Source organism: Gobio gobio (genome assembly GCF_949357685.1).
Source record: "Gobio gobio genome assembly, chromosome: 24".
Taxonomy (NCBI): domain Eukaryota; kingdom Metazoa; phylum Chordata; class Actinopteri; order Cypriniformes; family Gobionidae; genus Gobio; species Gobio gobio.
In genome coordinates, this window is record NC_137120.1 from 30,364,496 (window position 1) to 30,425,443 (window position 60,948).

At 37.5% G+C, this 60,948-nt stretch overlaps 2 protein-coding genes across 5 annotated transcripts; both read right to left on the minus strand.

The window, feature by feature from the left end:
- Positions 1–20,933: 20,933 nt before the first annotated feature.
- Positions 20,934–39,986, minus strand: LOC307121161 (guanine nucleotide-binding protein subunit alpha-14-like). Of its 3 annotated transcripts, XR_013815933.1 has the most exons (9): positions 39,566–39,965; positions 38,687–38,842; positions 35,291–35,475; positions 33,688–33,842; positions 31,535–31,663; positions 29,665–29,794; positions 26,530–26,683; positions 23,492–23,873; positions 20,934–21,525 (listed from the first exon to the last, which is right to left on the minus strand). XR_013815933.1 is itself a non-coding variant. In XM_079808647.1 (8 exons), the coding sequence occupies exons 2-8, from the start codon at positions 38,835–38,837 to the stop codon at positions 21,323–21,325; spliced, it is 1,107 nt and encodes a 368-aa protein (XP_079664773.1). In that variant the 5' UTR covers positions 38,838–38,842; positions 39,566–39,965; the 3' UTR covers positions 20,934–21,322. The 3 variants fall into 3 exon arrangements, 2 of the variants coding, with proteins under 2 accessions (XP_079664773.1, XP_079664772.1); XM_079808647.1 differs by lacking the exon at positions 23,492–23,873; XM_079808646.1 differs by lacking the exon at positions 20,934–21,525 and having other exon boundaries at positions 21,920–23,873; positions 39,566–39,986.
- A 4,568-nt stretch (positions 39,987–44,554) lies between these two features.
- Positions 44,555–59,307, minus strand: LOC307121162 (guanine nucleotide-binding protein subunit alpha-14-like). 2 transcript variants are annotated; one of them, XM_079808648.1, is made up of 9 exons: positions 59,135–59,307; positions 57,297–57,460; positions 55,091–55,275; positions 49,916–50,070; positions 49,622–49,750; positions 46,857–46,986; positions 46,617–46,770; positions 45,631–46,514; positions 44,555–44,881 (listed from the first exon to the last, which is right to left on the minus strand). In XM_079808648.1, the coding sequence occupies exons 2-8, from the start codon at positions 57,436–57,438 to the stop codon at positions 46,312–46,314; spliced, it is 1,098 nt and encodes a 365-aa protein (XP_079664774.1). In that variant the 5' UTR covers positions 57,439–57,460; positions 59,135–59,307; the 3' UTR covers positions 44,555–44,881; positions 45,631–46,311. The 2 variants fall into 2 exon arrangements, with proteins under 2 accessions (XP_079664774.1, XP_079664775.1); XM_079808649.1 differs by lacking the exon at positions 57,297–57,460 and having other exon boundaries at positions 59,135–59,279.
- Positions 59,308–60,948: the final 1,641 nt, after the last annotated feature.

Consider the following 60,948-nt stretch of genomic DNA (forward strand, 5'->3'; position numbering starts at 1 on the left):
AAAGCGCCAAATGTTTATATGTGAATAAAAGCCGAAATTCAATTAGTCGTGTCTATTCAGAAAATGTAGACTAAGCCGCTCAATTCATATGGATTAATTTTACGATCTCTTTTTGAACTTTTTGAAGCGTCAAAGTGGTAGTTGCATAGACTGTCAATGGACATGAGGGTGAGTAAATGATGACAATTCTTTCATTTTTGGGTGAACTAACCCTTTAATATACCATAAAGGGGATGAAAAGCCATATTTTTACCCTGATAACCAGTGGGCTGTTCTGTCCTGCTTCTTCAATTCCCAGTCATCCTCTCTCCAATCATTTCAACGTGTCCTCCTCCGGGTCCAACTTTAATTTCATTCCTGATTTGCTTCACCCATCTCATGATCCACCTTCGCTCGAAAGCGAAGAGAGCAAATCTCAATGAGAGATCTCTCGAACACATTCTCTATCTTTCTCCCCATCCACTCTATTTCTCATCCCCCGCTGCCAGACTCAGACTTCTGTGGCTTACCGAAGCTCTAAAAGCAAGTGGCATTAGATGCTGAATGCTTTACAGGATGGCATGACCGATTGAATAAGCTTTGAGAAGTGACTTTATATCTTATTATAATCTAATATGGCTAATGAAGCTCTATTTCACCTCACCAGACCCTGTTGCTTTCATTAGCTCTAATGGGCGGCAGTAAAGGCAGAATGTGTGAAGAAAAGAGAGACTCGGGTCAAAGGAGGACACAGTGTTGTGGAACAATTTGCAATATGCTGGTATATGCATTTGCAATACACTCTAAAAATCGCTGGGTTAAAAAAACAACCCAATTGGCAACCCAGCAGTAAATTTGGACAGAACCTATTTTAACCCAGCAGGTTGGGTTAAGCACTTTAACACAATGTTAGTTCATTTTGACTAAAAGCTGGGTTAATTTGACCTCATAAATGCTATTATTTCCATTTTTCTTGTATTTAATTTATATACATTGTTTATATATAATATATTAATACAAATTTGAAGGTCTCGGACTTTGACAACTCTGGATTTTATCTCAAGACCAGTCAAGACAACAACTGCAAGGATATAACTAAATTGCTGGTGCATTGTCTGATTTAACATCATTAATGCAATTTGATGGAAAACGTACAGCTTAAAATGCAATCAATAACTTATTTGTAATGTGATTTTGTTTGTTACTGTGCTGCCAGGTTCAAAATCAATGCAGCATTGTCTCAAAAATGCCCAAAACTAATATAAATGCCCACAAAATTCTGAGATTTCGTTTTTTTAAATAACATAGAATATAATTAAGCAATATCACAAGAACAAGAGAGCTGTTTTCATGAATATAAACGCAATTGCAAATGATATTGATTTATACAAACGTTCAATAAACAAGAAGTTAATATTAAATGTTAAATTTTTAACCATGTCTTTGCTAATTCGGCAGCGTTTCGTCATTAAATGAATCAGCTGCTTTGAACAAATCGGTTGAATAAATGATTCGGTGACTGTTAAATAATGTAAATGTTTTAATGTTAAATTGATCTGAACATTATTTATGCAGGTGTAATTGTACCAATTCAGATGCAACTTCTGTGCCACAAATGTTATTGTTAGTGATTTGATTGGTAACAGCGCTATAGTGTCTTACTATTCGAATTGTATTTATTCATTAAATATAAGTAATTTATCAGACAGTAAATGTGGATCTTTTAGATGAATTTAAGGAGTGCTGGTCTGGTCTTGGTCTTGCCTCAGTCTCGCCCTGTCTTGGTCTTCACCCCAAAGTCTTGGTGTCCACCCCACAAAGTCTTAGTCTTGTCTTGGTCTCCACCCCACAAAGTCTTGGTCTTGTCTTGGTCTCCACCCCTCAAAGTCTTAGTCTTGTCTTGGTCTCCACCCCACAAAGTCTTGGTCTTGTCTTGGTCTCCACCCCTCAAAGTCTTGGCCTTGTCTTGGTCTCCACCCCACAAAGTCTTGGTCTTGTCTTGGTCTCCACCCCACAAAGTCTTAGTCTTGTCTTGGTCTCCACCCCACAAAGTCTTGGTCTTGTCTTGGTCTCCACCCCACAAAGTCTTGGTCTTGTCTTGGTCTCCAACCCACAAAGTCTTGGTCTTGTCTTGGTCTCCACCCCTCAAAGTCTTGGTCTTGTCTTGGTCTCCACCCCACAAAGTCTTGGTCTTGTCTTGGTCTCCACCCCACAAAGTCTTGGTCTTGTCTTGGTCTCCACCCTTCAAAGTCTTGGTCTTGTCTTGGTCTCCACCCCTCAAAGTCTTAGTCTTGTCTTGGTCTCCACCCCACAAAGTCTTGGTCTTTTCTTGGTCTCCACCCCACAAAGTCTTGGTCTTGTCTTGGTCTCCACCCCTCAAAGTCTTGGTCTTGTCTTGGTCTCCACCCCACAAAGTCTTGGTCTTGTCTTGGTCTCCACCCCTCAAAGTCTTAGTCTTGTCTTGGTCTCCACCCCACAAAGTCTTGGTCTTGTCTTGGTCTCCACCCCACAAAGTCTTGGTCTTGTCTTGGTCTCCACCCCACAAAGTCTTGGTCTTGTCTTGGTCTCCACCCTTCAAAGTCTTGGTCTTGTCTTGGTCTCCACCCCACAAAGTCTTGGTCTTGTCTTGGTCTCCACCCCTCAAATTTGTTCTTGTCTTGGTGTCCACCCCTCAAAGTCTTGGTCTTGTCTTGGTCTCCACCCCACAAAGTCTTGGCCTTGTCTTGGTCTCCACCCCTCAAAGTCTTGGTCTTGTCTTGGTCTCCACCCCACAAAGTCTTGGTCTTGTCTTGGTCTCCACCCCACAAAGTCTTGGTCTTGTCTTGGTCTCCACCCCACAAAGTCTTGGTCTTGGTCTCCACCCCACAAAGTCTTGGTCTTGTCTTTGTCTCCACCCCACAAAGTCTTGATCTCTACTTGGTCTCGGTTTAGGTGGTCTTGACTACAACAATGGGTATCAGTATGTTATGAACTGTCTATTCTGGTTCAATAGATGACAATATATTGCGTTTGCTAAGTCATATTAAAGGAAAAAAAAATGCTTTCTGTTTGCTCTGTCCGACATTATGTCTTACCTTCCGTCAAACACGTGGCACCAGTGTCGCTCCCATTATAATCAACAATTTAAGTACAGCAGTGGCAGCTGATTTTTAAATGGGTCCTTGATTATGATTTCACTTTTTTTTTTACTTTAGTGTGTAATGTTGCTGTTTGTGCATAAACAACATCTGCAAATTTACGATGCTCAAAGTTCAAAGCAAAGGGGGCTATTTTCTTTTACAGATATCACTTTTTAAGGAACAAACGGCTGATAGGGACTACAACAAGCTTCTTCCCGGCTTGGTGACATCACAAACCCTAAAATGTACATAAACCCTGCCCCCGGGAACACGCAACAAAGGGGGTGAGGCTATGCTGAGAAGAGGAGGGGTTGTTGTAGTAGAGCACAGGAGACTGCTCAAGCTGTCGCATCCGTCTTTTCACATTTATTGCAATAAGGTACGTAACACAAATGCAATAGCATGTCATAAAAGCAAGATGACAACATGAGTTATAACCGAAATTAAACTAAGCTGTTCTATTTTCATGCAGCATATATTCTATAGCGCTCATTGTCACAGTTGTAAAAACGACAGCATTCTTCTTCCACGAGGGAGTTTGGCGTCACAGCATTTGTTTCCCGGCAGACCGTTAAAGAACGCAACACGCACGTCTCTAAGACGTGTTGTAGAATTCAACCAATTAGATGACGACTTCGAAACTCCTGAATTGTTTCCAGAAAAGTGTGTCATATGCATCAGACGTTCAACCAACGGTCAGTGGGCGTGACATCGGAAGCTGAGACTAGCGTGAGGTAATCGGAGCTGCTAACGCAAGCTCTTGAAGCTCCGCCCTCTTATTGAAAGGAGGCCGGGAGCAGCAGCTCATTTGCATTTAAAGAGACATACAAAAACAGTAAGTTTTTGCTCACCCTCAAAAAGTGACAATTTTGACATGCTATAAAAATGATCTGTGGGGTATTTTGAGTTGAAACTTCACATACACACTCTGGGGACATCAGAAACGTATTTTACATCTTGTAAAAAGGGGCATAATAGGGCCCCTTTAACTCTGGTTGTGTTGAAACTTGTGGTGGGCATAGATTAATTTTTTTAATCTAGATTAATCTCACTGTAATCTTGGAATTAATCTAGATTAAAATGGCTCATTTGAATTCTGCCGAAGGCATTCAGAATATGTGTGCTCGTAAGTGATCGTTTGTCTTTTTGTAGTTTGAATAATAAATAACTTCTGTCCCTTTAAGACCTGACGCACACATGGATCCCAAACACTGTTCCTGTGAGATGGTTACGACTGTGTTTACGTTAAAACTCACCAAGATGGGCATTGAGACATTTTTGAGTGTATTTGACATTAATAAGCTGGAAAAAGGAGCTAATGATATCGATACTGTAGAAAATGAGTATCATATCGTTTCAGATATTTTAGTATCGATACATATCGAAATATGGATATTTTTGACAACACTAGTTGGCATACACAAAGGTTCGAAGACTCGTTCTCTCGCCCCTAGAGTGCAATTCGGCTAGGTATACATCCGCGCTAAAATATCAAGGTGAAAGTCATCATAGACCCAGCTCCCAACCCAACTTTGAGAATGGATTAACGGCGATATTTTTTTTATTGCCCGATAAGAGTCTCATGTTAACGCAGCACATTAACGCTGATAACGGCCCACCACTAGTTGAAAGGCGTTGCGGCTGTTGTCGTGATACTTGCTTAAAAACGGAAGATGATACTTTAATATGGCCGCATTAAATCTCTCATTCGTTCTGCAACGCAAGCAAACCTAGCAGATGTGAAATAATGTTAATGTTAAAAGTTGAAACTACAGATGTTTTTTGTCTATACAGTTGGCATAGGCTTATTTGATATACAAGTGAATAAAAACCTTACATTTATATAGGAAGATTACACCTCAGGAAGTTTTCTCTCAGGACAGGATCATTGCTACTGTCAGAGAAACTTAACCCATGCAATGGGTTACACAACAATGTGAAAACAACCCAACAATATGACCCAACAGCCAGAACCCAGCAGTCTGGGTAAAAAAAAATAACCCAGCAAATTTTAGAGTGTATGCTGTATTTATTATTCACTGGAAACCATAATTGAAATAGTATTTTTTATATATTTTAGTCATTTCTAATAATAATATTGTTGTATTATATGGTTTGGGATGGTTTTTTTACTATGCAAAAAACTATGGAAGCTTGTTTCCATATTTGAAAGATAATTGTGACTTTTTATCTCACAATTCTGACTTTTCTCTCAAAATTGCGAGTTTACATCTTGCAGTTCAGACTTTTTATCTCGCAATTCCGACTTTATATCTCACACTTCAGAATTTATATCTCGCAATTCTGACTTTATAACTCGCAATTCTGACAAATTTTCTCAATTTCAAGACATAAAGTCAGAATTGCGAGTTAAAGTCAGAATTGTGAGATATAAACTCATCAGAAATTACCTTTTTTTATTTTTTAATCTGTGGTGGAACAAGCTTCCATAAAAAAACTGCATGGATTTAAAACATTTTTTTTGGCTAAACTGAAATTTTCGGTTGTACATTTGTTTGTACCTATCATCACCCTACATTTCTCTCACATCTCGGGATGTTCAGCAGTAAAGGACATCAGAACTACAGATGGTTCTGTCTGCTTCAGTGACAGGGTCCATACAGGCTGAGAAGATCAGAGAGAGATGGATGGACGTAGAGGCAGGCGCGTGGCTATTTATCTCTCCAGCAGTCCCCAGTCTGAGCCTTTGTTGATGCTCTTTTTAGGCGTTTTTTTTCCCTTCTCTGTTTGCTCTTTAGATGGCCTTGTTTACTCCGTTTGGGTTTAGAAAACGCAAATGTTCATCTTTTAGTTCTGTTGTGCTGTAATTGGTCCCATTTTTTCATTTTCTGAGTAAATCAGTGTGGGAGTGCTTGCAGATTTCTGTGGCTGGAGAAGTTGCCACAATTCTAGCATTTGACTAATTAGATTTCTTGAGATGAAAGTGCCTTTGTGTGTGTGTCCATGTGTTTGGCTCATTATCACACTATCATATGGCTTCATCATTCTGGAAGGGGAAAAGGAAAATCTACTGGGGAATATCAGCCACAAGAGTAGTTACAATATTCTCATGGAATTTCTTATTATAACACATTATCAATTTTGATGATTGCCCCCCGTAATTGTTAATGACTGGGGGTTTAATTAGATTAATATATATGCTTTTCTATTTGCTATGTTTAATAAATCAAGATGGGAATACCTTGAATTTCAAGGAATGCAATTCCCTTTAGATTATCATGAATAATTTAGTTACAGCATTGGGGTTTTTCATTCTTTTTGTATCACTCCACTTTGTCTTTGTTCGCAACAGTGAATGTGAGTGGTGCGGAGTTGTAGGCCTTATGCTAATGCCACTATTTGTGGCTAACTATTATTTTAAAAGAGTATTTTCGATGTAGTTGGCGACTTTTTGTTAGTAGCTTATAGTGTAGCAAACAAACTTTTTAGCTGTTAGCTGTTGACAAGTTTATAGCGAGCTACTTGAATAACAACAGCCTATGTGGTTTAATAGCACATATGCAATGCACTAGCAGAGCATTAGCATCTACACTTGGGTAGAATGCATTTCTGGCATAACAAAAGAGTTCAGGAAAGCATAAATGACAGAATGTTGAACACCCGTGCCCAAACACATTTGTCTTAACCTCTTAGCGCAACAATATTGAGTTCTACAACTCCAGTAATGGCACTGACTGTAGAAAACAAGCCATTTAGCTTTAGCCTCATGCTATCCTCAATGCCCAAGGCTGACAAAGATCTCCTTTTCCTGTCTATAAACTCTCCCGATTTTGCGGCCCATCACTGTAAGTGCTGGCTAATGTCTCATTGGAAAGGTCAACTAGGCTTTTAAGCCTCCCTGTAGACCTGCTGACAGAACCAGCCTTGAAATTACAGAATAAATTATAACAGATTGACCTCACCTCCGAACTCCATCAAGAAGAAAATTACTTGCGATGTACAGATTAGAAAACACTCTCTCCTGTTCGGTGTCTGCTTTAAAGTCTGTGTGGGTTCATATTTCTGTGTATAAATACATATTTATGTGCTTTTTGTCTCTATCTTTGTGATGGTGTGCGCCCTCTCACTCTTTGTACATTGTGTCTAAGTGAGCAAGCGAGCGACAAAATTAGCATGCTTCTGTTGCAATCAATAAACCATTCTACACCAAAAACCAGTTCTTTATAACGGGAGCTAGCAGTGCCTTAATGGAAAAGGTTTAAGGTGGTGAGGCTGGTTTTCGGAACTGGGTAGGTGGCTTATAAACTGGTAGACGCCCACTAGTCTAAACCAAGATGATCTACCAGTTTGATCTTGTTCACACTTGGCAGGTTTGGTTGAATTACAATGATCTCTGGTGCGATTGCTCTGTTAGTGTGGTTCATTTGAATAAGGGTGTGTTCAGTTCACTTGGTTCTTTTGGTCCAGAGCAAAAAAGAAAATAATACATTTAGACCTGGTTCACTTAACGTTCACACTGCAAAGATGCAAAAAAAAAGAGTCTTTTCTGTTGGAATATTTTGTGATGGAACTTGTCGAACATCCAAAACAATGCTGTGAAAAGCTTATAAAATGTGTAAAGGAGTCAAAACAGCGGCAGGAATCTTTCCATCACACACACATATGAAGATCTGTGATCTGTAAGACGCGGTTCTGACGCCTGTACCAAACTGTGATGGGCAACATCACGACTGACAAGAAAAAACAGGTACTCTTGAGCATTCTGTCCTTGTTAGGGTCGCATCTTGTGACATCATGTCCTGTTTTTGGTTAGTTTACATGTCTTTGGTCCATGTTGTGTTCATATTTAATTCAAACCGCAGCAGAGTTTGTTTGAAAGTGGACCAAGACCCATCTTTTCAGTCTCGGTCCACTTGTTTGGTGCGCATCAGGGTTCAGATGGCAGCGTTCACACTTAATTCAAATAAACCGCACTAACGGAGCAATCACACCAAAGTTTGTTTTAATCAAACCAAACCTGCCAAGTGTGAACGCTATCATCCGAACTCTGGTGTGTACCAAACAAGCTGGCCGAGACCCAATAAAAGGTGGGTCTTGGTCTGCTTTCAAATGAACTCTGGTGCAGTTTGATTGAATTATGAATGCAACACAGACCAAAGACATGTAAATTAACCAAAAACAGGATGTGATGTCACAAGATGTGACCCTAAAAAGGACAGAATGCTCAAGCATACCTAGTTCTTCTTATCATAGTCGCGATGTTGCCCATTACAGTTTGGTACAGGCATCATGACCACGTCGTGACGGAGGGATTCCTGCCGCTGTTTTGCACATTACACATTTTATAAGCTCTTTATGAATTCTCAGCTGGTAGGCTTGTATCACTTGTAGGCTACGCACATACAACGAGGGAATTTAGTCCAGCACACAGCACTGTGTTGGATGTTCGGTAAGTTCTGTTGCAAAATGTATGTCATAAAAGCAGTTTTTTTTTTGGTTTCTTTGGTTTAATTCTCTTTTTTGGTCCGGACCAAAAGAACCAAGTGAACCTAACTACAAATGTGAACACACCTTAGCATGGTCAGTAACAGAAAATGTAACTATTTTATGAGGTGGCTATTTCATATGTGGCGATAAAAAAATAAATAAAAAAAACACACATAAGCATGAAGGTCCCCCTCTAAACTTAAGTCAGTGGGGTGTAAGCAGATTGTACGAAAATGTATGAATTCGATTGTACAAATTCATATGAATTAGCCACCAATTTGCCAAACATTTAAATAGTTACAAACTGCAATGAGAATGTGTAGCTGTATTTTTGAACATATTGTTTCTAACTGGTCTAAGCTGGTCCTTTTCTGGTCCACCCATATGAAAAAATTATTAAACCAACCTTCTGGATGAAATTCCCCAAAAACCGTGTTGTGTGCATGCCGTTTTGTGTTCATTATGAAACCAGCATGGCCAAAATCCATCACAAGTTTTTGTTTGTGTGTCCCTGTTGGGTGTCTCTCCATTACAGTTGGAGTCTCTGTGTGTCTGCGGGATTCATCACTGGTATAGTGTGGCAGAAAAGGTCAGTCTCATTCACCCCCTCAAATCAAACACTCATTAATATTCAATATGGAAATACGAGAGCCCGCTCTTTCCAACCAAAGACTGTTTCAGCTTTGTCCACCCACCAGGACGGATTTACAAAGTGACCATTTGTTCAGACAGTGTAGTAAATATAGTCCACTATATATACACTTTGAAAATCTCATAGTTTAATCTATATAAATATTATTGCATTTTAAAACTTGACACTTATTTTCAATGCAAATGATTTAGCTAATTTACATTCTACACAAATTACATTAGTCCTTCAGTTGTGGCATCACCCCAACTAATAATTTTGCAAATCTTTTTTGAGACCAAGGATACAATAATGTGTGTGAAGAGCTTGAGATTTGTGACGAAAATATATCACAGAATATTTCTAATGTTGTTAAATTCTGTCAAATTAGGTATTTAATTGTTGGTATTCAGGATACACAATATGGTATAGTTTGACACAAATAAAATCTTGTTTTAAAAAGATTGGCATATATGTTTTTTATGATTTAGACTTATACAATTATTATTATTGAAAACATAATCTTTCAGATAAAATGGTTTATTTCCACACACACACACACACACACACACACACACACACACACACACACACACACACACACACACACACACACACACACACACACACACACACACACACACACACACACACACACACACACACACACACACACACACACACACACACACACACACACACACACACACACACACACACACACACAATTCTAGTTGTTATCAGCAATACACTGGTGAATACAAAGAGTACTTCTGTTAATCAGAGGTGAATGCGATGCATTAAATAACCAAATTACTTGTTTTTGTTTTATGTCACAAGCTTAGATATTACATTATTAGACTTATCCTCTGCACTTATCAGAAGTTACAGTAGCAAAAAACAGATTCGGTGCCTCAAGGCAAAAGAGAGACCGATAAAACCGTCCCGCCTTTGGTCGGTGGCACCATTTTGTTCTTGTGATGTTTGCTTTTCCAACGACACTTGTGTCAACATTTATAACAGTTTCTCCGCAACCATTTCACAACTAGCCCTGGATTAGTAGGATAGTTTATTCATGCACCTTTCAGGATATGGTACAGAGAGTCAAACAGGATGTTTAGCAACATTATTGTGGCTGCCCTGAAAAGATCAAGGAAATTAAAGCTTGTGTTTTAAATAGGTTCCTTGTAATGTTGTCAAAACATTGATTTGAAGTTTCTTTTGTATTTTAAAAGAGTTTCAGGTGTCCTTTCATCTGATACCCTTTCAAGTTTGAGATAAATGGAGTTTAAATTCTTTGATATTTTACTTAATTATCAATCAGCTGTGTTTATTTACACTGTTTATCTCCTATTAGCCATCAAGTCTCATTTACAAAACATTTTTTTATTTTATTGAAGCTGTTATGACCGCGCTCATCACCTATAGTGACAGAACAAAGACTGAGAGAGACATAAATAGAAAACAAGACAGATCGCAGTGGGTGGTGCGGACGCAGTCTGTCGGGACGGGGTGAGGGATGCGTATTTAATGGTTTGTCTGCATTGTGATAATTTAGACGCAGAGGCTCAACAGGGGGACGTGCCCTGCCATTCATCTTCATTTTAATTGGGAACATTTTGTGTTTGGTGTTTCTCAGCATTAATAATCCAAAAGCCCTGAGCTGTTTTGGTTAAATCTAATTAATGGCCTCAAAACAGGTGCGTTTGCGTCTCTGTGTGTGTTCCAGCGAGAGCGGAACAGACAGATTGGGTCTTAAATGAAGACAAATAGAGTAGACAAATAGAAACTATTCTCAGAATTTCAATTGTGAGTAGCACTTGCCTTTGCGAAACTCGCTGACACAATGGCTATGTGGTTGTAAGGGTATTCTGGGTGGTTGCTAGGGGGGCTCAGGGTGTTACTAGAGCTGTGTTTCCACCGCAGGAACTACCCCCAGGAGCTAGGGACTTTGGGGTGGTACTCGTGGTGTTTCGACCACAGGAACCAGGGTCTAAATTAAGTTCTGGGTAAAAATGTCTCCCTCAGAAAGTCACTGCTCACGAGTACTTTTTCAAAGTTCAGGAACTTTCGGGGATGGGACTTGGCGCTGAACATGCTGATTGGTTGAGTTCACGCAGCATTTTATTTCAACCACAATTTTTAAAAGTCTGTTGCGGTTCGTGCAGTAAGAGTGGTTTGCTATTCGAATTAACAATAGCCCCGTTTCCACCGAACTTACCCGGAATAATTTGTACCAGGAACTTTTTTTCCCCCAGACCTGCTACTGTCTGCGTTTCCACTGCGGTCTAAAGTACCGTGAAGATTAGGCAAATTAGTCCGGTGATGTAGGACTGCGCACGACTGCTCCTCCCAGTCAGCGATGGTCAGTAATCACTTTTGTGCGACACTGTCTGCAACAATAACAAGTATGGAGGAGATTCAAGCTGTGCTGCTTTTGTTGGTTATGTATTGGTTTACTTTAAAGAGGTAATTAACAAAACGGCGGAAAAGAGACGAGCACTGATACTAAAGCATATTCTGAAAGCTCATTTTACGGCCATCAAGACTGGTAAGAAACTAATACATCAAAATAAACCAGAGTTGTGAGTAATGTTATTATAGATTGCATCAACTTATTTTTGCCACCTTTGTGTGTTTTAGATATGAGAGTACTTTCAAATGCTTTGTGTTTCGCCATCAGTTTGGGTACACAATGGAACAACGGAATGGTGGAACAGCGTGATTCCAACTTTTCAGTTCCCGCTGGATGTCATCCTCCACATATATGCTCAATAAAGCCTGAACCTCGTCGTCGGTCCAGCGGCCGTATTTTTTATTGAACTCCATTGTTGCAAACAAAATATTTACTGAACGCAGAACACACCTCGCAAAAGACTTTTAAAAATGGCGGTTGAAATAAAATGCTGCGTGAGCTCAACCAATCAGCATGTTCAGCGCCCAAGTCCCACCCCCGAAAGTTCCTGAACTTTCAAAAAGTACAATCTCGAGAGCAGGGACTTTCGGAAGGGGAAATATTTATCTGGAACTTCATTTAGACCCTGGTTCCTGCGGTCGAAACACATCGAGTACCACCCCAAAGTTCCTAGTTCCTGGGGAAAGTTCCTGCGGTGGAAACGCGGCTAATGTTTAAAATATGACTGATGGACTGATGACGAGGTTCAGGCTTTATTAAGCTTATATGCAGAGGACGAAATTCAGTGGGAAACTGGAAAGTGGAAAGTCGCGTGCAGTACTACGTCACCGAAAAGTCGCATGCAGTTCTACTTCACCGGACTAATCTTCAGGGTACTTTAGACCGCTATGGAAACAGCAACAGGTCTTAGAGGAAAAAGTTCCTGGGACAAATTGTTCCGGGTAATTTCGGTGGAAACATGGCTTAGGTAGCTAGTACAGGCAAAGTCAAATGTACCACCTGATTCAGGTCCCTCCTTCAGTTTTTTTCTAAATATATTCAATTAATTTTTTGGCAAACAAAGTGCCAAGGTTTACAGTTGAAATGAAAACATGGATGGAAATTTGTAATATAAAAAATTATGTTTTAAGAAAGTATTATTAATATTACATTGATAATATATTTCTGTCAATTTCTTCATGTTAAACGGAACTTTTATTTTGGTGTGCTGTAGTGAAGACATGCAGACTTCGTATTTAAATAGTTTAATTTTCACAGACGCTAGTCCATATCACAATTTAATTAAGTGTGCATCTACATTTTTTATTAATTAAAATAATTTTTTTATACAGTAAAATTCTATTTTTATGACTGGATTCCAAGATTCTGCCCCGCATCGCAGACATCATATAGGGCCCTAAATATGAGCAATAGTAATAATTACATTTATATATTTGTTTTTGCAGTTCACTTTGGACAACAACCATGCCTGTACCACGAATGAAAGAAGAAAAGGCGGGAAAGCGATGCATTTTCATGGAAATGAAGGACAGTTAAGGTTTCATGAGGATAGTCATCAGGTATTTGCACAGAACATTGACTTTGACACTGACTTCTCAGGACCCTTGCCTCTCTGGGCAGCGTTACCAGTCGAATATTGACAGAAGGTGCTCAGAACATTCCTAGCTGAAGTGGAAAGACACTTTCCAAACCAAACTGTTTGATAAATACACAGAGGAAAACTAAAAACCGGCTTTAGCCAGTGTATTTATTTTCCTACATTGCTTGCTCCTTCCTGTAGGGTGTGTGTGTGTATGTGTGTGAGACAGACAGGACGGATTTGGCAGCGTCTTATCAGCAAATGCAGTCCGCGCCATGGTGACACGAAACCATGGCCGCCCATGCGGCTAATGCCACCAGCATCCCTCCAAAGTCACACTCTGAAGCTACCTGAACTCCAGCGGCTTGGCCACAGTATGCTAGGTATTTTATTAACGTGAAGGCCGACGTCAATTTTTGGCAAGCTACTGGGTTTATAATGTTATGTTTGACTCAATAAATCAACAAAAGCTTTGCTTAAACAATATTTTCTCTATGAGATTGGATATCTTCGGTCTAACCCACGTTCACAAAAACCTGCCATAATAATCAAGCTCACGCAGCAGATGAATAAATCTTTCTAAATGTCACATAATAACTCCTGACATTCTTAAATAGGCACCAAAGTAACCCTGAGATTAATAAAACCTGCTCTCAAAATGACTTGGCATGGGGATTTACCGGTTGTTTTTGGCACACATATTTAAAGAGCAACAGAGAGAAGATAAAAACAACAAAGCTTAGCATTTCCCCCATTTTTTATTGAAAAATAAAAACTTTTTTCATGTGCTTAAATTGACAATTCATACATGCTTTCAATTCATCATTATTTTCTCATTCTCTTGTAGTTCTGAACCTGATTCACCTGCTTTTTTCATCAAAAACAAAGATGTTTTGCTAAATGTCCAAGCTCCTCTTTTCCATACACAGTTATCAAACTCCAAAAAGACAAAAAAAAAGCACCATTAAAAAAAAAAAAAAAAAAAAAAAAAATCGATATATTTCTGAATGGAAACTAATTTCTACCACATAAAAAAAAAAATCATGCTTTGGTAAATTATAATAGTGAGATAGAAAGTTGAAATTATGACATACTAAGTCAATTATTTGATAAGCCAAACTATCAAAGTCATAATAAGATGAAATCATGAAATGTTGAAATTAGGATCCTAATTTTTACTTTTTGTCATAATTATGATTTTGTACTTTTTTATATAAATATCTATGTAATAAGTATTTAATAATTTAGGGTTTTATATCATAATTATGATCTTTTGATCATTTCGATCTCATTATTGTTTTATGTCAAGTGCGGCTTATGTCATAATTGACATTTTATTTAAGAATTTTGACATTTTATTTAAAAGTTATGACTTTTGACTTTTTACATCATAATTATGATTTATCATTTCTTCTGTGGTGAATGCTTGCAAAATAAGCCATTATTCTATCGTATAGTTATGTTAGACAATATTTAATGGAATTTATGATGCTTTTTGCTTAGCTTCAAAAGACATGAAATATACATTTTATGGTCATTTTGTTTTCTTTTTGTCATCTTCATTGTACCAAAAAGTGCAGCTTTGACATCCTGCCGAACATTTTCTTTTGTGTTCAACAAAAGAAAGAAAGTACAGGTTTGGAATGACATGAGTGTGAGTAAATGATGACAGCATTTTCTCCCCCTCTCTCTCTCTTCAACTAACCCACATTGTTGAATTTAGACTATTATCTCATCTACCCTGATCACCGGAAATGGAGAAGGGCTGCCGAGTTTGTTGGAGAGAGTGGCAAGCACGTCTAACGAGGCGTCCCTCTGAGAAGGGCAGTGAGGCTGGCTGTGCCACGGCTGTCGCTTGTAGGGAGCTGATACACACGCACACACACGAGGTGCCCAGCGGGGAGAATGTCAGCTCAACTAACAGAGAATGACAGTCACCAGTGCCGCCGGATCACACATCAAGACGCACTTCAGTGCACGTTTCCGGCTCGCTGTCTATTAGTGCGCGTGGGTAGGTATAAACTGGTGCCATGTCTGCGAATGTGTATCTGTCTATGTATGTCAACTTTAACACCTATTATTAGGCTTTACACACAATCATTACAAAAGCTTACCATGGCTATGGTATTTTGGCATAAACCACTAAACGTTTTCCATGATAAAAAGTACTGTAACAAATCACCATAAACATCTCAAAACGTGACGCACTTCGATGCGAGTTTCTGGCATAATGCTTTACGCTTGATCTTCTGTTCATAAATAAATAAGGAAGTATTTTCAGGCTGGTCTGACTTGCTCCTTGTGTACATTCACATGCTAATTGGGAGATCAAATCTTTCATGACACTTTAACAATAGCAGATGCTCCAGTGAGTCACAGGTCAAGGCGTTGCTGTCATATGTTTGCGCAATCTTCAGATCATTCAAACAGACCAAGAAATAAAGAAAATTTAGTTTTTAGTGCATTGACTAGTTTGTACGTCTATATACAGGTGCTGGTCATATAATTAGAATATCATCAAAAAGTTGATTTATTTCACTAATTCCATTCAAAAAGTGAAACTTATATTATATTCATTCATTACACACTGACTGATATATTTCAGATGTTTATTTCTTATAATTTTGATGATCATAACTGACAACTAAGGAAAATCCCAAATGCAGTATCTCAGAAAATTTGAATATTACTTAAGACCAATACAAAGAAAGGATTTTTAGAAATCTTGGCCAACTGAAAAGTATGAACATGAAAAGTATGAGCATGTACAGCACTCAATACTTAGTTGGGGCTTCTTTTGCCTGAGTTGCTGCAGCAATGCGGCGTGGCATGGAGTCGATCAGTCTGTGGCACTGCTTAGGTGTTAAGAGATTGCATTGTTGGGTCTGGCATATCGCATCTTCCTCTTTACAATACCCCATAGATTTTCTATGGGGTTAAGGTCAGGCGAGTTTGCTGGCCAATTAAGAACAGGGATACCATGGTCATTAAACCAGGTACTGGTTGCTTTGGCACTGTGTGCAGGTGCCAAGTCCTGTTGGAAAATGAATTCTGCATCTCCATAAAGTTGGTCCGCAGCAGGAAGCATGAAGTGCTCTAAAACTTCCTGGTATACGGCTGCGTTGACCTTGGACCTCAGAAAACACAGTGGACCAACACCAGCAGATGACATGGCACCCCAAACCATCACTGACTGTGAAAACTTCACACTGGACCTCAAGCAACGTGGATTGTGTGCCTCTCCTCTCTTCCTCCAGACTCTGGGACCCTGATTTCCAAAGGAAATGCAATATTTACTTTCATCAGAGAACATAACTTTGGACCACTCAGCAGCGGTCCAGTCCTTTTTGTCTTTAGCCCAGGCGAGACGCTTCTGGCGCTGTCTGTTGTTCAAGAGTGGCTTGACACAAGGAATGCGGCAGCTGAAACCCATGTCTTGCATACGTCTGTGTGTAGTGGTTCTTGAAGCACTGACTCCAGCTAAGGAAATTTCACAAATGGGCTTATTGCACAGGTGGCAACCTATCACGGTACCACGCTTGAATTCACTGAGCTCCTGAGAGCGACCCATTCTTTCACAAATGTTTGTAGAAGCGTCTGCATGCCAAGGTGCTTGGTGTTATACACCTTTGGCCATGGAAGTGATTGGAACACCTGAATTCAATGATTTGGAGGGGTGTCCCAATACTTTTGGCAATATAGTGTATATATGTCACTCTTTAGTTTAGGGTCCAGTTCTCACTATAACCCTATAAAAACAACCCAATGCTGGGTTAAAACAACCCAATCGCTGGGTTAGTCCATTTTCAACCCAACTTGGGTTATTTTTAACCCAGCATTTTTTAGAGTGTAACTAAGACTTTAACCTCAATAAACTCCTAATTACTGCTTATTAATAGTTAGTAAGGTTGTTAAGTTTAGGTATTAGGATGTAGAATATGGTCATGTAGAAAAAGCCATTAATATGTGCTTTATAAGTACTAATAAACAGCCAATATCCTAGTAATATGCAAGCTAATAAGCAACTAGTTTGTGATAATTGGACCCTATATATATATATTTCTTCTGAATGTTTTTACATAAATTAGGCTTATTAAAGAAAACTATTTTTTTTTGTATATATTTGTTTCTTGCACTTCCTCCATATACTGCTAGAAAAATCGACATACTCAACGAGATTGTGAACCATACTTTGTATGTGTGGCGTTCACCAAACCCAGGAAAGCAGCCGAGACATCCACGTTCACTCCGAACTGCCGTCTCCTCTCCCTCACCTAATTTCATCTTTAATTAGGTCTGGGGATTTAAAAAAGATCTAGTTTCTAGATGTGAGCTTGAACAGCTTGCTTAGGGTGATTGTCAGCAGGCCATGGAATGCATTTCCCCAACTGAGCTTTCGGCCAGATGGGCTAATCAGCGTATGGGACGGCTCATTACAAAAATGATACTGAGCCATTCAAATCCATAGCATTTTCTTTTGAGGTCTCAACGTACATAATTTATTTTTGTTTGTGTATTTCTTTGGTATCACTTTACAATAAGGTCTTATTTGTTAATATTCATGAAGCTCTGCAGCATATTTAGATTTTTTTAGAGAATAAGGCATATCTGAATTTAAAAGAGCGCCCTACCCACATTGGAGTAAATTTATAAAAAGGGTCTCATTTTACACAAAACACTCTTAACACAGTGGTGGAAGATAGCATGTATCATATTGTATTTATTCACAATTTTATGATAAACATATATAAAAAGTCATATTTTGATTTATTTTTTAATTAATTTGTTATTTGAAAATCTATAATTTTTAATCTATTTGGTTCAGAAAGTTTCTGTGGATTCCACTAGGTGTCAGTAAACAGGGGAAAAAAGAATTTTCTTGATATCTCCTGCCAAAAAATTTCGCAGAGCAATAGTAAAATAAAAAAAATGTTTTTGACTTTAACATGTCAGCATGTTAGGCAACTAACATGTTGCTAGCATGAATTAACATGTTGCTAGCATGATTCAGAACATTGCCAGCATGTTTCTACTATACTTTGATTTAACACATTGCTAACATAGCTAATTTATGATTTAACACATTGCATTATTTAGCTCATATAACACATTGCTAGCATGTTTCCGACATGTTGTAGCTGCTAACATGCTTTAACACGTCGCTACCATGATTTAACACATTGCTAGCATGTTTCTAGCATCACTTAGCACATTGCTACCATGTTTCTAGTATTATTTAGCACATTGCTAGCATGTTTCTACTACGCTATGATTTAACACATTGCTAGCATGTTTCTAGCATCACTTAGCACATAGCTACCATGTTTCTAGCATTATTTAGCACATTGCTAGCATGTTTCTACTACGCTATGATTTAACACATAGCTACCATGATTTAACACATTGCTAGCATGTTTCTAGCATCACTTAGCACATTGCTACCATGTTTCTAGTATTATTTAGCACATTGCTAGCATGTTTCTACTACGCTATGATTTAACACATAGCTACCATGTTTCTAGCATTATTAAGCACATTACTAGCATGTTTAAACATGATTTAGCACGTTGTTAAAAGCCAACATAGCACAACAAACGAATCTGCCATTTTATAACAAAAATGTAATTTCCATCATCAATATTTCCAGTACAGAATGCTATTAAACACAAGTACATAATTTGAGATGTGCTCAATGACGAAGTTCTCCTGTGATGTTTGTTAGACATTCATAGTGGACGAATAGAGAGTAGTGCACTGAATCACAGTGAGATGCAAGCGAGAGTGTCTGTTTTCAAACACCTTCTCAAAGGTCTGCATATGATTGTGCTCTGCATCATGCTAAAATTATAAGCAATTAGAGGCTCGTCTCTCACTTGGGTCACAAAGAGCCTGTGCAAGTGGGACAAGTGGTCTCTATAGCGATGAGTTTCTAACCACCTTGTGCGCTCAAGTACTTCACCCATTCATCAAATAAATAGGAAAAGAGCGGACGGAGAAGACAGGTGATGTCAATTTCCCAGTTGCAGTAAAGGCCTACAGCCTACCTGTTATTACTGTTCTCTGTCTAAAACCCATAGTAAAGAGCTTGTAGATTGCTTAGAGAGCACCTGGGCCCCTGGTAGGTTCAGCAAATAGGTTATGGCACTGGAAGTTATTGTGGTGTGGAGGAACCAGATTAGAGGAATATCCTCAAGCATGAGTGGGTTATGATGGAGCTGAGCGGACCCCTCGGGAAACAGACCATACAGCTTCCTTCGGCATTAATACAGGTGTTTCTTGCTGCTGTCTTGTTGTCTCTAGACATATATTTTAAATCATGTATTAATACATTGTATTGATATTCCTTGCACTTTTATATACTTCTATAATATAATATTATTGTGAGAAGCAGGGCGGGCGAGAGCCGCGAGAGAGCGGTGCGAGGCCGGTGGCGTGATTGCAGATGTGCGTCACCTGCACGTCACACCAGTCTCGAATCCTCTAACGGAGGAGCTCGGAAGCGTAAAAGGAGAAAAAGTTGATCTATTTATCAATAATTATAATATACATTAAATTATATAGCACATTCTTTCACTTAAATACAAAATAGCTCTCCATTACATGCAAAAACCTATTTAAACAGCTCAAATTTCATAACTCTTGCCACTAGATGGCCTTATAGCTATAGGAGCAAATAAGTCCTAAAGTCAGTTTCTTCAGTTTTTTTCTTCTTCTACAGTATGCATTTAGGTATATATTTAGACATTATAACATTTTTGGTAAAGTTTTATCAATTTTTGTTTTAATTTTGAGCAGTTTTTAGGTTTGTATTTATACTGAAGTGTCAGATATTGTAATAATTCAAGTTAGGTGGACAGCAGGGGTGAAAAAATTGAAAACTGCATTGTAAATGTGTTCAAATCTAACCATTTCATATATGTGTGCAGTCTGCATTAATGGGGATTTCTAGGTGTGTGTATGTATGTGTGTGTGTGTGTGTGTGTTCTGCATTGGGGATGTTCTATAGTCTCATGCCTTCAGTTGTATGTGTGTGTGTGTTCTGCATTGGGGATGTTCTATAGTCTCATGCCTTCATTTGTATGTGTGTGTGTGTGTTTGTTCTGGATTGTGCCACATTTTTTTGACAAATAAAATAAAAATTCCCCTAAATTTCTCATTAATCCCTTTGGGGGCCAAATTGACCCGCAGGCTGCGGGGGAAGGATTTGTAACTTTTACAAATTCTCAAATCCAGTCAATTTGTGTGTGTGTGTATTCCAAGTTCAAGTGCGACAAAAGTCGTAAGGTCTTGAACAACTCTGATTAACACTCAATTTTTAAAAATGAAAAGAAAATGAATTTTGGGTCAAAATGACCAGAGGAGAGGATGAGGCTAAAAAATCCATAAAGTTTTAAGAAAATAAATATTATTGACAAAATGTATCCAAAATACTGTTAAGTCAAAATTCCATAGGAAATAAATATGGGTCAATTAGACCCCCTGCATGCATTCTTGGGGTAATTATACAAAATATTTTTCCCCCATCCTATGGCCAAGAAATATGAAAATTTAATTGATGAGGGTCAGAAACAAGTTTTTGAAGAATTCATGGAATATCAAATAAATAAACGTCTAAACTGATAAAATATTTAAAAAATCACAGCATGCCTGGTCAATTTGACCCCCTTTATGCATTCTAAGGTTAACTGAAATAGATGCATTTATAGTGCACGATATTAGATCTATTGTGTGTAAATATGGAATAAACACATGCAGTACTTGATTGTCATTTAGCAAACCATTTTTATTCAAAGAGACTTGCGGTATATTCATTTCAGGGACAATCTAACATTATAACATAACAAGGTGATATTTTGTCCATTTCATATTTGTCCTTGTCATATTGTACTCTACGTATATAACCAGTAGTGCCTCTTTATTTTCAGTTATTTATATTTTGTGATATTCTATTTCAACAGAACATGCTCATTTATTTCAGTGTAAAGGTCAGAAAGTCACATTTTCCTTTTAATTGTTAAAGAAATGAGACAAAATAATAAATGCAACTCCAATGAATCAGTCAGTAAAGTTTAAATTAGCTGTATTTACATTCATAGGCATATCATTTCAACCCAGTTCAGATTGGTTTGCCATAGATGAAGCCCCTCAGCATCTTAAAGCATACCGAAAGACTGCAACTCCTTGATGAGAACCGTTTTCTTGACATCAGAGAAGACCTTGCGGATGTTGTCGGTGTCGGTTGCACAGGTAAAGTGTTTGTAAATTTGTTTCTTTGCTCCTTTTTGACGGTTTAAAGCTTCTGTAAGGTACAGGGCACTGATGTAGTTCATCGCTTCATCCACGTTTTGCTTTTGGCCTGGCATCATAATAGGGTGGAGTTGGAGAACATTGAGAAAAAAAGACAAGTTAAAGGCAGGTTTTAAAGGTTTCCATGTATATGGCACAATTTGTTTCTCAGTTTTTTTGATAACTATTAGACGAGTAAATAATCTCATTAAATTTTCTGAATTTTATACAAATTGTAGTGTTGTCTACATTCGTCAAGCTCAAACTTGAAAAAAATATTTTGAATCATGGGAATTATTATTATCAAAATAAGTTGTTAAGTACCTAAAATGTAGCCCAAAAATTTAGTTACTTAGCAACAGCTTCATTTAGGCTAAATTTGCAACCATGTTACACAATCTTTTTTAGTTTTTCATGCTTATTGGTAGGAAATAACACCAACAAATTGTATTCAAATAGTTTTTAGACACAATTTAAATATAATTTATTAGTAACAGAGTTACCAGATTTTGGAAACATTGTTGCATAAATCACAACCTACATATAAAATGAATAGAAAATAAAAATGTAAAATGTAGTTTTACAGGTTCACAATAACTATTTTCTGAAGATTAACTGCCTCCTTCATCAACTTTTTGTATTTAGTATATTTGTGCCCTATTTATGGAAAATGACTCATTTCTAGTTTGATGATTATAAACATTAGCCTCAAGTTAAATTTCCAGTTTATGTTATAATAATTCAGGACATAATGATATTTTTTCTTTTATTTATCAGTAAATATATTGCAAAAGAAATTGAATCTTTCCTGACTGATTCACAATGAACACACTAATATTAGAAATTATTTCTCATTTTAATGACAGCAGATGGACTGATTGGATTAATTTAAATGCTTAAATGGCAGATAACCCTACTTAAAGGGATAGTTCACCCAAAAATGAAAATTCTGTCATAATTTACTCACCCTCAAGTTGTTCCAAACCTGTATGAGTTTCTTTGTTCTGCTGAACACAAAAGAAGATATTTTGAAGAATGTTTGTAACAAAGCAGATAGGACAACCATTGACTACCAAAGTATTTTTTTTTTCAATCTTCTGCTCTATCTGCTTGGTTACAAGCATTCTTCAAAATATCTTCTTTTTATCTTTATCTGTTCAGCAGAACAAAGAAACTCATACAGGTTTGGAACAACTTGAGGGTGAGTAAATAATGACAGAATTTTCATTTTTGGGTGAACTATCCCTTTAATTAGTAAAGTTTTGTATGTATTAATACTAAATGGATCCATATAGTTTTATGCTTAAATATACTATTAAATTCATTTATACACAACAAATAGACCATCAGAACTTTCAGCAGAACTATACTTTTATATATAATTTATAACAAAGGTATATACATCATTTAGTAAAACTTTATTTTAGAGTCCTTGTTACATGTACTTACTGTAGTAATTCCAATAAATTATGCACATTTAAATGCAACTAACCCTAAACCAAACCCTGTAGTTAATTAATATTACTCAGTACGTAAATGTATAATTACACTGTAACAACGACACCTTAAAATAAAGTGTAACCCATCATACTGTATAAACAAATTCACATATTTTATAACAACTTTTATGACAGGAAAGTAACAGTATAAGCTCCATTTTGAAAGACCATATTGCTCTAACGTAATATAATTGTTTTAGATGATGAAAATAAGCGAAACATTTCCACTTTTAGACCCTATCTTACATTTGGCTTTTGCTTGTGTGCTAAAAATTAATAGTACATCATCTTTTTGGTCCTTTTTGAAAAGAAACCAGTGCTCTATTTAAGTAATCAGTAAAATCAAATATCCGATCAGCCAGACGTTGCTTTGTATGTCTCAGGTCAGACTCGCTGGCAGCTACGCTGTTGTATTCTTCTCGCCTCCCCCTCGAAACCAGAACTCGCTGACAATCTGTCATATGACAACTTCCTCATGCTTTCAGAGTGATGTCACTTTAAGCAGGTGATTGTGAATGAGAGGAAAGCGTGTCATACCGTAAGAATCTGCAGATGTTTTTGTCCATCAAAATGACAAAACAAACATAAGTAAGAAAAGATGGAGTGAAAGAAAAGCTGTAGAGGATGCACAGGGAAAAATAATTCAAGCCAGCATTTGTGCTTCCCTCCAAAGTCATTTTATTAGGTTGGCGAAAACAGGTGCTTCATGGGCCGCTTCAGAGCACTCCATATTCCTGAAGAGACTTGATCAGGACAGTGTCTTTCACGTCACTGAAAACCATCCGGATGTTGTTGGTGTCCGTTGCGCAGGTGAAGTGAGGGTAGATGTTTTTGCACTCCTTTGACTCAGCATTCAGAGCCTTCTGTTTATACATCTCTCTGATGTAGTTCTTGGCATCTTGCGCGTCCCGCTGTTTGCCTGAGGGTGGCACCAAACCACAGAGGAGGTGAGGGGTTAGTACAAGCTTGGAAGGTATGAGCGATTGAACTGGGAGGAGCACATGCACATTAAAGAGGCGGGAAGTATGAGGTAAACAGAGAGGGAGAGAGAATCTGACTAAGCAAACATTTTTTAAATCACTATTGTGAAGAGCTTCTGCTTGAGAATTAATGTTTAACCCTTTTAGAGGCGGTAAAGCTCAAAGTTCGTTTGTATTAAAGGGGCAGTTCACTCAAAAATGAAAATGCTGTCATTTGATCCCGTATGATTTTCTTTGATCAAAACTAATAGGATTATTTCTCTGTTTATTTAATCAGAAATATTGTAAAAAATTATTTTATGTCTTATTATTTATATAACACAAATAATATTTAAATAACACATATATATATATATATATATATATATATATATATATATATATATATATATATATATATATATATATATATATATATATATATATTTTTCCTACTTAAAAAGCATGTAGAGGTCTGTCATTTTTATCATAGGTACACTTCAACTGTGAGTGACGGAATCTAAAAAAATCCAGAAAATCACATTGTATGATTTTTTAAATAATTAATTTGCATTTTATTGCATGACATAAGTATTTAATCACCTACCAACCAGTAATAATTCCGTCTCTCACAGACCTGTTAGTTTTTCTTTAAGAAGCCCTCCTGTTCTCCACTCATTACCTGAATTAACTGCACCTGTTTGAACTTGTTACCTGTAAAAAAGGCACCTGTCCACACACTCAATCAAACAGACTCCAACCTCTCCACAATGGCCAAGACCAGAGAGCTGTGTAACGACATCAGGGATAAAATTGTAGACCTGCACAAGGCTGGGATGGGCTACAGGACAAGAGGCAAGCAGCTTGGTGAGAAGGCAACAACTGTCTTGTTGGGACAACTGGGTCTTCCAGCATGACAACGACCTGAAACACACAGCCACGTCAACTAAGGAGTGGCTCCGTAATAAGCATCTCAAGGTCCTGGAGTGGCCTAGCCAGTCTCCAGACCTGAACCCAATAGAAAATCTTTGGAGGGAGCTGAAAGTCTGTATTGCTCAGCGACAGTCCCGAAACCTGAAGGATCTGGAGAAGGTCTGTATGGAGGAGTGGGCCAAAATCCCTGCTGCAGTGTGTGCAAACCTGGTCAAGAACTACAGGAAACGTATGATCTCTGTAATTGCAAACAAAGGTTTCTGTACCAAATATTAAGTTCTGCTTTTCTGATGTATCAAATACTTATGTCATGAAATAAAATGCAAATGAATTACTTAAAAATCATACAATGTGATTTTCTGGATTTTTGTTTTAGATTCCGTCACTCACAGTTAAAGAGTACCTATGATACAAATTACAGACTTCTACATGCTTTGTAAGTGGGAAAACCTGCAAAATCGGCAGTGTATCCAATACTTGTTCTCCCCAATGTATATATTTATATATATCCAGTCCAGTTCTGATGCTCACGTGCCCACTGTTGGCGCTTTCGGTGGTGGATAGGGGTCAACATGAGCACCCTGACTGGTCTGCAGCTATGTAGCCTCATACGCAACAAACTGTGATGCACTGTGTATTCTGACACATTTCTATCAGAACCAGCATTAACTTCTTGAGCAATTTGAGCTACAGTAGCTCATCTGTTTGATCGGACCACACAGGCCAGCCTTTGCTCCCCACGTGCATCAATGAGCCTTGGCCGCCCACGACTCTGTCGCCACTATTCCTTCCTTGGAACCACCCACTAACAGGTGCCGTGATGATGAGATAATCAGTGTTATTCACTTCACCTCATAATGTTATGCCTGATCGGTGTATGTATATATATATCTCACACAAATCTATTATATAAACACAAACTTATTTTAGATGTGATTAATCGCTTAAAATATATATATGAATTTTCAGAAATCATTCTAATATGGTGATTTGCTGCTCAAGGAGCGTTTGTAATTATTATCAATCAAAAAAATGTTTTTGAATTAATAAATTGGTGAATAGAATGAACTGTCACTTCAATTTAATGTGTCCTTGTTGAGTAAAAGTATTAATAAAAACAAAAAAATAATTCATTGTGACATTATTTTCATGACAATTCAAAATTAATATGAAAAAAAATCTCATTCTCATTACTATAATGTAAATAAAAATATTATAAAATCTTTGTGGATTTTAATTTTATTTAAACTATGATAATCTAATTTAATAATATATACACGTGTATATAAGGTAAATCATGACAGAATTATTAGTTTTTAGGCGTACTGTGTCTATAAATATAATCATAACAACGAGGCTGTCTATCTTTAAATCTCAAAGATGGAATCACCCCGATCAGAGAGTCTGTTTGCCGCTCTTTCTGCCTGTAAATGCACAGAACTGACAATTTTTTGGTTGCCGTTGGTAACTGGGGTAGAGGGCAAGAGATCTAAAGTGATCAAACTGGGTCCATTTCCACAAATAGTGCTCCATATCAGTACTAATGAACTGTATCTGTCCTACACATCTTCTGTGAAGCAAAATCCTGTTCCAACGGCTCTATCAATTCTGTTTCCTATAAACTCCCTTCCTAAAAGGCAGGGCAGGGCCTATTAACTAAGTTGGAAACCCTTCTTTCCATACCTCCAAAGCCTGGAAAGTAGCTTTTTAAGTCTGACGTCTTGATCTTTTCCTCCAGGATGTCCATCTTGTTTAGGAAGAGGATGATGGAGGCGCTAGCGAACCATGGCGAGTGGATAGTGGTGTAGAAGAGCGACAGGCTCTCTTTCATGCGGTTCTGGAGATGGAGAAAGGAAGCGTTCACAGCTAAAGTTAATCAAATGAGAAAGACTGTAGGTGCAAGAGACACTACACAATGTATCAGTGCTGCATGTGAAGAGAACAGGAAGGAGCGTTTCAGGTCAGGTGCAAACAAACGTCAAATGATCGAAAGTGGATCTGTCAAGAAATGGCTTGGTCATGTTTTACCTCAGTGTCAAAAATATGTTAGTTATATGATAGTTCAGTCATGAAACTCTCTTCTGAGCAGCTGATTGGATCTCTTAAAGCCGACCACTTAGGCCAATCAATCTGTTTGTTCTACGTAACCTGTTAATTTCTGTCCTGAACCGGCTCAACTCGCCATGGCCCTCCTTCTTCCCCAGCACCACCTGCCTAGATCTTATAGGGGTTCTCCCTACTTTCCTTGCAGAAGCTTGCATCCTATTCACCGTATTTATTTGCATGTTTCGGCAGCAGCCTTCACTCATGCAGCAGCAGAAGCGTAGCAGATCTAGTCCGCCAAGACTAAACCTATGAACACTCCATTCTTATCAATAAATGCTTTTTAAATCTATTCAGAGACAAATAAAATGAAGCCTGTTTTTGGAAAATTGAGATGTTTTGCATTGTGAAATTATTCCCATGACAATTAAAACCTGTCAGTAGCCTATTTTAATATATATAAAAAATCGCATTCTCATAACTGTTATACACAGAATTGTTTTTTTAAATTGTATTTGTAAAATGTTGGTATTTCTTGTACTGAATTTAAAGTTACCATGAAATCGTCTTTTCTTCCCTTCAATACTTCATAAAATTTTTTTTTTTTTTTACATTTATGCTGATTTTATTTGTATGTAAATAATGATAATCTAATAGAATACAATTATTACATTAATTATGTAATGCAAAAATAAATACATTCAGTTTTAAATTAAACTAAATGTCTCCACTATGCTACTCTTTATTGTACTGAATTTTAATTTAATTTATTATGGAAAAAGAATGTGGAAAAAATGTCCAGACTAGATGATGTGTTATTTTAGTATTATTTATAATACTAAAGTAATGTTTATGTAAGTAATATAGTATTTATATACTATTATATTATTTATTAATATTTTAAATTATAATAAAAAAAAAATCTTCTTTTTTTTAAGATTTAGTCATTTTTGTTAGTTTTTATATATTACATTTAGCTTTATTTTGTATCAGTTTTAGTAATTTTTGTTATTTGACACAAATTTTTGTTCAAGTTTTTTAACTTGAGTTTTTTCATCTAATGTTTGTCTTTCATTTTATTAACAAAATATTTTGAAAAGCAATATTTTAGTTCGTATTTTGTAGTTTTAGTTAACGTTACTGATTTACACAGGGCTGCCAACTTTAAGTTTAACTAAGGAAAGGGGGTTAAAATAGGTGTATTGTGATTGTCAAAATATTTGGTAACTAAACAGAATTCATTAAGTTTAGTGACAACATGTTATAATGTTTACATGGTACAATGACAGGTAGACTACTGTTTGTATTAGTGCTTGACACATTTCCAGACTGTCACTCCAAAAAAAAAAACCACTCTATAGGTCGTTTTTTAAGCACCTTATTACGACCTTTATTTACGTTTTATAGTCATGCGTTCTCTAGCTGACGTAAAAATAATAATGACAGTGTTGTGTTACATCTGTCGTCGTATGACTGTTGTTACCAATCAAAATGTGTGTTCATTTAAATGCAATGTGTGGACTTTTTACCACCATTTGTCATATTTCCATTTAGCAAAATATATTTTTTATTAACAACTACACCCACCCCACCCCTAAACCTACCCAGTGATTTATAGTGCATATACACTTTCTTGTGCATTATACACTTGAGCACATGCGTATGAGCACATAAAAGGAAACAAAGCATTAAAATGAGAGTGTCATGTTGTCGATAGCGGCACAACTTTAGTAAACGCTCCTATGGGTCGTATTTCATGAATTAAAATGAACGTGTCCTGTTGTTGATAGGGGCACAACTTTAGTAAACGCTCCTATGGGTCGTATTTCAGGGAAGTGACAAACGACCTATATAGGCATATTGGTTGTAGGACCTGTTGCAAATTTCACAATATCAATAATTTGATTCAACATTAATTAATTTGGATAAATATCAGGGACAGTAGCTACATGTTAATTTTTCTTAAGGAAAAATCTCTCAAATGCTGTAAACATACACAAAACCCTGTCAACTGGAATTATTATTAAAGGTTCAAATTAACAATTCAAATTAATATAATGTGGTTTTTATTATAAAAACATTACAATGTTTGTAATGCTATGAGTAATAATATAATAACTACGTAATATAATGCATATATTTAGCAAAAAACTCCTTTCTATAGTTAATTTTTATATCGAACTAACATGATATGGTAAGCAAATGTAACATTACACGACATTGTTCTCAAGCTTTTTTATCGACCTCTTTCCACGGTTAGAACACCGATTGAGTGATTACATGAAGTATGATACGTTTCAGTAAGCTGTACAGTATCTTTTAACATACCTTCTGATGTTCATTTGTGTTTATTTGGTGCTATAACTAGTAATAAAGAGGAAGAGATGATCAGCTGTCATGCCACATTAAAAAGCGCCAAAACTGTATTTATTGTTTGAATTTCGTAATAAAACTGGCAGAATTTGAAAGATGAGACTTTGTTTCGTAACCTGCTCTGTCTTATCTGTTGGTGTCAGTGTCGTATTTGCTTTGCGATTTTCAGTGCGTGAGAAAATAGACGTGTGGCGTGAGAGCGCGAGAGTCAATTGTATGAGTCTCACACATTCAGTTGCCAGCCCTGGAATCACATAATGTCACAATGGAAAAATAAGTTATGCACATTCATATTTGCAGTGAAATATGACTCAGGTGACCCAAGATATATTAACCAAAGCCATCGACTAGAATGAGAATGAAGGAGAGATACAGACAGACTGGGGCGATGGAGACGCTCACCTCCGTGTTATTCTCCTCCAGCACCTGGTCGAACTCGCTGAGGGAGGCTAAAAATATGAGTGATGTCACATTCTCAAAGCAATGGATCCACTTCCGCCTCTCTGACTTCTGGCCACCAACATCTACAATCCTTCGGGAAAGAAAGTGGTAAGATCGAGATTTGTTTATTCTTGAAACTTTCTGTCTAAACCAAAAACATTCAACACTAACTGTCAACCCCTATTGATTTGTTCCTACTTCCTTGCTGTCATATATTAAACCTGTCTACATTCAAAAATACTGGACTGCATCAGGTAATCAACTCATGTCATTTTTCAACATATTTTACATTTTCTGTGAAAGTGCAAAACTTTCCGCATACAAGGCTAGAATGTTCAAGGTTGTCAAATCATTTCTATTGCTAAGGTGTTTTTTCTAGGTTTTCTACTTTCAGGCAGAAAGTAAGGCCCTGTTTACACTAGTGCGTTTTCTTTTTGAATGGCATTTTAAAATGAAAACGATCCTTGTCTATACTGGTGTTTCCATTGCATTTCAGAAGTGATCTCTGTCTACACTACACGACCACAATCGCATAGTCACAAAGTCTCCATGTTATTGCTTACTCGGTGGTTGAGGATGGTAAGTTACAGAGCCGTTAAGAGAGACGGCTCTGGACTGCGTTTCCCAAAAGCATTGTAAGCCAATAGGTCCCTACGATCAACGTATAATGCTTTTGGGAAACGCAGCCTTGGTCTGTTATTGTCGTGCTCAGGTAGCGTAATGGGTGCAGCCATGCCTTCATTTTCAAAAGTCACCATTTTGGTCCGTTTACACTGAAAATAAAACCGGGTCTGCAGCATTTTCGTCTCAGTTTTCGAGGGTCGAAACTGGAGAAGTAGTGTAGAAGACAGGTGTAACAGTAGCAAAAGTTACGTGTTTTAAAATGAAAACGCACTAGTATAAACTGCGCCTAAATCTTATTACTGACCACCACTTTCTTCCACCAGGGTTTCCTAAACTGTGGTTTGCGTATGCGAACCCCTGGATGTTTATGATGGAACTGCAGAGGGTTCGTGAGTTAATGAAAAGCTAATAAAGTCGACATGAAACAAAAGTTATGATAGTGTTTTCTTCCTTAATCTGAGTGAAATGGCTTCTCGAAGAAGAAAAAATGTAGGGCGGAACACGATTTGGTCCATCGGGAATTAATTGGATGGTTGTGGTTTGCTATTGGTCAATCTCATGTGCAATTACGAGGACGCATGAATAAAATAAAAAACAATTATGTGAATAAATCAGATAAATCATTTACAATAAATACCACAATATTACATAAAAAAATGAAAATTGTCCATTTTAATTTCATGGTGACTGAGTACAAAATTTGAAAAATAACTTACTTAAATATTTTAAATATATGCAGGCCTGGGGCCGGTTGCATAAACCGTTAAGACTAGTCTTACAAGTTAGACATACATTTTTTTCTTTAAGACTGTTCATAACTTTTTAAAATCAGTTACATAAAAACATAGACTGGCCTAATTTGATACGAAAAGTAAGACTGAATGCCACTTCCCTAACTGCTAGTGGCTCATACTAGATCTTAAGACACTGTCTTAACATAATGGCTTAGTTTATGCAACTGGCCCCTGGTTTCACAGACCGGGCTTTGATTAAACCAGGATTAGGCCTTAGTTTAATTAGGGCATTTAAGTAGCTTTTATAAATGTGCCTTAGAAAAAAAACATTACTGGTGTGCATCCTGAGACAAAACAACGGCATATTTTAAGATATGTCAGTGCTTTCAGTTAAAACAGCTCAAACATGCATTTTAGTCTGGGATTAGTTTAAGCCTTGTCTATGAAATGGGGGGAAATTATGTAAACTGTACCTTAGGGTGATCTTCTCCACGCTGAAGGCATAATCATTGATGCCTGTGGTGGGGAATCGGACTCGCAGCACATCCTGGGCTGTGGGGATGAAGTCTGGGGCCGCGATACGGTCCAAATTTGTCATATAGCTAAAAAAAATATGCAACATACTTCAGTGTTACATTTCAGAACTGTGCGAGTGTGATAAAGTGCCACGATGTTTGCCTTTTGCTTTATTGGTGTTTGTGCTTTAGACGGCAGTTTAATTAAACGTCCTGGTTTGTTTGTGTTTCTTATCATGGCCAGGTTTGTAGAACTGAAAGCATGATCGAGGAAGCAGGAGGAGAGAATGAGAAGGACATGCAGAACTGTGTAAAGGAGTGATTAGGTAACGATTAACACGATGTACTTTACAGGAAATTTGCTTAACAATATGCAGCACTGACTTAATTTAAAGGGCTTCAGGTCTGGCAAACGGCATTAACAAAAAAAACATACTATGACAATCTGAGAACTGAAAAGCATCGATCGTCAATATAAGAGAATAGAGGGAAATTCTGACTTGCTTGGACAAGCATGCTTGTCTAAAGATATAGCTGTATTGCCCTCCAATGGTGCCATTTGGATCTGCACAATCTATTTCAGGGTTTTTTCATCATTATATACATTTGACAGAAAAAAAATCCTGGCTCAGTTTAACTGGGAAATAGTATTTTTTTTTAAATATTAGACAATATTAAATTAAACTGTTCAAATTCTTGTTAATATTAAATTATTAGTATTAATAATATATGATACTATTGATAGAATAACAATAATTATGTAATTATATAACTGTAATTCTAATAATATTGATAATTTAATATGTAATAAATGCTAATTAATATCATAATATAATATTAGAAATAAACAAATCGATCCGTTTTTATATTAGATAAGATTATTGTAAATATATAATTCTAATTAAAAAAATCTAGATAAAATGTATTTAGTAAAAATGCAATAAATAATAACGCATGTAAAATGTAATGCATGCATATTAAATGTATATAAAATGTAATATTTTTTTAATTAATTAATGTTATATTAGAAAATAACTATTATTAATATAATACATTAATAAAGGTTAATATAATATTGTCTAATAAAATTGATCATTCAATATTTAATAAATACTAATTCATATCATAAAATAATATTATAAATAAATGAGTCAATGTTTATATACTAGATAATAGTATTGTAAATATATCATTCTAATTTAAAAAATCTAGATAAAATGTATTTAGTAAAAAATTTATAAATAATAACACATATTCAATTTAATGTATATTAAATGTATATAAAATTTAATAAATGATGTAATGCCATGTAGAAAATAACTATTATTAATATAATATATAAATAAAGGTTAGTATAATATTGATTATTATACAAGATTTAATAAATATGTCAATAATTAATATCTTAATTATTTTATTAATAATTAGGTCTAGATGTTTTTTAACACTGCTCTCTAGTATGGTTCACATTCTGTGGTCAAATATGTTTTACAAATATTTATTACACGGCTCTGTAGAATACCGGTACTTGATTCTGATTGGTCAATCGCAGTGATATGTTATTCCCCGATAACAACCGGTAAAAACTGATAACACAGGCTCGTCCGGGTAACTGAAGTCAGCAGAATCCCCCCGTCTGGGTTTATTATGCGAAAACAATTACATTATCCCTTATGTATTACTCTGCTGGTGTCACAAACTGGCTGTAAAGAGCGGACGATGAAGGAGTAAGGAACAAAAATAATCTTTAATAAATCCTTCGTCCATCAAGGAATACGCAGGAGATTGCACGAGAATAAACACAACCACGTTAAACTTTAGACGAAGAAATAAAGGAAGCTTAAATAAATGGAGTACGATTGAAAAAAACAAAACAGGTGTTAACTTATTAAGTACTAGGGAGACTAACAAGGAAAACAGGAACACAGAAATTAAACTAAACAAAACAGAGCATACATGTAACAGCTGTCTCTCAAATTAATATTTCATGGCCATATTATTTGTGCAGTCAACTGGTCATCATTTCAAAATCAAACCCTTCAGAATGATATAAGACTTCACGTCAGGGTGCTGATCACCCCATTAGAGTAATTTTTTTTATAGATACTTACTATTCTGTAGAGTCCAGAAGTTGGTACTCTCTGCGACGGCCGTAACAGGCCTTGATACCCGCGTCAGCCCAAAGTCGACGGATACCTTCCACGTACGTTCTGTCCAAATGTGTTATCTGACGTATTTCCACATCCTGAAACTGTTGCCCATATACCTGAGGATATAAATGGGAACAATTGAGGCTTGTTTAGAAGAACACAGTGCGGCGGTTGATATTTGTAATCCTGATCAGTCTGAATGGCGAACTCTAATAGTTATTCTGTTTTAACAATGTTCGTGATTTTCAGTTTTAATATACATAAATATAAAAGGGTCTAAGTATTATATGTAAATATATATATATATGTGTGTATATGTATACAGTCAAACCTAAATTTATTCACACAGATTTCTCACATTATCACAGTTTATTCGCTATAGTTTAGAAAATGTTAAAAAATTATGACAAGAACGCAGAGTTAAACTGTGTCAGAGCAAATTCATCTTCATAATGTCAGATAACTTTGAAAGAAAGGTACAGTATGTAATGATTACAATCAACCAATCAGCTGTTCAATTTAAGTACACAATTAGATAATACCAATTTAGGTCAACCAATTACCAAGTAATGTTTCATTTTGTTCAGTCTGTGGTGTCGCATTAGCGACAGTAATCAAGTAATCAAAACATGGTCAGGTCAAAGTGTCTGAATAATTTTGGTCCCAAATTTTTATAAATTTTACTGGTAGTCCACTGTATGAAGAATCTTTGGGTATAATATGTCACAGTTTACTTTATTTTGCTATCTTCACTTACATAAATTGTGTCCTGCAACCACTAGTAAAAATAAATATATTTAGAATATATGTAGAATATATATATAGAAAAAATTTATATCTGAATAATTTTTGGTTTGACTGTATATAGTATTTATATAATGCTTTTATATTTTTATATTTATAAATATAATACATCATTTTTATTTAAAAAATGTTATGTAATGGATTCATTCTATTTTAATGTACATAATGTAATGTACATATACATATTTATGTATTATACATATAGATAAGTATACCTTTAATACATATTTATATTATATTTATATTACTTTTTACATTATATGTATTTTATATAAATGGATGTGTTGTATATTTAAATGTCCAAAATTTAAATATTTATATTAATATAAATACTAATATTTTATATTGCTAATACTAATATTTTATATACCAATAATTTATAATAATTTTACAGTAATTATTATACAGTTTTATAAAGTAGAAAAGTAGGTTACACTTTACTTTAAGGTGAGGTAGTTACATTGTACTTACTCAAATAAGTACTGAGTAATATTAATTAACTACCTGTACTTACTATAGAATTAGGGTTTGGTTTAGGGGTAGTTATGCATAACTATAGTAACTACATGTAGTAATATAAAACTATGTCACCTTGAAATAAAGTGTTACTGAGAAGTGACTTACAGTATATTAAAATACATATATTTTTGCTTGTGCAAACTGTGCGTTTGGGCGTTTCAAGGAACATTGTGAACTTCATTTCAACTTTAAAACTGGGCGGGGTTTCAAAACAAATCAGAGCTTTTCTTTGGCAGGTCACCTCGTTCTGTGGGTTAGCGTAGGGAATCCTTAAGGTGTTCATCGCCACTGTCAGAGCCTTCATAGCTGTGAAGATATTCTGGAAAACCATTTTAGTGTAGCCACGCCTGTCTTCTTCCGAAAAGCCCTTGCCATGAATAATCCTCATCTGTTTAATAAAAGTCGTCTTCCCGCTTTCTCCAGTGCCTGAAATCCACAAAGATAAAAGGACCTACTTCATATTAAATGCCTTTAACTACTATGCACATACATTTCATTGAATCATTTGATACAATGCACTTATTTGTGTACATACATGTCTTATGTAATTACATCTGTAGATAATTATGTAATTACAGTACATTACTGTACCCACCCTTAAACCTACCCATACCACCAAACCTGTGCCTAACCTTATCCCGTATCCCACCTCAATAGAGTTCAACAGTGCACGCCCAGTTTTTCAGCGGTGCTGGTTCTGTAAGTATCTTTTCCATAGGGATTTAAAAAAATTTATAATTAAAGTATTATAAGCCATGAACTAAGCCAACCAGTAATGAGGTGAATCATAACATTAGAAGCTTTGATTTGAAGCAAAAAAAGTATTTGGAAATCGGACAAAAATACAAAGGTACAAGCCTGTGTACTTAATCTAGGGTTAGTTCACCAAAAAAATGAAAATTCTGTCATTAATTACTTACCCTCATGTCGTTCGACACCCGTAAGACCTCCATTCATCTTCGGAACAGAAATGAAGATATTTTAGTTGAAATCCGATGGCTCAGAAAGGCCTCCATTGGCACAATGCACTTTACACTCTCAAGACCCATAAAAGGTACTAAAGACGTCGTTACAAAGTCCATCTCACTACAGTGGTTCTACAATAACTTTATAAAGCGACGAGAATAGTTTTTGTGCGCAAAAAAACCCTAAATAACGACTTCTATAGTGATGACGATTTCAAAACAATGCATCATGAAGCTTCGAAGTGTTATGAATCAGTGAGTCGATTCAGCGGTTTGGACACGTGATTTAAGCAGTTTGGCGGTGAAACGTGATCCAAACCGCTGAATCGACTCGCATATTCATAACGCTTCGAAGCTTCATGATGCACTGTTTTGAAATCGGTCATCACTATAGAAGTCTAATGGAGGCCACTATATCATCACTAATGGAGGCCTTTCTGAGCCATCAGATTTCAACTAAAATATCTTCATTTGTGTTCCGAAGATGAACGGAGGTCTTACGGGTGTTGAAAGACATGAGGGTAGGTAATTAATGATGTAGGAATTTTCATTTTTGGGTGAACTAACCCTTTAACATCTTTAGTGAGGGAAAGAACTACAATCTCATGAAGCATTGAGAACAGTGTAATCGATTTAATAAGGATAGAGATATATAAAACTACTCATTTACAAATGTTGATTATGGGGCCGTTTACACAACAGTAGTAGTACAGCATTTTAAGTCGTTTTCGCCGATCTGTCTGATCGCTTTGACAATGTTTTCATCTGTACACTTACACTTTTTCAAAAACTTGCACTTTGTCACACGTTTTCGAAAGTTTGTTTTTTCATGCCCCCAAAACGACGTAGCCATATAAATGAACGTCCTTCGAATGAGACGAACATCCTTCAGATGAGACGTTAAACTGAGGTCCTGACTCTCTGTGGTCATTAAAAATCCCAAATTTGCCCAATGGCCTCTGTCCATAATGGCCTCCTAATAATCCCCATATCCCATATATTGACTGGCTTCATAACTCTGTCTCCTCTCCACCAATAAGCTGGTGTGTGGTGGGTGTTCGGACACAATATGGCTGCCGTCGCATCATCCAGGTGGATGCTGCACATTGGTGGTGGATGAGGAGATCCCCCCTTCCATGTAAAAGCGTTTTGAGTGCCTAGAAAAGCGCTATATAAATGTAACAAATAATTACTCAATTACGTCATTCACAGTGCTTCATGGGAGTGGGCGGAGCTAAAGAGCTCTTGATTTGTTTAGCTTTTTTCGACTCTCTGATTGGTGGAATTTTTATACAGCATCACGGGTAATGTAGTTTTTCACCACAAATTCCACTGTTAAACGATTATTTAAAAAATAAGCTGCAATCAGCAGAAGCAAATACCATCGATTAACAACCCCGTAGCTCACAGTAGGTCTGTCTTTACAGGTTTATAAGTTATCGTTCAAAATCAATTTCCCTATGGAGAAAATGAACAGAGATTTTACTTCCAGGACCCGACTGTTGCACTCTATAGTGGCGAAAGTGTTTTGTAACACAGGATGAACAAAATAAGTGCATTGTACCTAACAAATCTTTTGACGTAAGTACGTAGTGTTTAAAGACACCTGATGTAAAGTGAGGCCGGATAAAAGAAAATTAAGTAAATATTACATGAAACAGAAAAGGGATGTCAAACACTAGTTCTGAAACCAGGTCACGGCATGATAAAAATGGAGAACTGAAAGGAATGCAAGGTGCAGATGATAGCATATGAGGCTTTTCTCATGCACAAAGGAATGTTATCTGTCCTGTTAACAAAGCGAGATGTTTGAATCGCGGACTGACAGACGGAGACGTGCTGGTCACAAAGCATGTGGTCGGACGTGTTTGGATGCATTCAAACTAAGGTGTCCTCCAACATCGGGGGACTTTCTCTGCTGTAAAGTCTACAACTATTTCTCTCTTATTGTGTTCATTTAACTGATTTGAGCAGACAACCATTAACTAGTTATCGGTAACTCAAACGGCAAATATTTGACAGGCAAACAATCACACATCACATCATCAAATCAGTGTGAGCGGTGACAGAAAGGGAATCGAATTAACATTTTTACCTATTTCATTACTACAACAATGAGCAGGGAAAAAAATGTCAGGCATGTCCTGATGTTCTTGAGCATGTTAAGAATGTGTCCCTCAAGACATCACGTGACAAATTTGAAAGCTGATAAAGAGATTACTAGTCATACTAACTATGACAACTATCTCCAGGTAGGTGGCCCAACAACAATGAGCTGTGATGTTCTTTACAACACCCTTATTCCCTCCATTTGATTCATTTTTCACAACAATAATCGGTAACTCTTTATTTTATAGTGTTCTTGTTACATAATGTTACATGTACTTACCATAGTAATAACAGTAAAATATGCATAATTGCATGCAACTAACCCTCAACCAAACCCTAACCCTATAGTAAGTACATGTTGTTAATTAATATTACTCACTACTTAAATATATAATTACACTGTAACAATGACACATTCAAATAAAATGTAACCCAATAATCTGTCATTCTGGCTTGCTGATTGTCTCCAGCAGTAATGCAATTAAAATGGACATATTATATCAAAAAACATATTACGGCATGCTTTTAAATATAGGCTATTTTAATAGGCAAAAAGATCTCACCTAATAAAAGTACTTTGATTTCTCTCCGCTCTCTTTTCTTCTGGTCTGCAAGAATTCTTTTGATTTCATTGTGTATGACGATGGCGTTCTTCTCATCTTCAGACAAGCAACAGTTGCACGCCGTATAGCACCATCTCCAACAGCACCCCATCTCTCCTATAGGACATAATGAAACTTTCTGAAGAGCACATACAAGCTCAATTTTCCCTTTAACGTAATGGTTATTTAAGTCAAGAACTTAATTAAGAAATGTACAATGTATTGTTGTTGTTTTGAGTCGAATCTTTTGGAAAGAGTCAATTGAACCGGTTCACAAAAACGTCTGAACAATTCCTTCACGACTGTGTCGAGAGCTTCTTCAGTGGACATTTGATTAAGAGCAGACATATTATAAACTAATTATATAAAACTGTGTTTAGGTACACATATGCTTTGTTTTTAATAGCCATGTTGGCTACAACAAACTGAAGTGAGACACGAGCTTGAAATATGCTAGAGTGCCAATTGCGTTGTGACTTTAAAGAATCACTGAATCGTTTTTAAAACTGCTCGAAAGAACCGATTCGCCTAAATGAGCCCACCTTCCATCATTGGTGTATCCTCAAATTGATACAATTCTATTCGAATGTATACATATGTGCTGGTATTAATGGACTGCTCTGGGGAAAATCAACTCTTGTTTAATTCTGAAATCGTTTTAAAGCTCTGTTTAAAACACATTGGACTCATTGGACACAATCTCGGACTTCCTCTAAGAAGAAAAGACGAAACCTAATACTTATAATTACAGGTGCGCAGTGCCTTTTATTATAATTATAAAGGAGAAAAAAAGAATATAATTAAATAGAGACTACAATATAAACGGGTTGAATCACTCACCTGCATTCGTCGACACACCTGTAAGGAGTCAGTAATGCCTTTACGAAACACGATCCATTTTCCTCCCTGAGCCGAACTGGATCTGAACCAACTTCTTTCAACTGTTTTCTCGGAAGTTTCCCCCCCAAAATATCCAAATTCTTCTGTAAACGTTACATCATTTTCCCCACTGGCATCAGACAGATCTACCTGCAATTCAGGAAAGTCCTTATTGAACTCTGAATATGGGCTGTCTCAAAACCTAGTCAGCTGCCTACTCAGAGGCGTTTACACAGCACGCGTTCTGGTGTTTAAACGCGGAGTGCAACGGAACAGAACGCATGGGTCTCGAGGTGCGTTTTCAAAAGCTTTTAGCTTGACGCGAAACGCTCGCGACGCGACGCAACGTCCGCGTGTATATAGAACCGACAAGAAAGCGCCCGTTGTGAACGCCCCCTTAGGCGTGTACCAGTCAGCATTTTTAGGCATCTCCCAGAAATGCTGTCTTGGTGGACAGCTTCCTAAGTTTTGAAACATCCGTTAATAAGTGGAATTAACGCTAAAGTGACTATAAACCTACAATCCACTTGTGTTGACATTGAATAGAATATACAGTGCTACACACTGACCTAAAACGAATATAGATTATACATAGACCTATAGATTATACACAACCTGTTTTAGAAGTCACAAGTGGTGTTAATTTCTTGAATAGCTGTGCAGGTATTTGACACTCCTCTCTCGGGCTCTGTGGATGTCAGTCTTTTGTATTCGCAGGCAGAACCGGTTTACCAGGCCTTTCGCAGTGTTGTGAGATATTGAGATTGCCTATAGTCCACATATCGCCATGGGAACCAGGTAAGTAAGTCAAAGTCCTGAAGAAAGTCGGAATGATTTTGGTATATTTTTAAACAGGGAATCTATCAACCTAGACCTATTTAATATATTGGCAAATATCACTTTCTAGCTTTGTTATTCCGGGCAGTTCTGAGTCCCAGTCCCACTCTTCCCCCATATATATATATATATATATATATATATATATATATATATATATATATATATATATATATATATATATATATATATATATATATATATATATATATATATATATATATATATATATATATATATATATATATATATATATATATATATATATATATATATATATATATACTAACAGTGGGCAGCTGATTCAGATGGTACAAGTGAACTGGAAAGGACTTGAAGAAAGATCACAGCTTGCATCCAGTTATGCAAGGCAAGTGTAATCAAAACAAACTTTAGAGTACAGTTGGCTGCTATGTGCCCTGCAAAGGTCAACATTTTGTTACTTTCAGTTTCATCTTAATATAATATAATATAATATAATATAATATAATATAATATAATATAATATAATATAATATAATATAATATAATATAAAGGGTTTAATTCTCGCTATTAATGCGTATTAGCATGCATATTACCAGAATATTGGCTGTTTATTAGTACTTATAAAGCACATATTATCGGAGTTAAATTAAAAAATGTCCTGGCTCTTCCAAGCTTTATAATGCCAGTGAATGGCTGTTTCTGTTATGAAGTCCATAAAAGTGCATCTATCCATCATAAAAGTGGTCTACACGGGTTGTGGAAAAGGCCTTCTGAAGCGAAGCGATGCGTTTGTGTGAGAAAAATATCTATATTTAAAACTTTACACACTGTAATCTCTAACTTCCGCTATCTGTCGTACACGCGTTCACGAGAGACTGCCGTTCCAGAGTATGACGTAGGACGCAGACGTAGCGCAAGTTCCGGTGATGAACACTGAAGCACAGAGGATAGAGCAAAACAAAACTTGGTTCTCGCGAGAACTAGCATATTCTCCTACGTCATATGCTGGAACGCGCGTACGACAGTTAGCGGAAGTTAGAGATTACGGTTTGTAAAGTTTTAAATATGGTTATTTTTCTTACACAAATGCATCACTTCGCTTCAGAAGGCCTTTATTAACCTCCCAAAGCCGTGTGGAGCACGTTTATGATGGATAGATGCACTTTTATAGACTTCAAAACAGAAACAGCCATTTGAGGGTGACTTGAGGGTGAATAAATCATGGGCTAATTTAATTTTTTTGGGGTGAACTATCCCTTTAATCATAACCAATACCTGTTACCAATATAATATAATATAATATCACTTCCAGGATGAGGAGGGTATGTTTTGGAGTGTAGCTTGCTATTTGTGAAGCATATTTGCATGATCTGTTGTGAAAGCTGTAGCTGTGAAATTGGTATTCACTCCTAATGCAATGCAATAAAGATGTAGATTCCGGTATCCAATGATTTAGCTTTGATACTAAAATAATTCAAATGTGTTGGGTTTGTTGAACTGCTTTAAATGTCATCGAATCGAAACATGTGCTTCAGTTAACAAGAATATGTATGACTTTTTTTTATTTTTTTTTAATACCCTATTTTCAGTGGAAAATGTATCCTCTATTTTTGAGTTATAGATTTAAATGGTCATGAGATGTTGTGGCTTTTTGGCTACAAAAAGACACTGTGTCCTTATTGCCCTGAAGAATAGAGGATAGTGTGATAATGTGTATGTGTAGAGTTCCTGGAAATCCCTGACATTGTATTTAATTTAACACTTTTGACTGGTCCAGTGTCACATAATACAGTCTGTGTTATTTGGTTTCTTGATTTTGATTGGCTGAGCAGCTTTCTAACAGCACTAGGACTCAATGAAATCAAATGAAATCAGTATCAACAAAATCCAACAACAAAATAGTTATTTTAAATATAACATTTTGAATATAGAAATATGAATGGGGGAAAAAGTATGTTAAATAAATTATGTACATCCCTGTCTTAAAGGGATAGTCCACCCAAAAATTTAAATTCTGTCATTAATTACTCACTCTCATGTCGTTTCAAACCTGTAAGACTTCAGGTCACAAATTAAGATCTTTTTGATGAAATATGAGACTTTTCTGTCCCTCTGTTGACAGCTACGCAACTACGCAGAAACTTTGTATCTGAAAACAACTCCGATAAACTCCCTTTCACTACCTGTAGACTATAATATCCATCAAAATAGGAGTCCTCCTTAATAAGACAGATGCAGACCTTAAACATATCTAAACAAATATTCTGTGGCACAGAAGGACCACCTCTCGTTGAGGAGCATTCAAGTGGGACTTAAATATATAAAAGATTTGAAAATAAATGTGGGAGATTCATTTGGAAGCTAGGATTTACAGATCACAATGCAAACGGGAGAAGTCTCATGTTACGGTCGTCACGATCGCTACACTGTACATCAACACTGTTCATGTACCGAACCGCAGGGTAAGATTAAATTAATGTACATTTAACCAGTTTAATACGGAGAGGTACTGAAATGCAGACCTTCGTTTATCTGTTTTTGGCCTACACTGTTAACGTTATATGACGTGAGAACAGTTAGTTATTTTGGTTTGTATGTTAGCAGGGACTCACTAACTTTAATCGTAGCTTAATGAGAGTATGACCACCAGAAAATCCTCTCAGGATACCTGGAATCAGTGTTACAGTACCCCAGGCACATCGTTTTACCATAAACACATAAACACTATCAAACGATGAGAGTTTCGGATTTTCCCATGTATCTCTATGGCGCTGAAACCTAAAGATGTCCGAGTTCCGGTCCCAGCGCAACTGATACTCAACTGCCACTGGTTCATCTGCGTTCGAGGGGCTTGAGGCGGTGCTTCTGCATTCTATGGAGTCAATGGTCGACATATTCTGAGATCTCTCGTTTTCTGGGCCTGGTGTCTATAAAAGCTTTTCTTTGATTAACAAGGGCGTTTTCAGCCCTGAAACTTACAGGATATTCTTATATTACGATGAACTTTTATATATCACAAGCTCAAAGGAAAGTTGATTTCTCAATTCATCACCTCTTTAAGACCGAATGCGCAATATTGAATCCAATATATAGACAAGCATACAATTTTTTTTTTTTTAACTGCTTACATTCATTTAAAGTCCCTGTAAAGTCAAAACTAAACATGTGTTCTGAGTTCCTCACACCACAGATAAATGTGTTATTAACCACCCAGCCAAATGAGCAGCATTCTCTGCTCTCAAACGCTGTGGGTGTGTCCGCTGTCGGCGCCGAAACCACGCCCACTCGCGGGAAAGCGGCAGTAGCACACAAGACAACACTCACCTGATCACGAGCGTCTATGATCACGACGACGCACCAGATGTCGGCGGGACGGGAGGATGAAGGCCTGGGCGGGGTTAGTCGGTTCTGCAGCGGATTATCAGTGAATCCCAGTTGTCTCCGGTGAAAGTTCGTAAAACGATCCGGTGTAAAGTCACTGCAGAGGTAGGTGTCGGTGATGATCCTCAGCTCTCCATCAAGGTTGCTGTTCACAAAATTTATCCACCTCTTCATCGTTTTTGTTTTGTAAGCTGTTATGTAAGTTGTTGACTATAGTAACTAACAGTACTAACAGTAATTCGCGATCGAACTGATGCGAATGTGCTCTAGTTATGATCGTGTTAGGGGAGGAGCCAGGCTCGGTGGCTCCAGTGCGTCATCAAGCCACCGTTTTAGCCCCGCCCAGAAAATCCTGACCACAGCAACGGTGAAAAACTGTTTAACGGTCTAACTTCTGAATTCAGTACTTCATAGTTCACAGTCTTTGTAATGTGTTTCAGCAATACATTTCTAACATTTATAATGTGTTTAGAAACAAATCTCAGAATTGCCTTTACAGGGACTTCATAGCTGACTGTATTTACAATGATACTCGCCAAAACGACTATTTTTGTCCGTTCAAGCCCAAAACGTGCTCTCTGTGTGCACGCTATGGATGAAGCGACATACACCAGACGCAGCTTTCTCATGTTCAAGCCGACATTGCAAAACAGTGAATCTAATCACCATACAGGCAATAAGTTCACTTCAAGAAAGAAAAAATTGGCCTCGATTTGTGCTTTGCTGTAAGAACTGTGCAAACGGAAACAGAAAGGGCAATCTATATTATATCTCTCCATAGGCTTTATTAAATACACAGAAAGACAAACACTGAAAAATGGACATACTCTTACAGCCTAGGGAGAATTCATATACGTTAACAAAGGTTTGTTGACAAATTGTGTGATTTAATGGAAAACTATGTGAATGGTGCAGCAGGATTTTAAATAACTCTGCGCTTGAGCGCCAACCCCCTTTATTCTTAACCGTCTGTTTGGCAACTAACGTTAAAGGAACACGGCGACTTTTTTGGGACTTTAGCTTATTCACTGTATCCCAAGAGTTAGATAAGTCCATACATACCATTCTCATCTCTGTGCGTGCCATAACTCTGTCTGACGCACCCACCCCTAGCCTAGCTAAGCACAAAGACTGGAGGTAAAGGGCTCCAGCTAGCCTACTGCTCAATAAGTGACAAAATAACGCCAGCATTTTCCTATTTACATGTTGTGATGTGTATAGTTACATCGTGTACTAAGACCGACGGAAAATGAAAAGTTGAGATATGGCTAGGAACTATACTCTCATTACTGCATAGTAATCAAGAACTTTGCTGCCGTACCATGGCAGGCGCAATGATATTACACAGCGCCTGAAAATAGTCCCCAGCACGCTCTCCTTGTGCAAGCAGGTTGTCATGTTGGTTATGTTGACGGAAGTTAGCCTATTTTCAGGCGCTGTGTAATATCAATGAGCCACTGCACCCATGGTACGGCAGCAAAGTTCCTTGATTCCTACGCAGGAATGAGAGAATAGTTCCTAGCCATATCGGTCTAGAAATCCGATAACTTTTCATTTTCCGTCGGTCTTAGTACACGATGTAACTATACACATCACAAGATGTAAATAGGAAAATGTTGGCGTTATTTTGTCACTTATTGAGCAGTAGGCTAGCTGGAGCCGTTTACCTCCAGTCTTTGTGCTAAGCTAGGCTAGCGTGTGTGTGCGTCAGACAGAGTTATGGCACGCACAGAGATGAGAATGGTATGTATGGACTTATCTAACTCTGGGGGATACGGTGAATAAGATAAAGTCCCAAAAAGTTGGCGTGTTCCTTTAATACTCTGTAAATATTCAACGTTAATACATGAACAATGTGCCGTGCTGATGAACTTAAAAAAAATGCTCCTTTCAATGCTCTCTTTTCAGGAGGTGAAATGGACGTGGTGATCTAAATTTTGGGGTGGCACTTGGGACCATGTGCCAAGAACCGCCCTGGACACCCCTCTGGCTCCGCCACTGACCATCGACCCCTCGATTTTGACAGAGGGAGCGAGTCTACTCAATATGTACAAGGTGCATTCACGCCATGTGATAATTACCATAATACCAAGATTTCAACTAGTACCACCTGACATCTGCAGATTAATTTAGGTGTTGATATCGTTGCCATAGAAACACATTATTCCCAGTCACGTTACGACATGGCGTGAACACAGCAACACTTCAGGCAGATCCATAGACCACAATGCAACACAATTGTGACATCAAAGCAGATCGTACTTAATTTACCTCCACCCCACATAACTCTAGTGTATGATATTGGAGTTATTTTGACATTTGACCACATAATCCTTTTTGTTTGTGTATTTAAAAATATATATATTTTCTCCAACAGCCCAAGCATACATACAGGCCAATAGAAAACTAACTCTTAATTACATTTTGTCTAAGAATGCTCTGTCATAAATAATTATAAAACATTAATTTGGCTCATGCAAACTGAAAGTGCGTTTTGGGCTCATTAGAAAAATCCAAAATCCTCTAAAGCCTTGACGAGGACAGTGTCTTTCACGTCGGTGAAGACTTGTCGGATGTTTTTGGTGTCCGTGGCGCAGGTGAAGTGAGGGTAGACTTTTTTTGAGGTCTTTGTCTCGTAGGAAACCGCTTTCTGTATGTATAAACTTTCGATAAACATCCTGGCATCTTGAACGTCCCGACGTTTACCTGAAGATCCGAGGAAAGGAAAGGAAGAGTGAATCAGGTATGACAAAAAAGAGGTCACACATAATGCTGCTTTTCACTTTAATTGAATGTACACCAAACTACCTTGAAATCCAGGAAAGTATGTTTTTATATCTGAGAATTGAACCTTCTCGGCCAGGATGTCCGTTTTGTTCAGGAACAGGATGACGGAGGAATTAGCAAACCAATTTGAGTGGATGGTCGTGTAGAACAGTGACAAGCTCTCTTCCATACGGTTCTGTAGCCAAAAAGAGGAAGAGTACACAGATTAACAGATTTATCAATATTACACAAGAAGGACAGGAGCGATATTAGGAAGCATACATCTTTGTTATTCTCCTCCAGAAGTAGGTCGTATTCGCTGAGGGAGGCTAGAAATATGAGCGACGTCACATTCTCAAAGCAATGGATCCACTTCTTTCTCTGTCCTCTCTGACCACCGACATCTACAATCCTGAAAAGACATACAGACCAGAAATCAAGTTTAATCCCATCCACCTTTATATTTGGTCTGGAGTGGTTCATTTGTACCAGGCCTATTTGTCCCTAAAATCTGTTTCTTCTGAATCAGATAGCATCTCACCTTGATTTCCTCAAACATTTGTTCTGTCAGCATAATTAACTCATTTGCCTGAGGTTCCTTGTAAGTTATGTAAACACAACAAACCACACACAATGCATGTGAATTGTCAGCACCCCCCCCCCCCCACCCCCCACCCCCACACACACACACACACACACACACACACCCCACCCGAACTAGGGAGCTGTTTGAGACGCACCCAAAGAAACACTAGGGACTAAACAATGTAATTAACAAGACATAGGTGAGACACATGAGGGCAAATCAAACAGTATGACAACAGATGAACAATACAAAGGAAACTTTCTCTATTCCAGAAAGCAGGTTATGTGACATATCAGATATGTTTAAGGGTAAGTAAGCGAACAACCTCAACTTTCGGTTCCAAAAACAGAGGTAATTTTCAGGGTATGTAAGTAGCCATAGCAACTCACTGTCTGTGAGTATATAACCTGCTGCGGAGGGTTAGTTTACTTCTACGTTGTGTTCAGCGCATGCGTGACTTATTGATGAGGCTTCAGTGGGGACGTGACAGATTGCACACAATATTATATATATCATTATATCGATATATAAAGCACTATAAAAAAAAAATATTTTCACAATTTTCTATGCTAATGTATTTGTATAATAAAAACATGATATAACTTGTCTTTCAAGCAATGTGGAAGAAAAATGATTAAACATAAAAAATAAAGTTATACAGCAATGTTATTTTTGCAAGCAACGACTGTTATCTTTGTAGTATATGTAGTCTTTCTTTTTATTATATAATTAGCACCAAACAAACACCAAATAGGTAGTAATATGCATGTTATGTATGTAATAGCCATTAAACAAAAGAAATAATAATCGTCAATTCGTCTCTCTGCTGAGACTGTCTTGTGAGTTAACCGTGAACATACTCTGGATTGGCTGAATTTACTCCCGGACATGTTTTTGGAACCAACATACCTCAAGTAAGCAAGGGAGAGTTCAGGGTATGTTTCCCTCGTTCCCTGAAGGAGGGAACAGAGATGTTATGTCAGTGACTGACAGAATGGGAGTTTCGCTTAGAAGCCTAACACCTTCGAGTTCTACAAAAGGAGCCAATGGCAAAACAATGCCATGGGTCTGCGGAATTGGCATAGCGAACTCCGCCCACCAGCGTGGGTATATAATATAAGGAGCCGCGCATGCAATCTCGCATTATGAGATTACAGCGGTTGTGGCAAGGGGATGTAACGTCTCTGTTCCTTCCTTCAGGGAACGAGGGTTACATACGTAACTGAGACGTTCCCTTTCAGTCAGTCGCTCCACGTTACGTCAGTGACTGACAGAATGGGGGTCCCTATCTAATCTCGCCACAATGGCTGTCTTCCAGCATCCTGCGCTGACCGGAGCTCCCTGCCAAGAGGCTAGCACGAACGAGGGGCTAGGCTCAACGCCTGATACCAAGGTACACAGGAAAGCATATCCCTCGTGGAAATATGCCACACAATGCCTGCCCGCAGGGAGGACTGCCCTGCACGAGGGTGGTGCTGACCCAGGGCTTATACAGACACACATACACTCCTGGACCACCAAAGTGGACATCACCTGACCCAGGGACTGCGCAGTGATCTTCGTCGCTCGAAGAGCGAAGTCGGTGGCAGTGCACACTTCCTGTATAAGCCCTGGGTAAGCACCACCCTCGTGCATGGTTTTTAAAACCGTGGCCAGGTATACTTGCAGGATGGCATGCAAAGCAGATGCGGCCTGACACGCAGCTCTGTAGGCTTCGGCCACTACGGTGGTCAAGAACCCACAGCTTTGGACGGGTGCTTGGGATCTCCACGCCAAGTGGAGACGCTCTGAGGATGCAGCTGCATCACAACCTCATGCACCTTCGGGTAAGAATTGCACTGGGGGCGGTAGCAGGCGATCAGCGTGCCCCATGCCCAAGAACCAAGTTCGCTATAACAAATTCCACAGACCCATGGCATTGTTTTGCCATTGGCTCGTTTTGTAGAACTTGAAGGTGATAGGCTTCTAAGCAAAACCCCCATTCCATTAGTAACTGACTGAACGCGGAGTGCTTTCTGGAATAGCCCTCAGGAAGCGCTATAGGACTGTGAAGCCTTGGGAGAGATGTAGTCTTTTTCTTTGACAAAAACGTGATTTTCTCAGCTTTTTGTTCAAAATGTTGCATTTTTTATGAAAATTACCCATATTCAAGTGTTGATAAAAAAGAATACATGAAGCTAGAATATTTTTTTTAAAAGCAAAAACTCTTTACTTAAACTTTGAACTTTGTAGCCTATTCTTAATAAAATGAATAAGTATACTTACTTTTTGTAAGTAGAAACCGTGATTTGCAATGTCATTATTGTGAAATAAAATGACTCATGATGTGATTTTGGTCATATTGCTCACCCCTACTTCAAAATATCTTCTTTTGTTTTTCCACAGAAGAAAAAAAATCATGACCTTTCAATACCAGCATAACTTATATAATGTTAAGAGGCCTGGTTGTTCATTGCCGTACCTGAGAGTCATCTTCTCCAATGTAAAGCAATGGTCTAAGATGCCGGAAGTGGGGAATCGGACTTGAAGAACGTCTTGATTTGTAGGGATGTAGCCTTCGGCTGTGATGCGATCCAAGTTACCAATAAAGCTTTAAGAAACATAATTCAATCACTTTAGTTTAAAACCATACCATGTGCCGTGCGATTGATTCATGATTTGTCATATGATTCATGAATTGTCAGTGGCATCAGGGAAATAGAGGACATAGACATGTCAGTCAGTAAAAGACAGGAATTGTCTTGAACACACTTACTACTTAGTGGAGTCTAGTAGCTGATACTCTCTGCGCCGTCCATAGCAGATCTTAAAGCCTTGGTCTTCCCATAAGTGACGAATAGCCTCTACGTAACTTCTCTGCAGCTGCGTTATCTGATGTATGTTCTGATCCTGGAACCACTGGCCATAAATCTACAGATATCACAGAACTCATGAGACTGCAAATATATAACAGTACAATATCCAATCTTTATTAAAGTGTCCCTATTATGCTATTTTAAAGGTTCCTAATTTTGTTTTAGACGTCTACTACGTCAAAAAACACTTTAATTTTCACATAATATACATTGCAACATCACCTCTTTTCTCACAGTGTCTGAAACGGTTTGATAAAGGATTCTGTCTTTCTAAACCCCTCCTTTCTGAGAGCCTACTCAGCTCTGACTCAGTCTGTTGTGATTGGTCTACTCTGCTCTGATTGGTCAGATGGCCCAGTCTGTTGTGATTGGTCTTCCCATTACCATATATAAATTTCAGCTCTGGAAGCTTCCTCAGCACTTCACACACAGTGATACGAACAGTAACAATAGTGTTGGTTTTACCATATCATCCTCATCCTTTGGAAGTGCATGCAAATGGATTTGTTAAAACTGCATTGTTTTATGCAGGGTTTATACTAGAGGCAATGGAGAATAGACTATCGAAACCAAAATTTTTTTAGTTTTTTTACTGTACCAATATATTGTTTTATAAACCCTTGAATTTCCCATATGGCCCAATACATACATAGATGTCTTTTGTGCAATCAGCCCATTTCAGAGTGCCGTTTCTCAGAGCCACCATAGAGATTGTGTCAATGTTAACATGCAGGCTTTATGCTAGTGGCAGTTTTACCATACTTTTTTTATGGACCCTTGAACTTTGCATATACTGTATTACTGTGGAATTAATTTCACAGCCCCGTTTCTTGTCACCCCCTGGCTGAGAAAAGAGCGGGAGCATTTCCATTGTGTGGTGGCAGTTCCGTTGTGTTGTGGCGATTCCGTTGTGTTGTGGTGATTCCATTGTGTTGTGGCTTTTCCTTGGTATTGTGGCTTGTTTTTGTTGTGTTGTGGTGATTCCGTTGTGTTGTGGCTTGTTTCCATTGTGATGTGGCTTTTCTATTGTATTTTGGTTTGTTTCTATTTTTGTGGCTTGTTTCCATTGTGTTGTGGCTTGTTTCTGTTGTATTGTGGCTTGTTTCCATTGTTTTGTGGCAATTCCGTTGTGTTTTGGTTTTTCCATTGTATTTTGGTTTGTTTTAATTTTTTGGCTTGTTTCCATTGTTTTGTGGCCATTCCACTGTGTTGTGGCTTGTTTCCATTGTGTTGTGGTTTGTTTTTGTTGTGTAGTGGTTATTCCATTGTGTTGTGGTTTGTTTTTGTTGTGTTGTGGTGATTCCATTGTGTTGTGGCTTGTTTCCGTTGTATTGTGGCTTGTTTCCATTGTGCTCTGGTTTTTCCATTGTATTTTGGTTTGTTTCCATTTTTTGGCTTGTTTCCATTGTTTCGTGGCAATTCCGTTGTGTTGTGGCTTGTTTCCATTGTGTTTTGGCTTTTCTATTGTATTTTGGTTTGTTTCCATTTTTGTGGCTTGTTTCCATTGTGTTGTGGCTTTTCTATTGTATTTTGGCTTGTTTCCATTGTGTTGTGGCTTGTTTCCATTGTTTTGTGACAATTCTGTTGTGTTGTAGTTTGTTTCCATTGTGTTTTGGGTTTTCCATTGTATTTTGGTTTGTTTCCATTTTTGGCTTGTTTCCGTTGTTTTGTGGCAATTCCGTTGTGTCGTGGCTTGTTTCCATTGTTTTGTGGGTTGTTTCCATTGTATTGTGGTTTGTTTTTGCTGTGTTGTGGCGATTCCATTGTGTTGTGGCTTGTTTTTGTTGTGTTGTGGCTATTCCATTGTGTTGTGGCTTGTTTTTGTTGTGTTGTGGCTTGTTTCCATTGCGTTTTGAGTTTTCCATTGTATTTTGGTTTGTTTCCATTTTTTGGATTGTTTCCATGGTTTTGTGGTAATTCCGTTGTGTCGTGGCCTGTTTCCATTGTTTTGTGGGTTGTTTCCATTGTCTTGTGGCTTGTTTTTGTTGTTTTGTGGTGATTCCATTGTGTTGTGGCTTGTTTCCATTGTGTTGTGGCTTTTCTATTGTATTTTGGTTTGTTTCCATTGTGTTGTGGCTTGTTTCCGTTGTATTGTGGCTTGTTTCAATTATTTTGTGGCAATTCCGTTGTGTTGTGGCTTGTTTCCATTGTGCTCTGGTTTTTCCATTGTATTTTGGTTTGTTTCCATTTTTTTGGCTTGTTTAAATTTTTTCGTGGCAATTCCGTTGTGGCTTGTTTCCATTGTGTTGTAGCTTGTTTCCATTGTGTTGTGGTTTGTTTTTGTTGTGTTGTGGCTTGTTTCCATTGTTTTGTGGCAATTCCGTTGTGTCGTGGCTTGTTTCCATTGTTTTGTGGGTTGTTTCCATTGTGTTGTGGCTTGTTTCCATTGTTTTGTGGCAATTCCGTTGTGTCGTGGCTTGTTTCCATTGTTTTGTGGGTTGTTTCCATTGTTTTGTGGTTTGTTTTTGTTGTGTTGTGGCTCCATTGTATTGTGGCTTGTTTTTGTTGTGTTGTGGTGATTCCATTGTGTTGTGGCTTGTTTTTGTTGTGTTGTGGCTAGTTTCCATTGTGTTGTGGCTTTTCTATTGTATTTTGGGCTGTTTCCATTTTTTGTGGCTTGTTTCCATTGTTTTGTGGCAATTCTGTTGTGTTGTGCCTTGTTTCCATTGTGTTTTGGTTTTTCCATTGTATTTTGGTTTGTTTTAATTTTTTGGCTTGTTTCCATTGTTTTGTGGCCATTCCACTGTGTTGTGGCTTGTTTCCATTGTGTTGTGGTTTGTTTTTGTTGTGTAGTGGTTATTCCATTGTGTTGTGGTTTGTTTTTGTTGTGTTGTGGTGATTCCATTGTGTTGTGGCTTGTTTCCGTTGTATTGTGGCTTGTTTCCATTGTGCTCTGGTTTTTCCATTGTATTTTGGTTTGTTTCCATTTTTTGGCTTGTTTCCATTGTTTCGTGGCAATTCCGTTGTGTTGTGGCTTGTTTCCATTGTGTTTTGGCTTTTCTATTGTATTTTGGTTTGTTTCCATTTTTGTGGCTTGTTTCCATTGTGTTGTGGCTTTTCTATTGTATTTTGGCTTGTTTCCATTGTGTTGTGGCTTGTTTCCATTGTTTTGTGACAATTCTGTTGTGTTGTAGTTTGTTTCCATTGTGTTTTGGGTTTTCCATTGTATTTTGGTTTGTTTCCATTTTTGGCTTGTTTCCGTTGTTTTGTGGCAATTCCGTTGTGTCGTGGCTTGTTTCCATTGTTTTGTGGGTTGTTTCCATTGTATTGTGGTTTGTTTTTGCTGTGTTGTGGCGATTCCATTGTGTTGTGGCTTGTTTTTGTTGTGTTGTGGCTATTCCATTGTGTTGTGGCTTGTTTTTGTTGTGTTGTGGCTTGTTTCCATTGCGTTTTGAGTTTTCCATTGTATTTTGGTTTGTTTCCATTTTTTGGCTTGTTTCCATGGTTTTGTGGTAATTCCGTTGTGTCGTGGCCTGTTTCCATTGTTTTGTGGGTTGTTTCCATTGTCTTGTGGCTTGTTTTTGTTGTTTTGTGGTGATTCCATTGTGTTGTGGCTTGTTTCCATTGTGTTGTGGCTTTTCTATTGTATTTTGGTTTGTTTCCATTGTGTTGTGGCTTGTTCCCGTTGTATTGTGGCTTGTTTCAATTATTTTGTGGCAATTCCGTTGTGTTGTGGCTTGTTTCCATTGTGCTCTGGTTTTTCCATTGTATTTTGGTTTGTTTCCATTTTTTTGGCTTGTTTAAATTTTTTCGTGGCAATTCCGTTGTGGCTTGTTTCCATTGTGTTGTAGCTTGTTTCCATTGTGTTGTGGTTTGTTTTTGTTGTGTTGTGGCTTGTTTCCATTGTTTTGTGGCAATTCCGTTGTGTCGTGGCTTGTTTCCATTGTTTTGTGGGTTGTTTCCATTGTGTTGTGGCTTGTTTCCATTGTTTTGTGGCAATTCCATTGTGTCGTGGCTTGTTTCCATTGTTTTGTGGGTTGTTTCCATTGTTTTGTGGTTTGTTTTTGTTGTGTTGTGGCTCCATTGTATTGTGGCTTGTTTTTGTTGTGTTGTGGTGATTCCATTGTGTTGTGGCGTGTTTTTGTTGTGTTGTGGCTAGTTTCCATTGTGTTGTGGCTTTTCTATTGTATTTTGGGCTGTTTCCATTTTTTGTGGCTTGTTTCCATTGTTTTGTGGCAATTCTGTTGTGTTGTGCCTTGTTTCCATTGTGTTTTGGGTTTTCCATTGTATTTTGGTTTGTTTCCATTTTTTGGCTTGTTTCCATGGTTTTGTGGCGATTCGGTTGTGTCGTGGCTTGTTTCCATTGTTTTTGTGGGTTGTTTCCATTGTGTTGTGGCGATTCCATTGTGTTGTGGCTTGTTTTTGTTGTGTTGTGGCGATTCCATTGTGTTGTGGCTTGTTTTTGTTGTGTTGTGGCGATTCCATTGTGTTGTGGCTTGTTTTTGTTGTGTTGTGGCGATTCCATTGTGTTGTGGCTTGTTTTTGTTGTGTTGTGGCGATTCCATTGTGTTGTGGCTTGTTTCCATTGTGTTGTGACTTTCTGCGGTGTAGTTAACTTATATTAGCTTTTTTAATTTTCGCTGTGTTGTGCCCTACTGGGCCACTGTACCATAGGCTGGCATTATGCAATTACAAAAATTACATAGGTTTGTGCAAGAAGTAAGACTGGAATTACTGACTCATTTCAGGCAGTTCAGAATTGGTTCTTTCTTTTGGGAGACAATGGCCCTGTCCCAAATGATACCCTGAACACTTGGTCTTCTTAAAAGACCGCTCGGGAAGAAGTCCACTCACGAGCACCCTTCTGAAACCTAAAATGACAAATGGAACACCCTATGGTCTCGTGGACTTCACAATCGTGTACACATGGCGGCCATTGTAAGTCCACAAGACCGTAAAATGTGCCATTTGGGACAGGGCCAATAACTCAATTTATTGTGCACTTTGATCTTTGAAACTTCGCAGACCTTTTAGTTTCAGAAACAGCTATATTAGAGAGGTAGCATCCAAAAAAGCATAATAGGGGCACTTTAAGTTAGTATATATATAAGTTACACACTCGGCCTCTTGATCACCTCGTTCTGTGGATTGGAGTAGGGAATCTTTAGCGTGTTCATGGCTTCTGTTATTGCACTCATAGCTTGGAAGATATTTTGGAAAACCAGTTTAGCGTAGTTACGCCTCTCATCATCTGAAAAGCCCTTTCCATGAATGATCTTCATCTGCTTCATAAACGTTGTCTTTCCACTTTCTCCCGTGCCTAAATGAAAGTAAAAAAAATCATGTGACTGAAAAATGGAAAATAAATCAAATAAATGTGCTTTACTGATAGTGGTTTACATAACTTTACACTGCTCTTAAAATAGCCATTGTGCACAGTGTTATGTGAACTGAAATATGTATAAGATTTTTCTTTTAATGATTAATTTAATGGTCTTAATGGCTCAACACTGGGTGTGTTTTGATATTTCTTCCTTAAATTGTATGAACTTAGAAAATATTGTTACAAAAATGTTGTTCCTGCTTACCAAAGGTTAGCAAAGATTAAGGAAAAAAATGGAATTTGATTGAAAGTGAAGTAGTATATACAACGATCAGGCATAACATTATGACAGGTGAAGTGAATAACACTGATTATATCTTCATCATGGCACCTGTTAGTGAGTGGGATATATTAGGCAGCAAGTGAACATTTTGTCCTCAAAGTTGATGTGTTAGAAGCAGGAAAAATGGCAAAGCGTAAGGATTTGAGCGAGTTTGACAAGGGCCAAATTATGATGGCTAGACGACTGGGTCAGAGCATCTCCAAAATTGCAGCTCTTTTGGAGTGTTCCCGGTCTGCAGTGGTCAGTATCTATCAAAAGTGGTCCAAGGAGGGAACAGTGGTGAACCGGCGACAGGGTCATGGACGGCCAAGGCTCATTGATGCACGTGGGGAGCGAAGGCTGGCCCGTGTGCTCCGATCAAACAGGTGAGCTACTTAATGCTGGTTCTGATAGAAAGGTGTCAGAATACACAGTGCATCACAGTTTGTTGCGTATGGGGCTACATAGCAGCAGACCAGTCAGGGTGCCCATGCTGACCCCTGTCCACCACCGAAAGAGCCAACATGTGTGAGCATCAGAACTGGACCACAGAGCAATGGAAGAAGGTGGCCTGGTCTGATGAATCAAATTTTCTTTTACATCACGTGGATGGCCGGGTACGTGTGGGTCGCTTACATGGAGAACACATGGCACCAGGATGAACTATGTGAAGAAGGCAAACCTGCATTGTTGCAGACCTTTCATGGAAATGGTATTTCCTGGTGGCTGTCACCTCTTTCAGCAGGATAATGGTTTGAGGAGCACAACAATGAGTTTGAGGTGTTGACTTTGCCTCCAAATTCCCCAGATCTCAATCCAATCGAGCATCTGTGGGATGTGCTGAAGTCCAAACCATGAAGGCGCCACCTCACTTATAGGACTTAAAGGATCTGCTGCTAACATTTTGGTGCCAGATACCACAACACACCTTCAGGGGTCTAGTGGTGGAGTACATGCCTTGACGGGTCAAGGCTGTTTTGGCAGCAAAAGGGGGACCGACATAATGTTATGCCTGATCGGTATATATATATATATATATATATATATATATATATATATATATATATATATATATATATATACAAATAAATAAATACTATTTCAGGGTAAGTATGCAAAGATGGGACAATTTGAACATTTAAAGTACAGTATAAGTGTAATTGAATATAACCTAGATCATATCTACACTATTTAGAGTTATATAATATTGGTCAGCAAAATAGCAATTATTATAATATAGGGTCAACAACTGTGTATGAATGTCATTGCTTTAGATAGAACATAAGAAAATATCAAACCAACCGACTTTTTTAAAGAAAAACAGCACAAGCACACTTTTCAAGCAAACCATTTCGCAAAAAAAAGAAATGAGGAGAACTGAAGTCAAACATCCATTCCACCAAAATCACCTCAGGACCAGAAAAGTGAAGTTAGTTGAGAGTCACAGGTCGAATCAGCACTTATTTGATCACATTTCAGGAAAGTCCCTCAAGAGATGGTGTAACAAACCCAAAATGCCATTTACTGAAAACGTGTCATGCGAGAGAAAAATGTCTTCAAATACTTTTTCACCAAGATAAATGTCTAAACCAAGAGTCTATTTTGTATTTTTTCCCGCACACGATGTCTTAAAATGAATCAACGTGTTTATAAGTTTTAATAGAATTTAGATAAAAGAATGACAGAATCCTCTCACCCAATAAAAGCAACTTGATTTCTTTTCGTTCTCTTTTCCTCTGCTCTGCAAGGATGTGTTGGATTTCCTTATTTATGGCGATGGAATTCCTGTCTTCTTCAGTCAAGAAGCAGAAGCAACATCGACAGAAGTACTGTCCCATTTCTCCAACAGAAATTAAGTAACTACAAATAAATAAATAATTATTTTGACGTTATTCGTATATTCAGCATTATATTTTGACCATGTAGTAGGGGTGAATTCCGGTTGATTGGGAGGGACACTTTTTTTCCAAGCCATCTCAATGGCAAAACGTGTCGCAATCGCCCTGAATTCACCCTATGTGCGTACTATGTTCTTAGTTAAATTTGGCCGTTTGGGTTAGAATCTTTTATAGTCTAAATTTAGACTTGCGTGCGGGGAGCTGGAAAATCCGGAGTAGAGTTTGAGCGGAGTAATATATGTTTTGAAGCAGTAGAGAAATGTACCGCTCCACTCTTATTAAACCGGTTTTTATTTTGTGCGTGATAGTGACACGTAAAGCCTGTATAACTCGATATCAGGGCAGTAACCACCTGTGTATTGTTCATTTTAGGGTGGTCTGATTCTGCGTTCCAGACGAGGTTGGACGTGGGTAGATATATCCCAATATCCCAAATCAAATGCCCTACTTTAGTCCTCAGTGACAGTGAGTTCCAGGCTATCAGAGGTGTCACGTTCACGTTTACCACATGATGTCGCCAACACACAACGAGAGCATATCGTGTTCTTGGGGAAAATATGACAAAACAGAATAAAAACAACATAAAATCCTTTTGAAAACAAAACCGAAGGCATATTACATATGTCTAATGTTAAAGTTAGGTTTTTGTAACGTTTATACTCATTGGCCGACATCTTGAAAGTGACGTCAAATGACGCGTTTCGCTGAGGTCGGGGTTGATCGATGTACCCCGAGTTCACACACGTCGAATGTCCGACTTTGAGTGGCGTTCCAGACGTTATTTCCTTGAAGGAGGTGGGGAAAGCGCAGCATAACTCTTAACAGTAAAGACTGACCAATCAAAAAAGGCGGGCTTTACTGTAAACAGAAGTAGCGCGCGAATTCCAGCGCTCTACCATTTTTAATGGTCAGCGAGGTAGGTTTAAGTAGCTAAATATTTCATATATGACTATTGTTTAACGAGATAAATGTTAAAACGATAATGGTAATATCTAGTGATGCAAACTACTCAATGTTTTGTTTAAATTTAACCGTTTTGAATTAAAAATATATCATTTACGTTAGTCGTGCATTTTGTAATTTGAAATGTGATGTGACATACATCATTCATCAGAGTGAACGTGCATATTTTGAACGACCCGTTTTCCTTTAGATTTTCAGTAAATTATTTAACTAGAACTTTAACTAAACCTTAGCAAACAAGAAAAAAATATGTTTGCCCCCCCCATATACACTACATTGTTACAGCCTAATATTTTTTGTTTAATATATTGTTACGGTATGGAAGGAATATCTCAACGACCTCTTGTATATTGTGTTGTGTGATATTGCTTAGTTAAATAAGCTGAATTGTTTAATTTTATAGCCAAGTACATGAAAGCGATATTACACTCAAAATCAATAGGTGAACTCTTGCTTGTTGCTTAATTAAGATAAGTCAAACTTTTTAAAGTAATGTGCAGATCCTAACATCACTAATAGCGTAAAAAATAGCTCTACATGTCTGTAATAAAATGTAAATGTATTCTCGGACTGAAATTAAAATGTGAAAGTTCTTCTGTGGACAACAAATAAACAGTCATTTATCAATATTAAACAACAACTAGGTAAACAGAGGGAACAGATAATCACTCACCTTCATTCGTAAAACCTACGGTGTGAAATTGGAAACAGTATACTATCCATCTTGAAAGAAACAGTGGCTGTGGCACCTTGAAGGTGTTTTCCTAAGCACAGTTTTCTGTGAACTGCGTCATGTTCACTACCGATAAACCAGTTGCACTTCCCGAAAGTCTGCCTTTAATGTATAATATGCCGGGTATGTTGCAGAGCAGTAGAGAACCAATGGGAAGTCAGTGGAATGTGCCCTGGTATTATTCCTCCCGGGTTAGTAACTATCTAAAGTGACTGACACTTGTTTTTAACTAAAAGTATATTTCCATAGTGATTATTATCTGTTTATGTTGATTTATTATGTTACTTGCTAGGGGAGATATAAGCTATATGGGACTGGCTGTCACATTTGTTTGCCACAATTGATTAATTACAGGTTCTTTTGACCAAAACAATGGTTTACCGTGGTTTAAATGATAATATTTAGTTTTATTGTACTGTTCAAATGTAGCAGAAAAGTCGATTATAAGCTGTGTTGTGGCAGGTTTCCATTGGCCCTGTTTCCTTCCTGCGTTTTCAGTGATCCGATCACTACTGGTCGCTATTTCTTATAGCATGTTGTCCCAAAAGTCTGAAACACTGCGTTTAATGAACTGTACATTTTCTTTCTCCACTGGGCTATAATTGTGGAAATAAAAAGGGTTTGTAGGGTTAACCCTCTGGTGCCCTTCGGTCATTTCTGACCAGAAAATGTTCTGTTTTGAATTTTTAAAAATCACTGCTTCATCGGAATGATATGAAACTTGGTGACTTCTAGCATTAAGTATGTAAACACACAAAAAAATTGGGGTCATGATTCGAGCATGCTAATTGATCGTAAAAAAAAAAAGTAGCGTTCATTGTCTTCGGTCATAAAAGATCGACCTTAGAAAATGAATGGGAAATCGGCAAAAACACAAAAATTCTCAGAATATTTGTGTGTACAATCTACAAATCGGCCACGATGCTGAAAAAAAGTACACAGCAGTAAAGGGGTGACACTCTAAAACATCAAGAGTGTGATATTGACACATCCACTCACACACACACACAGGCACACTTACACACACACACACACACACACACACACACACACACACACACACACACACACACACACACACACACACACACACACACACACACACACACACACACACACACACACACACACACACACACACACACACACACACACACACATTTGTGTCCTGATATTTCACGAAAACATGCCCACACACGTACACACACACACACACACACACACACACACACACACACACACACACACACACACACACACACACACACACACACACACACACACACACACACTTATGAAAAACTGAACCTATGAACCACATTTTGAATTTGTAAAAATCACAGCTTCATCAGAATATGAAACTTGGTGACTTTTCTAGCATTAGGTATGTAAACACACAAAAAGATTGAGGGCATGATTCGAGCATGCTAATAAAAAAAATACTCCCACTTGTGCTCTTCGGTCAAAAATGACCATCATAGGAAATGAATGGGAAATCTGATTTTGAAGTCCTGGTTTCTTTTTTAACCTGAAATACTGAAATAATAATAATAATAAAAAAATTTTTTTTACAAAAAATACATTTTGGTATAAATTTCAATGGCAAAAATAGACCATAATTATTGCATAAATAAATAAAAAAAACAATCAAATCATCTTCAAAATACAAAATTAAAAAGAAAAAATATTATTGAAGAAAAATTAATTGCATTGGTTTTACTGGGGTGGAGGAAGTTACATTTTTAGGTGTCCGG

What these genes read in the sequence shown, in the direction of transcription:
- LOC307121161 (XM_079808647.1), bottom strand. Translation starts at nt 38,837, where the DNA reads ATGGGGTGCTGTTGGAGATGGTGCTATACGGCGTGCAACTGTTGCTTG. An exon ending in ACGCTAACCCACAGAACGAG is followed by an intron (nt 33,843 to 35,290) that starts GTGACCTGCCAA and finishes TTATATCCTCAG; the next exon opens with GTATATGGGCAACAGTTTCA. An exon ending in CTACTTTCCAGGCTTTGGAG is followed by an intron (nt 21,526 to 26,529) that starts GTATGGAAAGAA and finishes TTATGATGCCAG; the next exon opens with GCCAAAAGCAAAACGTGGAT.
- LOC307121162 (XM_079808648.1), bottom strand. Translation starts at nt 57,438, where the DNA reads ATGGGACAGTACTTCTGTCGATGTTGCTTCTGCTTCTTGACTGAAGAA. An exon ending in ACTCCAATCCACAGAACGAG is followed by an intron (nt 50,071 to 55,090) that starts GTGATCAAGAGG and finishes TGATATCTGTAG; the next exon opens with ATTTATGGCCAGTGGTTCCA. An exon ending in CTACTAGACTCCACTAAGTA is followed by an intron (nt 49,751 to 49,915) that starts GTAAGTGTGTTC and finishes TGTTTCTTAAAG; the next exon opens with CTTTATTGGTAACTTGGATC.